Source organism: Zootoca vivipara, chromosome 13 (genome assembly GCF_963506605.1).
Source record: "Zootoca vivipara chromosome 13, rZooViv1.1, whole genome shotgun sequence".
In the NCBI taxonomy this organism is placed as follows: domain Eukaryota; kingdom Metazoa; phylum Chordata; class Lepidosauria; order Squamata; family Lacertidae; genus Zootoca; species Zootoca vivipara.
The window spans coordinates 29859804-29931605 of record NC_083288.1 but is presented as its reverse complement, the minus strand read 5'-3'; the positions used below and the strand labels follow the sequence as shown (position 1 = coordinate 29931605).

The 71802-nt window shown below is 42.0% G+C and overlaps 6 protein-coding genes across 6 annotated transcripts; 4 read left to right on the top strand and 2 right to left on the bottom strand.

The window, feature by feature from the left end:
• Positions 1-3482: 3482 nt before the first annotated feature.
• LOC132592935 (olfactory receptor 14J1-like) lies at positions 3483-4427 on the bottom strand. The gene has a single exon (XM_060281180.1). It carries the CDS (start codon positions 4425-4427, stop codon positions 3483-3485), a length of 945 nt encoding a protein of 314 aa, XP_060137163.1.
• Positions 4428-11184: 6757 nt separating this feature from the next.
• LOC132592934 (olfactory receptor 14A16-like) lies at positions 11185-15000 on the bottom strand. Its single transcript, XM_060281179.1, has 2 exons — positions 14309-15000; positions 11185-11437 (listed from the first exon to the last, which is right to left on the bottom strand). Exons 1-2 carry the CDS (start codon positions 14998-15000, stop codon positions 11185-11187), a joined length of 945 nt encoding a protein of 314 aa, XP_060137162.1.
• Positions 15001-38706: 23706 nt separating this feature from the next.
• LOC118094726 (olfactory receptor 14A16-like) lies at positions 38707-39660 on the top strand. Its single transcript, XM_035135335.2, has one exon. It carries the CDS (start codon positions 38707-38709, stop codon positions 39658-39660), a length of 954 nt encoding a protein of 317 aa, XP_034991226.2.
• An 11975-nt stretch (positions 39661-51635) lies between these two features.
• On the top strand, positions 51636-52619 carry LOC118094725 (olfactory receptor 14I1-like). Its single transcript, XM_035135334.2, has one exon. The coding sequence runs from the start codon at positions 51636-51638 to the stop codon at positions 52617-52619; it is 984 nt and encodes a 327-aa protein (XP_034991225.2).
• Positions 52620-59126: 6507 nt separating this feature from the next.
• On the top strand, positions 59127-60101 carry LOC132592933 (olfactory receptor 14A16-like). The gene has a single exon (XM_060281178.1). The coding sequence runs from the start codon at positions 59127-59129 to the stop codon at positions 60099-60101; it is 975 nt and encodes a 324-aa protein (XP_060137161.1).
• An 8956-nt stretch (positions 60102-69057) lies between these two features.
• Positions 69058-70068, top strand: LOC118078464 (olfactory receptor 14A16-like). Its single transcript, XM_035102342.2, has one exon. The coding sequence runs from the start codon at positions 69058-69060 to the stop codon at positions 70066-70068; it is 1011 nt and encodes a 336-aa protein (XP_034958233.2).
• Positions 70069-71802: the final 1734 nt, after the last annotated feature.

Below are 71802 nucleotides of genomic sequence, written 5' to 3'. Positions count from 1 at the left end.
ATTTGTTAATAAAAGTTATTTTAAACATTTTTTTCAATTCATCATATATCATTTCCCAGTATGCTTTTACCTTATTACAAGTCCACCACATATGGAGAAAGAGAACTTCTTTATCTTTACATTTCCTACAGGTATTTGATTCAGAGTCACACATTTTTGCTGCTCAGTTGGGTGTCAAATACCATCTATACTTCATTTTCATATAGTTCTTCCTCAAACCATAACTTGCTATAAACCTTAGATCTATATTCCACAACCACTCCCATGCCAACATCTCAATATTATGACCAATATTCATTGCCCAATGTATCATTGAGGATTTCACTTGTTCATCCATTTTGTGCTTCATTTTGAATCAGAAGATTAGACTGAAACTGGAGATTCATGTTGTTCTCCCACAAAGCAATGTAAAAAGTTCAATGCCATAACTTTCTTCTTCATATATATGATAGATGGGAATGGCTTCAGATTCTTGATTACAGCTACAATCAAACTCATTTGATTTTGTATCTCTAATAATGGAGACTGTAGGAGAAGGAAATGCTGAAGTGGTAAAACCAATCTCTTTGTTAATGTAATGACCCTAGCTAGCAGGGGCGTAGCCAGGATAAAAATTAGGGGGGGAAGGGGCGGGGGCAAGGGGCGGGAGGGGAGGGGCCACAGCGGAAATGTGGGCGGGGCCACGTGGCCTGCGCCTCCCAGGTCTTCGGAGGAGGCGGCCCCAGGCTCCCGCTCCCGGCGCGAAGCTCCAGAGTCGCGCAGGGAACGCGGGCCTGTGGCTGTGTCCTCCGCGCCTCCCAGGTCTTCGGAGGAGGCGGCCCCAGACCAGGCTCCCGCTCCCGGCACGAAGCTCCAGAGTCATGCCAGGAACGCGAGCCTGTGGCTGCCTCCTCCGCGCCTCCCAGGTCTTCGGAGGAGGCGGCCCCAGGCTCGCGTTGGGAGCGGGAGCCTGGGGCCGCCTCCTCCGAAGACCTGGGAGGCGCGGAGGACGCAGCCACAGGCTCGTGTTCCCTGCGCGACTCTGGAGCTTCGCGCCGGGAGCGGGAGCCTGGGGCTGCCACACTGCTGCGCCCCTCAGCCATTGCTTCTAGGGGGTGCAATTGCCCCCTCCTGCCCCCCTGCCTACGCCCATGCTAGCTAGCCTGCTAAGTATCCTTTTTACATGTCTTTTGACCTGGTCAAGTTTGTCTAGTCCCCAATGGAGCTTGGAAGACAAAGAGATTTGACTTCCTCACTGTGAATTGTGTGGGTGGGTATTTTTCCAATTTTCAACTCCCCTCCCCACTTTTTTGTGTTTTTGCTACGTGGGAACCCAATAGAGGAGAAAGATTTGCTGTCACAGTCGCATAATGGCCGTAGCGGGTGAAGGTAGGGCCACAAGAATGAACACAGTATTGGGTTGAATTAGGCCACAACTTTATTGATTACAGGACTGCCTTCCACCTGATAGGAATGTGGTGTGGTTGAACTTGTGTAGGAGAGTCGCCCCCAACATGGCACGACCCCACACAGGCCACCATTGAGAGGTGTATGGGCCCATTGGTCCCCCAGTGGACTCCTGGACAGAGTCACCCCTCCTGTAGGAGAAGGAACTGCAGTCTCTTTTTAAAGCACCCTTTTTACTCAAGAGTTTGCTCCTCATCCCCTGCAGCTTGATACCACATCATCCTAGGTGTAGGGAAAGAATAGGCCAGGAATTTGTCATTGTGCAGACTTATGTGGAGCTGGGAACACACAAACACATGATTTACTGAAACCTAAATCATGGCTTGGGTAGAGAGAGACTGCTTAGAACCCTGAAGGAGGAGAAGGATGTGTTGGGCAATTAATGCTATGGGCCCTTCCATCCTTTGTCAGGTGTGTGTGTGTGTGTGTGTGTGTGTGCGCGCGCGCCAAATATAACAAAAAGACCAGACTTCAGTGACTTAGTGATTTTCATTCCAAGGACACCAAATCTGAAGTTAAGTGCTTGGGTAACTTATTTTTTTTTAAAAAAAAACCATTTTGTATAATTCAATAATAATAATAATAATAATAATAATAATAATAAATGTTATTGATCTTATAATATTGCACTTTTTGGCCAAGACCTTGTACATCAAACAACCTTTCTTGTCAGGAAAAAAAGAAAATAAATGAAGGAAAAAGGGAGGAAAAAGGGTAAGGAAAAATGACACGTGAATGTGGAAGGGGCAACATAACAAAAAACCAAACCCCTTTCTTATAGATACAAAGGAAAATATCATCATTTACATTATCATTCTAGAAATGTACAAATAAAACCCATCACTCAATAAATTTGTTTTCTTGATAATTATGTATTGTGTTTCTGTTGTACGTTTGTTTGTTTTTTTGTTAACTGCTTTGAGTCTTGTTTTTTTAAACAAATAAATATGTGTGGGTGGGTATTTTTCCAATTTTTGTGCACTATACCATTTTCCTGTTAGCGGTGTAGCATTCTGCTGTAAATCAGTATTACTGACTTCAGAATTAAATTTCAAAAAGAAGTGTTATTTTCAGGTTTCTGGGAAGATCATAGCCCAGGCATAGGCAAACTTGGCCCGCCAGATGTTTTGGGACTACAATTCCCATCATCCCTAGCTAACTCGACCTGTGGTCAGGGATGATGGGAGTTGTAGTCCCAAAACATCTGGAGGGTCTATGCCTGTCATAGCCTGTACTTCTTTCTACAATATTAAGTATTTCCACCCGGAAATTCTTAATGTATTTTAATAAGGGATTCTCAGCAAAGAACTTATACAGGTGTAAATGGCATAAAACAAGCATCAAACAGCAGTACATAAATATGGTTCTTACATGCAAAATATAATTTAAACAAGTGTCATAAAATAAATAAAACAGAGCACTGTCATACTGAACTTCTTTGTTTCAGGTTGTGTCATCACAAAACCCCTTTAGAGAAAGGAGACAACAGGCATAACTCAAATTACTCTGAGGTAATGAATTTGCTGCCCATAAGAGTGGCTTCCTCTTGCCTCAAATCTCCCACTGAGCTTGTGCAACCTTGCTATAGGTTACATTCTGCCCTCGTAACTACTGAAGTCCCAACATGTAGTAAAATGAGTGAAGTAGATCCCAGGCCTGTATCCCAGAGGCTTCAAAAAGATGCCAACCTCTCATGAAAAAATGTTTACCTGTCCACTGGCAAATAGTCTCTTGGTAGACTTGTCTTACTCGGAAGTGTTTACATTTTTCATAATGTCTCTGACCTTTTATGGAGGAATCTTAGGGCAATCGAATCAAATTGAATAGAATTGATACACACACACCCCAAAATGTTTATATGCATTTAATTTAGGGGCTGCCAATTCTATAGCCTAAACTCCCATCATCCTTTACCATTGTGCATACAGAGTGAAACTGATGAGAGTTGAAGTCTAAAACAGATGGAAGGCATCAGGTTGGCTAAAGTATATGTATGTATATGTATGTATATGTATGTATCACCAAGAAGTTTGAGCTTAGGAATGAAATTCTGAGAAGGGATTCCTAGAGGAGCCCTTCAGATTCAGCATTTTCCACATGGCAACCTTGATATCTTTGTTCCTCATGCTGTAGACCAGTGGATTCATCAGGGGTGGGACCACAGAATATATAACTGCAAACACCAAATCCAGATTAGATTGTGAATTAGAGGGAAGCCTGAGATAGGCAAAAATTCCAGTGAATACAAACATGGAGACCACAATAAGGTGGGGAAGACACGTGGAGAAGGCCTTTTGCCTTCCCTTCACCGAGGGAATTCTCAGCACTGTAGTGAAGATTTGTACATATGTTACAATGATGAAAATGAAGCAACTGAGCACTATGCTAGCACTCAGCACAAGAACACCAACTTCAACTAGGTATAAATCAGTGCAGGAGAGCTTGAGCAACTGTGGGATTTCACAGAAGAACTGATGAACCACATTAGAGCAGAAGGAGATTGCAAAAGTGCTACTTGTGTGTACTATTGCATAGACAAGGCCACTTATCCATGCACTTGCAACCATTTGCGTACAGGCTACTTTGTTCATTATTGTCTCATACCGCAGAGGGTTGCAAATGGCAACATGGCGATCATGTGCCATCACTGTGAGGAGGGCAAAATCTGATGCTACAAAAAAGAGTAGGAAGAAAACCTGGGCAACACATCCAGAATGAGAAATCAATCTGGTATTAAAGAAGGAATTGACTGTGGATTTAGGTATAGCTACAGAAATTGAACCAAGGTCCAGCATGGCTAGGTTCACCAGGAAGAAGTACATGGGAGTGTGCAGGTGGTTATCAGAGACTATTGCAGATATGATGAGAAGATTTCCAGTCACAGTTGCCAAGTACAATGCCAGGAATACAAAGAAGTGCAAGAGCTGCAGCTCTCGAATCTCAGAGAACTCCAGCAGTAGAAAATGGGACATGGAACTCATGTTGGCTGTAGTTTCCATCATTACAAATTGCATGCTATGTGAAAGAAAAGGGGGGGGGATAGATACACTTCACTAAAATCTGCCAAGTACAGAAGTTAAGCAATGGTTCTTGATTTGCATTCATGTCAGCATTTGTTGTCAAGGTGCTGAATAGCATGGGTCTTACCTGAGATACTTGAGGAATTCAATTTCTGTGAATTCTGAGGTGGACTCGGTTGATCTACCTCTGCTATACTCTTGTGCAGATCATGCCAAGATTAACCTTTACAATCTGCATTCCTTTGAATTTTGCGATACAGTTCCAAATCAAACCCCACTCCCACCCCAAAAAACAACCTACTGGGATGTGAATTTGGATACAATATATTTTGAAATGCATATACTGATATAAGATGTATAAGTATACATTTTATATCCGTGTACGCATTTCTAAATATATTGTATCCAAATACATACCATATTTGGATTTAAGTAAATATATACATTATATTACCTAGGACTCGGGTGGCACTGTGGTCTAAAACACAGAGCCTAGGGTTTGCCGGTCAGAAAGTCGGCGGTTCAAATCCCCGCGATGTGGTGAGCTCCCATTGCTCGGTCACATGACCTGGAAGCTGTATGCCGGCTCCCTCGGCTAGTAAAGCGAGATGAGCACTGCAACCCCAGAGTCATCCGCAACTGGACCAAACGGTCAGGGGTCCCTTTACCTTTACCTTTATATGTTATATTAAAATACTTTATATTAAAATGTGAGTTGGAATTCAGGTCATAGTTTCGGAATACTCCTACATTCCAATTTATCACTAGCAGTGGTTCCCAACCTTTTTTTGGCCATGCTCCACCTAAGCAGCTCTAAATTCCTGGTGCCCCCCCCCCCATGACATATAATTCTTATTTGTCCATGCTCTAATGACCTCCTATGTAAGTTATTTAAAATGTACTCTGCATGGGACTGCTCTTGAAGATGGTCCAGGGGCTACAGTTAGTGCAGAAAGTAGCTGCTAAGTTGGTAAGTGCAGCAGTCTGATTGGACCATGTGTCCAAATGTGTTTTAAAACCAAATGAAGAGATTCCAAGAGCTCTGGGCAGGTAAAGGAATAATTTTTAGGAAAATAATGTTTCTCATGAGTGGTACGCTTTGACCTTGAAACTATGAAACCAGAGCTGTGTTTTAAAACCAAATGAAAAGATTCCAAGAGCTCTGGGCAGGTAAAGGAATATTTTTTAGAAAAATAATGTTTTTCATGAGTGGTACGCTTTGACCTTGAAACTATGAAACCAGAGCTGATGAAGAATAAACCGAAACAGGACCTTGTCCTGGATTTCTAAAAACTGGATTGCTACTGGAATTTGTCTTATTATTCTCAACTTAAAACTTTCTAAAAATTATGCCTTTAGCTGGCCAGAGCTCTTGGAATCTTTTCATTTGATTTTCTCAACTCTCCAAGGACTCCAATTTATTTGTATTCCAAATATGTTTTGGCTTTAACAATCTTCTGCACTGGGGTATGTATATTGTAAAAGCAGTGCTTTTACCCGTTTCAATATGTGTTTCAACAGCCATTCTTATTACAATTTGATTATATATTTCCAAGTCTGCAGCAGCATGTGTGAGCCCAAATACACACAATATCAAGCCTAGTTTTCCCCAATAGCTCCTCTGGCATAAGTTACAATGCTTCCTATTAGGATTGCTCTGCTTATGCTCTGTAAAATACCACTCCATTTCCATAAACAGAATGCTCTAATTAAACTAGCAGTACAATGCTTCACTTGAGCCCAGGATAACCTTTTTACATTTTCTAATTTCAGTAAGTTCAGCGCTAACATAAATATCTTTCCAAAACAGGTTTTTTCTGACTATAGTAGTTCCTAACTGAATGGATCTTGCCCTAATAGTTAAACTCGAAGTGTACTGAAAGTTGCGCAGAATTTCGAAGGCACTACAGCCCCAGCCCCACCAATTTCACATGGGTTCACACCCCTTATTCTGCAAAGAGGCTTTCCATGGGTTACAAACTGCTGCCCAAACATCCTTAAGGTAAAATGTGTTAATATTCAAACAAGATTTTTTAGTGGCTACAAACTCACCAAGTCAGAACCACAAAGGCATACCATAATTAAGCTCCAATAGATTATAATCATTATAAGAGTTTCCTTACTGCTTTCCCAAGATATCTGAATGTTTCAATTTCATTTCATTATACAGTGCAATCCAAACCCAGGCTTTACCAAAATGATGGAATTTGGATTTGGTAGATTTCCAGCATTCCCATCTGAGCTGGGGCTATGCTAGCATACAGTATGTTCCTTATCCCATCTCAGCTAGAAGTATACTGGCATAAGTCCCTCAACCTCAGCTCCAAAAGGCAGGTTTCTGTGAACCATGAAGCTGCCTGCAGAAAACTACACTAGCAATTCCTAAACTTTCATTATATAAATAACTCACCATTTTCTTTCCAGACAATGCAATCACCAGATGCAGTTTATTCATTTGCTACTTCCAAGTGATGTGTATCTGTCTAGCTATCCGGGATGTTTTGAAGTTCTTCAGCTCTTCTTTGTTTTGAGACTCATGAAGCTCTTTTTAAATGGATGATTCAAATTTGTCACCCTGAGGCAGAGTTTTGTTAATCAGTTTATGTGTACCTTGAGCCTTGGTCCCAAGAGCCCCAAATAATTTCCCCATATAAGCACACAAGTAAAAGTTAACTTACCTGCACTGTGCACTCTTTCAAAGTTATCTACTCCTCACAATGTCTCTTTCTGTATTACAAGGTTTAATAAAGATGTAAAGGCTCGTTGGTAACTAGTGTAAGGATAGCCCTCTATTTGAAGGTTGTCAGAGGGCAGTGCTTTGATGTTCTCTATTTGATACATATAATTACCAGTACTGGGTGCCAAGAGCCTGGTTTGTGGCAAGTATACTTCGGTTAAAGAACCCCAGCAGAGATTTAAAGTCACAAAATAAGCAGGAAAGTAAAGTATAGAAATACAGGCTGCTCAACCTTTAAAGTATGCCCTTCAAAGTGAGTTCCAAAGTTTCATTTTCTCTCAGCTTAGGGAAAAACCACATTTTTGGTAAGCTAAAAATTGGTTTCCATATAAACTCTTCAAAGGTCAGGTTCACGTGCTTTTCCAAACATCAGTCAAAAAAGTTGCACAGTGCAGTAAAATCAGGCTTAGTAGCAAAGTGGTGAAAGTTATTGGCACAGAAACTCAATAGTTATAGGTATAGGAACTCAATAGAGGCTTGTTAGAGCCATGTGATTAAGCCATGTGATGCACCCATGACCCTATTTGCCTCCCGTCCTACACTGAGGGAAAGTTCCATGCCCATAATGTAATGTATAGTTTCAGTTGTAGATAAATATAAAATGTTATTAAACCCATTTAGAGGATAGGTTGTCAATGATAGAATGGTAGAAATCCAAATGAATTTCCCCCCCAGATTGTTTCTTTTTTTTGGGGGGGGGTATTACTTGAAATACTTAGGTAGGCGATAAATGAAACACCAGTGTGATATTTAAAGGCCTTTATTTGCTAAACAACAGCAAAGCAAAGCAAAGTATATAAATTCAGATAGAGTTGCTGGGAAATTTCCTCCAAAGCAGCAGTACATCATCTTATTCCTTCAGTCAAAGGCTGGCATTGATATCTCTTTAAGCAGGGGCACTACTGTTCCTAATATACACTGAGTTTGTGAATGTGGCAGACAGCCACATTCTTGAACCAAGGGAAGGACCAATGACCTATATCAAAAGGTTGACAAACTGCCACCCCACTATCTCCCCCCCCCATAATTTTTATTAGTTTTACATATAATCACAATACATAATATTGTACCCTCATACCGTAGTATAACTCTTTGGCTCAACTGAGCCTGCCAACTTCTCTCTCTCCCGCCTAGCGGTTTACAAAATTAAATTTCACATCCTTGCATTTCACTTCTTCTCCTATTCTTGTTATATAATTACCTAAAGTATTAAATTATTCCACCTGAATAAGTAACAATTTCCCCTTACAATTCTTCACATAATCCTGGTAGTGATGTTAATTGCTTACAGTTGTCTTTCAAATATAATATAAAGTTGCCACCCCCACTATCAGTGTAGTAGGCACATGTCCCTATCATGTCCATGATCTTGCTAACCCATAAATCAATCACAGATCTTGGCAATCAGCTCAGATCGACTGATTACATAAGGGTACACCACCACAATCATACTAGTTATCTCTATAGTCTACAAATAAGCTCACATTCCATTACAGTATATGACATCTCCCACATAAAGTTAATTCCTCAAAACATGCAGCCTAAAATGTCAAAATATTGCAGTGGCTGTCCATGAACTAGGCAGGTTCAAGCTTTCATACATGTCCAACATAAGACCTCAGAGATGTAACATGTTCAAATCACTTTTTCCACAACATGCCTTGCACATTTTCCAATACAGCTACTTCACACTATTGTTTTGATGATCAATGGGGCTGTGAGAACTATTAGGAGTTACTTGGGCTTGGACTTGCCTATGTACTAAGAATGTCAGAGGAAGCTGTTCTTCATGCTCCATCTTTAGAGGGAAAACACCATGCATCATCATTATTATTATTATTATTATTATTATTATTATTTTGAAAGAATTTCAATTATCAAGAAATAATGCAATACAGAGGGGGGAAAGGGGGAAATGACAGGTAAAGAACAAAGATGTGTATAAGAAAAATATATATACAAAAATGCAATGTAATTTACTCCCATACATTCTTATATAAATAACCTCTTACATTCTGAATAAACTCATTCCAAATATTGACATTTTTATTCAAACAAAGTCTATGTCTGTAAATAGTCCATTCAAAAGTTGTGAATGTTGTCATGTAATAATAATAATAATAATAATAATAATAATAATAATAATAATATATTATTATTATTTATACCCCACCCATTTGGCTGGCTTCCCCCAGCCACTCTGGGCGGCTTCCAACAAAACATTAAAATACAGAAAATACAGACATTAAAAGCTTCCCTAAACAGGGCTGCCTTAAGATGTCTTCTAAAGATCTAGTAATCGTTGTTCTCTTTGACCTCTGGTGGGAGGGTGCCACTACCGAGAAGGCCCTCTTCCTGGTTCCCTGTAACTTGGCTTCTCATAACAAGGGAACCGCCAGAAGGCCCTCAGCGCTGGACCTCAGTGTCCGGGCAGAACGGTGGGGGTGTAGACGCTCCTTCAGGTATACTGGACCGAGGCCATTTAGGGCTTTAAAGGTCAGCACCAACACTTTGAATTGTGCTCGGAAACGTACTGGGAGCCAATGAAGGTCTTTCAGGACCGGTGTTATGTGGTCTCGGCGGCTGCTCCCAGTCACCAGTCTAGCTGCCGCATTCTGGATTAATTGTAGTTTCTGGGTCACCTTCAAAGGTAGCCCCACATAGAGCGCATTACAGTAGTCCAAGCAAGAGATAACTCGAGCATGCACCACTCTGGCAAGACAGTCTGCAGGCAGTTAGGGTATCAGCCTGCGTACCAGATGGAGCTGATAAACTGCTGACCTGGACACAGAATTGACCTGTGCCTCCACGGACAGCTGTGAGTCCAAAATGACTCCCAGGCTGCGCACCTGGTCCTTCAGGGGCACAGTTACCCCATTCAGGACAAGGGAGTCATCCACACCTGCCCGCCTCCTGTCCCCCACAAAAAGTACTTCTGTCTTGTCAGGATTCAATCTCAATCCATTAGCCGCCATCCATCCTCCAACCACCTCCAGACACTCACACAGGACCTTCACCACCTTCACTGGTTCTGATTTGAAAGAGAGGTAGAGCTGGGTATCATCTGCATACTGATGAACACCCAGCCCAAACGCCCTGATGATCTCTCCCAGCAGCTGCATGTAGATGTTTAAAAGCATGGGGGAGAGGACAGAACCCTGAGGCACCCCACAAGTGAGAGCCCAGGGGTCCGAACACTCATCCCACCCCACCACTTTCTGAACACGGCCCAGGAGGAAGGAGTGGAACCACTGTATGACAGTGCCCCCAGCTCCCAACCCCTCTAGACGGTCCAGAAGGATGTTATGGTCGATGGTGTCAAAAGCCGCTGAGAGATCCAGCAGAACTAGGAAGCAGTTCTCACCTTTGTCCCTAGCCCGCCGGAGATCATCGACCAGTGCGACCAAGGCAGTTTCAGTCCCATGATGAGGCCTAAATCCCGACTGGAAGGGATCCAAATGGTCCGCTTCTTCCAGGCGTGCCTGGAGTTGTTCCGCAACCACCCGCTCAATCACCTTGCCCAAGAATGGTAGATTTGAGAGTGGGCAGTAGTTGGCCATATTAATCAATGGATTGACATATATTTATTATTCCAATTCATGTATGATATCTGTGATGGTGACTGAAGTACAAAATCACTTCTGAAAATGGGTACTCTTAGCACCAACATACAATTTATTTATTTATTTAGCACAAGGTTAAAACTTATTTATTTTCCCAGGCATTTTTGATTATGGTATTTCTAAGCAGGTTGAATGTCTTTATTCCTCTTAATTTCATTGTATGGTTGATCTGTTATTTCATAATGTATTTGTCATTTTACATTCATCTCAATACCCTCCTAAATTACTGGGGTTGTTTTTTTTTAAAAAAGGAAGGGATGGATAAAATATAATAAATGCATTTTTTTTAATTAAAAAAGTAATAATCATGGTGCATCATTGCTTAGATAACGGCAAAGACCTGAGGGTACAAACACAATTAAAGAAGAAAACTGGAAGATGTGTTTTGGCTAAAACCTAATAGCTTTGATACGGCAGCCTTGATCTCCTTGTTTCTTAAACTATAAATCACTGGATTCAGCATGGGTGGAACCATAGAATATACCACAGTAAATACCACATCCTGATCAGAAGGGGTGTTAGATGTAGGCCTCAGGTAGGCAAAGAATCCACAAAATAATAATGTGGAGATGACAGTGAGGTGAGGAATGCAAGTTGAGTAAGCCTTTTGCCTTCCCTGCACAGAGGGAATTCTCAACACAGCACACCACCTCTTCTTGCCACTGCTGCTTCCCACAACCTACCAGTGATGTAGTTAAGTTAAAAAAAAAGAAAGGATTATGAGGAATAAATGGATAATTTGGGGGAAGCCAATATCTCCTCCCATTTCCCTCCCTGGTTTGTGATATTGAGATCTCATATTTGATCAAACACCTCTCTTTTCTATCCAGCTACCCTGTTCCTCAGAGCAGGAAAGCATAAACTGAACAGTTTTAAATCTTAGGAGGTGCTATGAATATGACCATAAATAGTAGCAGAAGGCAGGACATGTGAAACCTTAAAGTGGGTACTTCTGAACCCAACTACCCTTCCCTATGACCCATGATTTTTCCAGCAGAGAAGGGGCAATAAAACAAAGTCGGCATCTCTTTGTGTTTTCAGTGATTAGAAAAGAATGAGAAAGTTGCATGATATATTTTGCTTGGGAGAGGACAGAAGGAGCTATTTTTATTCCCATTTGGTGACGGACTATTCCAAAACAGAATATCAAGCTCTAACTATATTAGCAATATGGGGGGATATTCAGTAATCCATATATTTTCAGTGGTGACTTAAATGCCACTTCCAAGAGAGTGAATTAGATTGAGAAAATGGTGCAGTAAGAAAGTGCTGCAACCCGGTCCAATCTGTCCCATCTTCATCACCATCAAGAAGTTCCATGCCTGTAATGTAATTTATCTTTTAAGCTGTAGGTTGGTTATCAACAGTAGTAATCCACATGAATTTCTTCTCAGATTAGCTTGTGTGTGTGTGTGTGTGTGTGTGTGTGCATGCAAACATGCTTGCCTTACTAGAAATGTTTACTAGAGGGAAGTTCACAGTGTGCAGATTTGAAGTTCTTCCAAAGTTGGATTGGAAATGCAGTAGGTAGAGTATCAGAATGAAGAACTGAGTTCAAATCCCCCCCAGCCTCCCCTTGCCCCCAAATACATACACTGTGGGTGTATGTGAAGCTGTTGCATTAGAAATGCATTAGGGGATAGTATACTATGCATTGTCATTCAGTGTAATGTGCAAAGATATGATACTGTCAGGCATCAGAGGATCCAACTCCCACGGTAGTTTGCCTAGAACGGTTAAGACAATGAATTTCTTACCATTTGCTTTCTATTCAATATTCACAGAGAGAGGCTTAGAAATGAAGCCTCTTGGAATAATGGTGTTGCTCCGAGTAAATCTCCACCCCCTTCTCTCTTGCTTATTCATTCTCAACAGCAGCACCACCCTTATGGTTGCTGCTTAAGGCCATCTGTCTTCAAGCCCTTTGCTCTCCTACTTTTAACGCTCTCCGGGTTCTGTGAGATGGTGGGTCTGGAATGCATTCTAATGATAATGTGTCAGCCAGCTGCTCTGGCTCTTCCTCCTCCTCTCCCATTATTTCCCCTCATCTTCCTTTGAGGGGAAGGAACATTCCTCAAACTCCTTTTGTAATTCAGAACTGTCTTCTTATTCTCTGGAAGGGTCAGGCTGAGGAGGCAGTCTCCACCATTCCTTCTCTGTCCAGTCCCTGACAGATACTGAGCTAGCAAATGTGGGGCATTGTAAATCACTTGCGATCAAGGTGGTGTACCCAAAAAACCATATATTTTAAAATCATAGGTTATAAAAAATGTATGTACATAACCATTATAATTTTTATATAAAAAGTCATAAAAGCATCAAATCACATACATTCTGTATACAGTGGTACCTCGGTTTATGAACACAATTGGTTCCGGAAGTCTGTTCATAAACTGAAGCGTTCATAAACTGAAGCGAACTTTTCCATTGAAAGTAATGGAAAGTGGATTAATCCGTTCCAGAGTACTTAAACTGAAGCGTTCATAAACTGAAGCGAACTTTCCCATTGAAAGTAATGGAAAGTGGATTAATCCGTTCCAGACGGGTCCGCGGAGTACTTAAACTGAAGCGTTCATAAACTGAAGCATGGGTGTAATTGGTTCCGGAAGTCTGTTCATAAACTGAAGCGTTCATAAACCGAAGCGAACTTTCCCATTGAAAGTAAAGGAAAATGAATTAATCCGTTCCAGATGGGTCCACGGTGTTCATAAACCGAAAATTCATAAACCGAGGTGTTCATAAACCGAGGTTCCACTGTAGTAATATAAAATGGCTTAGTCACCCTTCAGAGAAAGCACTTTTAAAAATGTAAGACTTTGGTTTCCTCCTGTTCATGTATTAAGACTGTCAAAAGGAAGCCTGCCTTTGTGTTCCATCATTAGGAAAAGAACGTCATGAGCATACAAAAGATAGGGTATTGTCTGGGGTGGTGCCCCACATATGGAATTCCTCCCCTCCAAGATGGGGAACACCAACTAAGCACCAATACTGTATCTTTTTGGGAGGAAGGTTAACCCATTTTTAGATTGGGGTATTTTTAAACAGGTTGAATGGTTTTGTTCCTCTTAATTTGATTGTATTGTTGGTTTGTTGTTTCATAATGAATTAGACATTTTCCATTACTTGGAATATTGTCCTGAAGTCCATTTTGAATAAAGTAAAAAAGGGGGAAGGATAAAAATGTAATAAATTTATTAGAAATCATTGTGCATCACTGTTGAGATGAAGACTTAAACACCTACAATTAAAAAAGACTTGATGATGTACCTTGACTAAAACCTAATAACTTTGACATGGCAGCCTTGATCTCTTTGTTTCTCATACTATAAATCACTGGATTCAGCATGGGTGGAACCATTGAATATACCACAGTAAATACCAAATTTAGAACAGAGGTAGACTGCAGGTAGGCAAAGAATCCGGTAAAGAATAACGTGAAGATGACAGTGAGGTGGGGGATGCAAGTTGAGTAAGCCTTTTGCCTTCCCTGCACAGAGGGAATTCTCAACACTGCATAGAAAATCTGCACATAAGTTACAATGATGAAGGTAAAACAGCCTAGCCCAATGATAAAGCTCAGCATAACAGCTCCAATTTCAATTAGGTATAAATCTGAACATGCAAGCTTCAGTAACTGTGGAATTTCACAGAAGAACTGATTGACAACATTGGAGCAAAATGGGGTTGCAAAGGTGCAGCTGGTGTGTAGCACTGCATGGAGAAAACCACTGATCCACACACAAGCCACCGCTTGTATGTAGGCTTGCTTATTCATCACCATCTCATAGTACAATGGATTGCAGATGGCAACATACCGATCATAAGCCATGAGTGTGAGAAGGAAGAAGTTGGATGATATAAAGAAGTTGAACAAAAGGATCTGAGCTACACATCCAGAATAAGAAATTTGCCTAGTATTTAAGAGGGAATTGGCCATGGATTTGGGAACAATAACTGAAACTTGTCCAAGGTCCTGAATAGCCAAGTTCATCATAAAGAAATACATTGGTCTGTGCAAGTGGTGATCAGAAGCTACTGCAGAAATTATGAGAAGGTTCCCCATTAAGCTTGCCAAGTACAATACTAGAAATATAATGAAATGCAGAAGCTGCAGTTCCCAAGCCGCTGAAAATTCAAGGAGCACAAAGTCAGTCACTGTGGTGGTATTGAACATTTTTTTTCACTTTTTAGAAGGCCTGTAAAAGGAAGGAGGAAAATTAAAACTAAATAATTATGGCCAAGGTCCTTTAAAAAAACCAAAAACATATCCTTGTATTCACTAAAATCTCATTGTTCACAGAATTTTACACACGTGGAAACAGTAAAGCAATAATTGTCACTCTAGAAGACTAATACATTAGATTTGGCTGAATCCTGACCCAAATCAAGAAATTTAGACTTTGGTCCAGTTAGGCGGATTCGTTGGGTTTACAGATTGAACAGTGGCTACTGGATTAGTGATGGAGGGTGCAATTCTGCTGATTGCAGGGTGCTGCTTTGTTAGCCTGTTCTCCACAAGAAATCCTCCACTCTGATGAGCATGTTTCACTCATGAGTGTGTTTAATAAAAATAAATAAAAAAGGCCACATAGAGGCATGGCCAAGGCCATGACATGGGAACTGACATGTATGTGTACACACAACAGAAAGTCCTGCTCACCTCAGCTGGCCAAAAGCAATGTGCAGCTGACATGACAGGGTTTCCACAAAAAAGAGAAAAATGCTTGATAGAATTGCTATGTACAAAATTGGCAACAATAAATGGTAGAATCTGCGGCTCCTAAACCTGTGAGCAATTGAGGAGCAGAAACCACCCAGGCCCAAGCTTCCCAGGCCCGAGGACAGGCCCAATCCCAATCCCAGCAAAAAACCCCAGACATTTCCATTAAAATGTAAAAATCCACCTGGATGGCATGTTGCCCCTCCCCCCCCAAAAGAGGGGGGATTATTCTGGACATATGGGAATACTACATCGTTATCAATTCAGGGAAAGTCTCTATGTTAGGGGTAATCTGTAATGAAGGTGCAGAATATGAATTTCCATACATATGAAATTCCCATTCACATGCTTTCTCATTATTCACATGCTTTCTCATCATGGTGCTGACTTTTGAGATTACTTGCACAGTAGACTTGATCTGTGTTACTTGCTTGCATGCATTACTCTAACTGCCCAAAGTGTCCCTGCCACAAGGAAACCACTCTCTCTAAAGTTATATCTATAAATAACTTACAAGTTTCCTTCTTCATTGATTTCTTTCAGCTCCAGAAGCAGTATCGTCTCTACCATTTTAGAGTACTGTGTCCCTTACCGTTCATGGCAATGAACAATTCTTTGTATGGCGACAGTAGATGTCACCATAAGACAGTGGCTCATTTATATACATGGTTTGTCTTCCCAGAGACTTATTCTCAAGAGTTCATTGCAGCAGTGGAAACACACTGAGGCATACACTAGGAGAAAAATAACTTTGTGGTCTGTAGTTCTGCTGATATAATTAACACAGGTTGTTGCCATGTAGGTGTATTAAAATAACAGAGAACTCATGAGACTTAAATTCTTCTTGGCATGCATATACACACATTTTCCAATTTTTAGTATGAGATGTTCTATGACTTGATGTGCAGTGGTACTGTCATGCTTCCCCCTTGAAATAATGAGAAAGCATGTGAATAGGAATTTCATATGTATGGAAATTTATATTCTGCATCTTCATTACAGATTACGTTACAATTGTGATGCAGTGGGCAATGCTTCTACTGTCATAATGGGATTTTCACTCTGAGTAAATATCTGAATTTGGCCACAAAGGTCAAACATTTAGACTTTAAACAACAACAAGAATATGGTTCAGGATTCAGGTGATAACAAAGATAAATTTGTGGACATGGGTAGACCTGCCTTATACTGACTCAAACCAAACTAGCACAATATTCTTGTTGGCAACAGCTATCCAGGATTTCAGGCAGGGGTCTTTCCCAGCCATACCTGGGGATCTGGATTGAACCCTGACTTGCAAAGTAGATGCCCTGCCATTGAACTATGGACCTTTACATTTCTGACCTTCCACCAGTAGCCCCCATTCTTGGTCCCTCATATAACCTTCTTGATTTGCATTAAGTGTAAATGATTTGAACTTTGATGTTATCTTTGTAACATAACCAGCCAATGCCAGAACTTTAGAACTTTCCCCATGTAGACGTTTTAATGGCTGCACTCCAGTTACACAGAAGCCATAGCTTCTTCACACACCCTTGTCATACAGACAGGCAAAAGTCATTATCACAGATCAGTGGCACATTTCCAGCTTGGCAAAAATACTGAAGGAGGGCTCAGAACAAAGTGAGTGAAGAATGTGTCCAGGAGTGGGGCCATTGTATGGAGCAAGGCTATTGAGTGTGTGTCTTTATAATTAGACATAGCCTAAGAAGACTCCTGAGGGCTGAATAGAGAGGTTCCAAACTCTTGATGTAGAGAAACACACTACAGTCATATCTTGGATCCCAAATGTCTTGGAAGCCAAACATTCCATCTCCCAAACAATAAAAAACCAGATTTTTGAACTTTTTTTGGAAGCTGAACGTCTGGTGCAGCTTCCACTATTGTTTCCGGTGCACCTGTGCAATCGGAAACCATTCGGAAGTTACACCTTGGTTTCTGAACATTTCAGAAGTCGAACAAACTTCCGGAATGGATTCTGTTCAACTTCCGAGGTACGACTGTACATATAAAGCTCAATGCATTATATAAAAGTTCCCATGTCCTGTGGACCAGAAATGCTAAAATACTATTTGTAGTTCTATATTTTTGTGATAACCAATGGTTCTTAGCAAATAAATTGGACCAAATGCATGCAAGGATAGATTTCGTTCCTTTCAGTATCCTGACATTCTAAGATAAACAAACAGAGTCAGTTTTTCCTAATTACATTAGTAAAAAAAATACAGACCAGAGAGTTGCTTAATGTGGCTGCTACTGAGCTATGTTGGACTCCTGAGAGTAAATCTCTAGGAACACAAGATAGATATTAATAAACCTCCTTAGCATGTTGTCAATTTCATATTGCCTTCATATGCCAAAGTGATGGTGAACATTTGTATAGTTTCATTGGTGACTAGATAGCTCTAACAGTGCTGAAGGAGAAGTGCACCTAAAGTTGAAATAAATATCTGAAGAAGGAAGAGGAGGGACTGTGACTCATTGACAGAAGACATGCTTTGCGGGCAAAGAGCCCCAAACTCAGACCCTGGCAACCTCCTGGTAATGCTGGGGAAGAAACTTCTGTGAAACTCCAGAGAGCAGATGCCAACCAGTACAGACAATACTCGGGTGGATGTATTTGTGGTCTGACTCTTTATAAGGCAGGCTTCTTTTTAAAAAGGTAGGAATATATTCCATTAATAGTTTCTGAATTGCTCACCTAATAAAAATAAGGTATATACTCCTCCCCTCCAGAAAGAAACACCTTGTCTCCCCCCCCCCCCACTTAATACAATATATCTCCCCCTCATCACTCTGTATGTCCGTGGCATACAGGCATATATCAGAGTACTTATATGAATTGTCTGCCTGAACATGGGGATATTCTTATACCAACATGTGAATCTTGACATACATTCATTGTGATCTGTAATGTAACCATAGGAATTTGGAATAAGCTGTTTTTAAATTTACTTTCCTTTCTTTTTGTTAAATTTCATTTTCTTAAATATAAAAAGATTACAAAATACCAATTAATATTTCAACACTTAAAAGAAGACAAGCAAAGAGAAGGAAGGAAGCATATGCAGGTCTGGAAAATGAAAAGTTAAGTAAATGAGTAAATAATGAATTGTTTAAAACTATTCATAGATAAATAACCAAGTGAGAAGACATATCCTTACAAATTTAACAAATGTTAAAAAAAAAGAAAGACACAGGGGTTTCTTTAAATCATGCAGAATTCAAATCCACCTTAACTGAGGAAGACCATAACCATACCTTGCATTACATACATTAAACTGGTGGTGAGGAACCCTGCAGCTGTTGCTGGACTCCAACTTTGGTCAGCTCCATTCCTTATGTCAGGGATGGAGGGAGTTGTTGTCCAGCAACATCTAGAGGAGAACCTGACTTTCTCTTTTTCTCATAAAAGGCAGAAGTTGGTGGGGAGAAGTATTGTAACCTATCATCCTTCACTTACTATTCTAAAATTTCTTGAACAATGCATATTCGTTTTCTCTCTCCCCTTTCTTACCCATAAGATTCAGGTCTGTTTCCTTGAAGTTGCAAATTCCTATAATTTGATGTACCATCCTCTTAAGTGAAACAATTCTCCCCCTCCACTGCCAATGTTTTGCAATGAGTAGCAAAGCGGCTAATATAATAGAGAACACAGATTCTCTCTCTCTCTTTAGGGACCATGTCTTTCAAACACAACTAAAGTTGGAGCCTTCAAAAAGCTTTATTAAGGACCTATGCAGTGGCAGACCTGCTGTATATTTTTGGGGTCCTGCTACTACATCTCATATTTTGATTAAATCTGCTCTACTGGATTATCTCATGTGTCAAAGTCACTGGTGTGGGTAAATATTTTCTATGCCTTATAGTTTACAAAGTTATTGGGGGGGGGTGAAAATTAGAGAACTGTTATATACATGTGTGAATAAAGTCTCTTCTGGAGCCTCTCTGCGATTAGGGGCTCTGAAGCTGAAGCTTCATGAGTTTCATAGTAATTATTTTTTATTAAGGATTTTCTTGGGTTACAAAGGTAGTGCAATGTCTCATTCCCCCCCCCCTCCCATGTATCATTTTTACACATCAATTTTACTTGTTGAGACATTATGAGGAAGGGGGGAAAGAGGTGGGTGGGATGGGGAGTTGGGTGTGGTGGATTGCCGATGTTTCTGTTTTTCTTGATATGTGTAGGGGTTCGGCGTCAGCGTCGATTGTGCTGGTTCTCTGTTGTTTGTTCATGCTTCTTTGTTGGTGAGAGAGGTCAGGATTTGTCTTAGGATGTGATTGTTCATTTGTGGTTGGCTGTGGTGATCCTTAGTTTCTTGTGTGAGTGGGGAGGGAGGGTGTTTTGATTAGGTTAGCCATATTGATTTGTATGCTGACGGTAAGTTTTTGCCGTTGTCTTGTTGGGCTGTATAAGTGATGAAGGGGAACCATACTGGGGTGAAGGTGTCTTCTTCTGTTTGTCCCCATGTCAGTTTCAGTTTACTGGTTAGTTTTTCTAGTAGGGCTGTTTCCCATACAACTTGGTACCATTGGTCCATGCTTACTCCTGACAGGTCTCTCCTGTGCCTGGTTATGATGTTTCTGGTTGCTGACAATAGGTGGATTATAAATTCTTTGTGATCTAAGTGAGTGCTGTTATCTTGAAAGATATTTAGTAAAACCAATTCTGGGGTAATTTCTAGCACTTGCTTAGTCATCTTACAAATTTCTTGCATGGATGTCTTCCAGAATGATTGGATTTTAGGGCACTCCCACCACATGTGGAGATATGTGCCTGTGGAGGTGCATCCTCTCCAACATTTTGATGGGGTTCCTGAACGTATTAGTGCTAATTTTCGTGGAGTCAGGTACCATCTGTAGGTTAGTTTCAATGAGAGTTCTTTTCTTTTCATTGATATAGATTTGAAGGGGGGTTTCGACCACATTCTAGTCCATTGGGTAGGGTTGATTTCATATCCTATGTCTTTTTTTTTTTTTTTTTGCATAATCAAACTTTATTGAAAAATAATGTCTTACAGAAAATTTACAGAAGAAAAAAGAAGAGAGGAAAAAAGAAAAGAAAAAATGAAATAAAATAAAAAACATTATCATTTCATCATCTAAGTATCTAATACATCAAAATTCTGCCATTGACTTCCCATCACCATCTGCAACTTGTCTCCTTTATATTCTTTATGTACTGACATTCCTCATCATAATCTTGTTATTTTTTTGTACATAATAAAGCTTATTCTACCAATTTGTCTGAGTGTTTGTTATATGCCCATCAATTCAAAACTGCCATGAAGATTCCTTTCCTATTATCAATTTCTTGCATATAATTCCTAAATTTTTCCCACTTTTCCATAAATGCCTGTTTGGATTTTCCCTTTAAACTATCAGTTAGCTGAGCCATTTCCATAAAACCCAATAGCTTAACTTGCCACTCGCCAACTGTGGGGATTTTATCTCCTTTCCAGTTGGCAGCTATCAGCAGGCGGGCTGCCGCCGTCGCGTACAGGAAATGCTCTCTGTATTTTACTGGCAGATCTGTGTTCAGGATTCCGAGGAGAAAAGCCTCTGGCTTTTTTGTGAAGTTGATCTTAAGCATTTTTTTCAGCTCCTCATGTATCTGATTCCAAAACACTTTAATTTTGCGGCAGGTCCACCACATATGTATCATATCTCCTTTTGCCTCTCCACATCTCCAACATACATTTGCAATGCTTTTATACATTCTAGACAGCCTGGAGGGCGTAAGATACCACCGGTATAACATTTTATACATATTTTCTTTAATCGTATATGATACCGTGAATTTCATATTGTGTTCCCACAGCTTTTCCCATTCCTCCATCATAATTGCATAGCCAAAGTCCTGGGCCCATTTTATCATGACTTCTTTCACTGCTTCGTCCATTACTTCCAGCTCAAGCAGGAGGTGATACATTTTAGATATTGTCTTATTATTACTATTCATCAGATCTTTTTCTAATCTGGACATTTCTGAATTGAATCCTATTTTTTTGTCCTCCTTAAAAGCTTCATTTAATTGATGGTAATCTAACCAACTTACTAATTCATTTTTAACTTCATCATATCCTTTTAATTTAAATTGTTCGTCCTCCTTTATCAGCAGTGATCTATATGTAGCCCATTTGTCCTTATTAGTTTTTTTCCTTACCGCCTTGGCTTCCACCGGCGAAATCCATAAAGGAGTTTTTGGCTCCAAGAGATTTTTATATTTCGCCCACACTTTGTAAAGGGAACCTCTTATTATGTGGTTACTAAACCCTTTGTGTACCTTGGTCTTGTCATAATGTACATATGCGTGCCAGCCGAACCTTAAATCAAATCCTTCTAAATCCAGCTGACTGGTTCTCTGGAGCAAAAACCAGTCTTTTAACCACGTGAAGCAGGCCGCTTCATAATATAAATTCAGATCGGGGAGACCGAATCCTCCCCTCTCTTTTCTGTCTATAAGCAACTTGTGCTTTATTCTCGGCCTTGCTCCGTGCCAAATGAATCTGGAAATTTCCTTCTGCCATTCTTTTATACATCCTGTATTGCGTATTATTGGGATGTTTTGAAACAGAAAAATCAGTTTTGGTAATATGCTCATTTTTATTACCGAAATCCGTCCCAGAAATGATAATCTCAGTTTGTTCCAATTTATCAAATTTCTTTTAATTTCTTCCCATACTTTGGTATAGTTGTCTTGATATAAATTAATATTTTTTGGAGATATCCAGATTCCTAAGTATTTGATTTTGCCACAAAACTTTAATTGAGTTAACCGTTCAATTTCAATTTTCTCATCCATTGATAAGTTTTTAGCCAGCATTTTAGTTTTGGTGTTATTTAATTTGTACCCCGCCACCTTGCCGAATTCCTCTATTATTTCTAACATTTTCCTTATGCTTTCCTTTGGGTTCTCCGTCGTGACTATCAGATCGTCCGCATAGGCGCGTAGTTTGTACGTCCTCCTACCGAGTGTTACTCCTGTTATTTCCTTTTCTTCTCTAATTTTGTTATTTAGTATTTCCATCACTAGAATAAAAATTAGAGGGGACAGGGGGCAACCCTGTCTGGTCCCTTTATGTATATCACACTCGTTAGAGATATTATTGTTTACCAATAATCTTGTCCTTTGTCTGGTGTATATTGCTCTAATTCCGTTACAAAAGAGCTTCCCAAACTCCATTTGCTCCATAGTGGCCCTCATAAATTTCCAAGAGATTTGGTCGAACGCCTTTTCGGCGTCGACCGCTATTAGGACTCCTGGCTTATCAATTTTCATATCTAAATATTCGATAATATTAATAATATTTCTGATGTTATGTTGCATTAATCGTTTAGGGAGAAAGCCCGCCTGGTCCTCATGAATTATTGTTGTTAGTACATTCTTTAAACGGTCAGCTAAAATGGAAGCAAACAACTTGTAATCGTTATTAAGTAACGAAATTGGTCTGAAGTTTGATGGTAGAGATAAGTCTGTTCCCTGTTTGGGAATTAGAGTTAAATAACTTTCTCCCCATGTTAGGGGCATTTCACCATTTTCTAATACATTATTCATTATCTCCTTTAATGGATCTGTAACGGTTTCCTCAAGCCTTTTATAATATATTGCCGATAGCCCGTCAGGACCTGGACTTTTCCCTAATTTAGCTTTTTTTATAGCTTGGCTAATTTCAAATGTAGTGATCCGTGCGTTAAGATCTTTAATATACTCCTTGGGAATTTTCCCCAAATTATTTTTTTCCAGATATCCTTTTACTTCTTCATCAGTTTCTTTACCTTCACTATATAATTCCCGATAGAAATCCAAGAAAATCTTTTCAATCTCTTTTGGGTTAGAAGTGTAATTTTCTCCCTGTTTCATTTTATTTATAACTCTCTCATTTTGTCTGTTTTTTAATTGCCAGGCAAGTAACTTGCCTGGCTTATTGGCTTGTTCGAAATTCTTTTGCCTCAACATTTTTATTTTCCTCTGGATGTCTTCTTCTAAAATCATTGAGTACTGTGTCTGTAGTATTTTTACATTCTGTTTAATTTTTTCATTCTTTGGGTCTTTATCGAGGTCCACTTCATATTTCCTTATTTCATCCCTGAGTTTTTGTATCTTCTTTTCCTTTTCTTTCTTTTGAATTGCGCTCTGATTGATAAAGAATCCTCTTATCACTGCCTTTCCGGCATCCCATACTGTCGTGATAGGGGTTTCTTTATGCAAATTAAATTTAAAAAATTCTTGAAGAGTCTCTTTAGCTTTCTCAATTATTACCTCATCATACATTAGGGATTCATTTACTTTCCATCTTTTAAATCCAGACATTCCTTTATTTATCCAAACAAGTACAGGGTTATGATCCGATAAGGTTCTGGGCTGAATTTCGGCTTTAGCGATACTTACTGTCAGTTCATTAGGAATCCAAATGGCATCAATCCTGCCTGAGGTCTTATTCGGCTCGGAAAAGTGTGTGTACTCTCTTTTCATTGGATGTTTTGTTCTCCATGCGTCCTTCATATGTAATGTTTCCATCGCTTGGGAAAATATAACCGGTAATTTACTTTGCTTAGAGCTCTTGCCATTCTTTTTATGTGATCTGTCTATATCAGGTGCGATAACCCCATTTAAATCTCCCAACAAGATTGTCTTCTCTGCCACGTATTCTATTAGTTTTTTCTCCAATTTTTGGTAAAATTTCTTTTGTCTCTTGTTTGGTGCGTATATTCCAATTATTACGATCTTTTCTCCTTGTGATGTGATTTCAATAATTACTATCCTCCCTTCCGAATCTTTAAATAACAATTTGGGTTCCAAATAATTTTTGGCATAGATCACCACACCCCCTTTTTTCTTAGTATTATGAGCAGAAATAAATTCCTGCCCTAATTTTTTGTTGGAGAGCACTCTTATATGTTTCTGCATTACGTGGGTTTCCTGAAGACAGATGACATCGATTTTTTGCCTAATTAGTTCATGTTCTACCTTATTTCTTTTTGTCTTTTCATTCAGTCCATTCACATTCCAAGTCAAAAATTTAAGGTTCATTCCTCTATTATTATTATTATTTTATTTTATTTTTAATATTATTTCCCCCCCCTTTTTTTCCCCCGATTGCTTTTATTCACTTTATTATGAAGAAAGATAATAGTTTAAAATAAAGAAGAACGATTCACCAAACTACAAATCAGAACCAAATGAAAATATACCAGTTTCAACTCCTGGTTGAATAATTACAATAATAAAGACTTAACACACAAAAATCCACCTCTCTAGCTCTCTTCCACTTCTACTGGGTTATCAGAATTCGAATCTTCCCCTCCTCCACTTGCCCTTCTCACTTTTCCTAATTGTTTCGAATATTTTCTCCAATATTTCGCTGCGTCTTCTGGCACCATAAACTTTCGTCTTTTACCTTTAAAGAAAAACGAAAACCCCTCTGGATATTCCCATCGATGGGTTATCGTTTTCCCTCTCAGTGCTTCTACGTATGGCTTGAATTTTTCCCGTTTTTTCAAGAATCTGGAAGGTATATATTTATGAATAATTACATCGCTCTCATCAATTTGTAATCTTTTTTTGTTACTCATTTGCAGGACTTTATCTCTAATATCTAACGTTTTGAAGGTTACCAAACAATCCCCCGGCCAATTATTTTCCTTTGCAACCTTTGATCTTATTCTAAAAGTCCTGTCTATATGCTGTTCCATTTCATGTTCGCTAATTTCTAACCATTTGGCAAGCTCTAAAGTCACTTTCTTTCCAATTTGCTCATCCGGTTTCTCTGGTATAGCTCTTAGTCTCAAGGTGTTCTCTCTTCTATGCATCTCAATCATAGAGACTGCATCCATCACAGCCTCATGTGTTTGTTTCATTTCAGCCATCTCCTTCCTTACCCGTTCCCCCTCCCTCTTCAATTCCCTGTTTTCATTCTGTAATTTCCTCACTGACTCTTCTAGGCTTATAGTCTTGCCTTTTAGATCTTGCACTATTGTCGTAAGCTCTGCATTTTTTCTTCCCAGTTCATTCATCTTCTCACTTAATTCTGTTACAATCTTAGCATTCCCGTCTATCTTTTCCCCAAAACTATCCAATTTTTCATTTACATCTTTTTTCATATCGACAATGTCCCTTTTTAAACTTAAAATTAATTCTTTCACGTCCAAATTTGCATCCATATCTGCTCCTGACCCTCTTCTAGCTTGGTTGCCAACGTTCCCTGTTAATGCAGAAGTTGCCAATTTTTTGTTGACCCCCTCTCTTTGGGATCCCATATCTCCCCAACACTCCTTGTGTATATATATATAAACCGGCAACAACAACAAAAAAAAAAAGAGAAGAAAGAGGAATGTGAAGTCAAAATCAGGGGGGGTGGGGTGTTCACAATGCAGTCTTTTTGGTTTGGCAATGCTAAAACAAAGAGCTAACCAAAAAATAATTAGTCACAATATATCTGCTGTTAACAGAAGTCTTTAACTTCCTTGACTGTTGGCTGCTCCTCTTGTCCTCTTGCTCACCCAGCAAGCTGCTCCAAAAAAAGTTTTTGTTTATTCTCTGGGTGGAGGCTATGGCTGTGAGTTATATAAATTTTAGGTTATTGGATGCCTTATTACCATCTTCCTAGAGGTGGCGCTCTTTCTAAATAGCGTTGTCCTGAGCAAAGATTTTTTTCTTGTTCCCGCTGTGACTCAGCAGTTCAGATAAAGTCACTTGCCAATATGATATCCTATTTAGCCAATAACAAGGAAGGATTCAAGAAAAGGAAAAGGTTCAAAAATCTTTTAAGCTCTTCTCATAACTGTTCCTCCAAATTCCTTCTTAAGTGCCAGAAATTCCTCCCCAAAGTTATTTCCGATACGATTCAATCTCATATGTTTCAATCATGGTAAGCTTTGGAGGGGAGTAGTATCTTTTACAGTTCAGTCATTTTAAGTCCATCCCATCCGACAGAACTCCAGTGAAAAGAAAAGAAAGATAATACCTTTCTCAGGAATTACTGCTACAATGTTGTTATCCCGCTTTGTCCTTACCCTCCGTTGACTGCTACAAATTCTCAGGGATTACTGCTACAAATGTGTCTACCGTTCTTCAGGCAGCCCAAAGAGCGAAAAGAGTAACTATTTTCTTGCAATCTTTGATGTTGTTGAGTTGGTTTTTAAGCAAAGCGGAACGCTGCAGAGGTGATTTCCTGCACCGCCATTAAATTAGCTTGCCGACCTTCTCTTTCTCCCTATAATTCACCGCTTCCCTCGGTCTTTCAAAAGACCTCCGGGCTTGGGAGAGCTGCGTATTACCTTAGGTCGGGTAATTCCCTTGGAGGTTTCACCGCTTGCTTGCTTCGGGTTTTTCTGGCTTTCTCGGCTGGGGCGGGATCTTAAGGTAGGCGTCCCGGGGAGGTTCCTCTCCACCGCGCTTGTCCGCTTGGTGCCGGAGCTTCCCCGACGCTGCTGCCGATCAGTTAGGTCTGGAAACCCTCCACGACCTTTTTGGAGGGGGGCTTTGAAGCCCAATGCCCCCCCTATCCGCCCTTTTCGAGTGCGCTAGCGAAGAGCGACCCGCCGGCGCGTCCGAAGCTGATCCGCGGGAAACCGGAAGTCGATTTCATATCCTATGTCATCCCCCCATTGTCGTTTTGTCTTGTCCAGGGGATCTGTGGGATTTTGAAGTAGTATTTTGTATATTGCAGATACCATCCCTTTTCCGTGCCCTTTTGACATTTGGAGGAGGTTTTTGAAAGTTGTCAGGGGTCTAGTTGCTGCTGATTTTACAGTTGGGTTATTTAGAAAGGCATGTAATTGATGTTGTGCTAACCAGGGCATTGGGATGTCTTCTAGTTTGTTCTGTATTTCTTGTGTTGACAAAGGTTTGTTGTCTTTATAGAAGTCTATTAAGCGATGTAAACCTTTGGTTTGCCAGGTATTCATCTGGAGGTTTTGTACTGCATGATGGAACAATGGATGGTAAACTAGGGGAATAAATGGGGATGGGGTTGGAGATAGTTTACTAGTTTCTGCTTTCCATGCTTTTAACATGGCTTGTGTGTATCTGTTGAGCGTTGTGGGAATCTTCCTTAGTTTGTTTGGGAGGAACGGGTATGCTGTGGTGCAGATATTTTAAATTGAGTCCCTCTCCAGGTGTATCCATTGTTTTGTCTTGTATTCTAGTATATATGGGATTATATGGCGTATTTGGTTGGCGTTGTAGTATGTTTCTATGTTGGGGATTCCCCATCCTCCTGCTGAAGTGGGGAGGTAAAGGTATTTGGTGCTAATCCTTGGTTTTTTATGTGAGAAAATAAAAGAGAGTAATTTTCCCTGCCATTTGCGAAGTTGGGTTGGGGGGATCCAGATTGGGAGGGTTTGGAATAGGTAGGTTAGTTTTGGGAGGGTGACCATTTTGACCATGGCTATCTTGTCTGAAAGAGTGAAACTCATACTGTCCCATCTCTTTAGGTTTTTGTTTATTTGCCGCCACAGGGGCTTGTAATTATGGAGGTATAATTTATTGAGGTTCTTTGTTATTTGTACCCCTAGGTATCTGAATTTGGTGTGACAAAGTTTTATTTTGGTGATATTAGTAAGTTCTTTTTGGATATGGGGAGGGGTATTGAAGCACATGGCTTCTGATTTTCCAAAGTTTACTTGTAGGCCCAACACCATTGCAAATGTGTTGAGTTCTCTGATTAGGGAGGTTGCTGTATGTAAGGGGTCTGATGTTGTGACCATTAGGTTATCTACAAAGAGCCCTAATTTATAATTTCTGCCTTTTATTTCCACTCCCTTGATGTCTGTGGCTGCTCGGATTCGGATTGCTAGGGGATCCAAAGCCAGGATAAATAAGAATGGAGACAGCGGACATCCTTGTTTTGTGCCTCTTTGGATTACTATGGTGTTTGAGTCCATATTATTAATTCTGCAGTTTGCTGAGGCTTGAGAATATATTTGTTTGAGGATTTGTAGGAAGTTGGGGCCAAATTTCATGTTAGTTAGTACTGCTAATAAGTATTTCCACTCTAAGCAATCAAAAGCTTTGAGGATACATAGGGACATAATTGTCAGTGGAAGTTTAATTGTCTTGCTGTGTTCGATTAAGTTTAGTAGTTTTCTGATGGGGTCTGTAATATTGCAACCAGGGACGAAGCCGGTCTGGTCTGGGACTATTAAATTGCCTAGGAAGATTTTTAAGTGATTGGCCAAGATTGATGTGAATATCTTGTAATCCTGATTTATTAATGAGATTGGGTGGTAAGATTCTGCTTTGAGGTTGTCCTTCAATGGTTTTGGGATGGAGACTATTTTGGAGTGATTCCATGTTTTGGGAATGAGCCCCCCTTGCATGATATCATTAAATAGGCGTATCATGTAGGGCATCAGGGGTTCTTTGAATTTTTTATAGAATTCTGCTGTGAAGCCGTCTGGGCCCGGGGCTTTGTGTGGTTTCAAGTTTTTAAGGACTGTATCTATTTCCTCAGGGGTGATAGGGCTGTCCATGAATTCTTGTTCCTCATCGGTTAAGGTGGGCATGGTCAGTCCTGTTAGGAATTTTCTAATTCCCTCCTCAGTTGGGTTGTGGGAGGTGTACAGATTGGAGTAGAATTCTGCAAATTCAGAGGTCATTTCTTTCGGGGAAAATGTTATGTTGCCGTCTTTTTTGGTGATGCAGTGTATTCTTGTCTTAAGTGTTTTTTTCCTGCATCTATTTGCTAACAGTCTGGAGCTTTTCCCTCCGTACTCATAGAAGCGCTGTTTAGAATATAAAATATTGATCATTGTTTTATTGATTTCTAAGGAGTCTAATTCTCTTCTCTTTTGTTCTGGAAGTTTAAGTAGATTTTTTGGATCCTGTTTGTTTGTAACGTGATGAGAGGGCAATGATGTCTTGTTCTATCTTGTTAATTATTGAAGAGGTTTGTTTTTTAAGAAGTGCTTTCTCTTTTATGCAAGCTCCTCTGGTCACCGCTTTCATTGCGTCCCATAAGAGGGGGGTATTTATATTGTCTCTATCGTTCTCCTTAAAATAGTTTTAAGGAGAGTTTTTATGAGATTTGCTTTAATTTGGTTGTTTGTGGTTAGGATGGGACTGAAAGACCATGATGGGGTAGTTTGTGTTCCCTCTCTTATTTTAACAGTGACTTCTACTGGGGCGTGATCTGTGATTTTGATACTACCTTTGTTTGTTGATTCTACTAAAGGGATCAGACCCTGCCTGAGCAGGATGCTGTCCAGTCTGGACGTTGTACCATGGTGTCTGGACTGGAATGTGTGGGTGGTGTCTCCCGGGTTGTGTTTGCCCCAAATGTCGTAAAGACCCCTGTTTTTCAACAATTTTAGCAACTTGTAAGAGCCCCTATTTGTTGGGGGGTGTATTTTTTGAGGAGGGTTGCCTGTGGTTTTGTAGGATGGGTGTTTTTTTAGAGTTACGCCTTTCATATTTAAGTTAAGGTCACCACCCAGGATTGCTTCCCCCTCAGAGAAAGAAAGGAACTTGTTTAGTGTCTTTTGAAAGAATTCGAGTTGTCTCGAGTTAGGGCCATATAGTGAGCCAATTGTCAGTTTAATTTTGCCATCTAGTATTCCTTTAATGAAAATGAATCTGCCTTTTTTGTCCTTTAGGATTGTTGTGGCATTGAAATTTAGGTCCCTACTAAGTATTACAGCTACTCCGCGGGCCTTTCCTGAGCCTTGTGCCACCCATTGTTGACTAAAGTGAGGGTCATTCAGGAGTTTGTTCCCTTTGGGTGGGTTGTGTATTTCTTGTAGGAAGGTGATGTGTGGTTTCATGGTATTTATGTATGAGGTGATACATTTTTTCTTGATGGGGTTTCCCAGTCCCCTCACATGTAATGTGATTGCTTTTAAGCTAGCCATCTTGTTTATTTATTCTGTAGGAAGGTTCCTTGCCAACCCGTCTGGGTTGTCCTATGTCCCTCACTTCATGTTGTGTACTGAACCATTGGGGTTGCGCTGACTTATTGTGTGGTGGGTGGGGGTCCAATGGGATTAAAATTAGAATCGGGTTAAAGAGAAGGGGGTAAGTTATAGAGGGTTTCCTATATATAGTTATATAGGTGTTCGTTTGGGGTATTTTGGACCTTTTGGCGATTAGCCAGTTGGTCCTGGGTCTCGGCTGATGTGAAGGGCTGTACTCAGGGACAGGCCTTCCCCTTCGTCGTTTGCAACAGGGGGTGATCAGTGAGACGGTGTAGAGTAGTTTTGTAATGTTAGTGTCAGGTATAAGGTTTGTGAGCAATGTTGCCAATGTTAATAGCAACATCACTGATGTGTTAGAGTGTGTGTATGTGTTGGCGCGCTCTGGTGTCACCATGTTGTTGAATAGGTATCATGTTTTAGCCTGATAGTGAGTTGTGCTATGGATGTTGGGGGAGTTGTTTTTCTCTTGTTTGGTATGGAAGGGATACTGGAGATATGGGTTGTGGTTGATGGGGAATATGATTGAGGTTGTCTGGACTGGTGTCGGGGTGGGGTTGGGATGGGGGTAGGTTCTATGGAGGTATGGTGTTGGGGGGGGAAATATTGATGATGTTAGCTATGTTTAAGGCCTATGGGGAGGGGGGAGGGAGGGGAGGGGAATCACCAGTCCTGCTGTTCAAGATGTTTTCCGGTTGCTTCATTCAGCTGTGATTGTTGTTGTTGTTGTTGGGCTGTTCCTCAGTGATGTTTTGGTTCGGTTGATCATGGTCTGACATCCTGTGGAGAATGTTCGGTAGAATGACTTTGTGCGCGATGGTAGATGGTTGTACCGGCGAGTCTTGATGTGTTGTTTCTGTTGTCTCTTTCCCCTCTTTACTTCCATCCATTCATTTACTGTTATTCCATTTTCTTGATCTCAGCTGTCACTTGGTAGGTCTTTCTGTTGCCGATCCAACCCAAGGATCCTCAATAGTTGTTGGGCTTCCGTTTCGTTGGTAGCCATGTACTGTGTTGTATCGGTTGCCACAATGAGACGGAAGGGAAAGCCCCAGCAGTACCGAATCCCTTTTTGCTGAAGAAGCTGAGTGTATGGGCGTAGGTTTTTTCTCCGATTTAGGGTGTCCTGGGATAATAATAATAATAATAATAATAATAATAATAATAATAATAATTTATTATTTATACCCCGCCCATCTGGCCGGGTTCCCCCAGCCACTCTGGGCGGCTTTCAACAAAACAGAAATTCTAAAATACAGAAATCCATCAAACATTAAAATACAGAAATCCATCAAACATTAAAAGCTTCCCTAAACAGGGCTGCCTTGAGATGCCTTCTAAAGGTCTGGTAGTTGTTGTTCTCTTTGACCTCTAGTGGAAGGGCATTCCACAGGGTGGGTGCCACTAACGAGAAGGCCCTCTGCCTGGTTCCCTGTAACTTGGCTTCTCGTAGTGAGGGAACCGCCAGAAGGCCCTCGGCGCTGGACCTCAGTGTCCGGGCAGAACGATGGGGGTGGAGACGCTCCTTCAGGTATACCGGACCGAGGCCATTTAGGGCTTTAAAGGTCAACACCAACACTTTGAATTGTGCTCGGAAACGTACTGGGAGCCAATGTAGGTCTTTCAGGACCGGTGTTATGTGGTCTCGGCAGCCGCTCCCCGTCACCAGTCTAGCTGCCGCATTCTGGATTAGTTGTAGCTTCCGGGTCCCCTTCAAAGGTAGCCCCACGTAGAGCGCATTGCAGTAGTCCAAGCGGGAGATAACTAGAGCATGCACCACTCTGGAGAGACAGTCAGTGGGCAGGTAGGGACTCAGCCTGCGTACCAGATGGAGCTGATAAACAGCTGCCTTGGACACAGAGTTGACCTGTGCCTCCATGGACAGCTGTGAGTCTAAAATGACTCCCAGGCTGCGCACCTGGTCTTTCAGGGGCACAGTTACCCCATTCAGGACGAGCGAGTCCTCCACACCCGCCCGCCTCCTGTCCCCCACAAACAGTACTTCTGTCTTGTCAGGATTCAATCTCAATCTGTTAGCCGCCATCCATCCTCCAACCGCCTCCAGGCACTCACACAAGACCTTCACCGCCTTCACTGGCTCTGATTTAAAAGAGAGGTAGAGCTGGGTATCATCAGCATACTGATGGACACCTAGCCCAAACCCCCTGATGATCTCTCCCAGCGGCTGCATATAGATGTTAAAAAGCATGGGGGAGAGGACAGAACCCTGAGGCACCCCACAAGTGAGAGCCCAGGGGTCTGAACACTCATCCCCCACCACCACTTTCTGAACACGGCCCAGGAGGAAGGAGCGGAACCACTGCATGACAGTGCCCCCAGCTCCCAAGCCCTCTAGACGGTCCAGAAGGATGTTATGGTTGATGGTGTCAAAAGCCGCTGAGAGATCCAGCAGAACAAGGAAACAGCTCTTACCTTTGTCCCTAGCCCGCCGGAGATCATCGACCAGTGCGACCAAGGCAGTTTCAGTCCCATGATGAGGCCTGAATCCTGACTGGAAGGGATCCAAATGGTCCGCTTCTTCCAGGCATGCCTGAAGTTGTTCAGCAACCACTCGCTCAATCACCTTGCCCAAGAATGGAAGATTTGAGACTGGGCGATAGTTGGCCATATTGGCCGGATCTAAAGATGGTTTTTTAAGAAGCGGTTTAATAACCGCCTCTTTCAGCGGGTCTGGGAAGGCTCCCTCATGGAGAGAAGCATTTACCAACCCGCGAAGCCCATCGCCCAGCCCTTCCCGGCTAGCTTTTATAAGCCAGGATGGGCAAGGATCAAGGAGACAGGTGGTTGGTTTCACTCGTCCAAGCAGCCTGTCCACATCCTCGGAGGTAACAGATTGAAATTGATCCCACAAAACTTGACTAGACAGGACTCTAGCACTCCCCCGCCCCGGCCCTGCTCCCACGGTGGAGTCTACCTCTTCCCGAATCTGAGCGACTTTATCTGCAAAAAACTTTGCAAAATCATTGCAGGAGATCATGTGGCCCGTACTGGGCCCCGATGGAGCAGGTGGTTCCGCTAAATTGCGAACCACCTGGAAGAGTCTCCTGCTGCTGTTTTCTGCAGATGCGATGGAGAAGGTGAAGAAGGTCCTCTTCGCCGTCGCCATTGCCACTTGGTAGGCTCGAAGTTGAGCTCTAGCCCGTGTCCGGTCTGATTCAAAATGAGTTTTCCGCCACCGGCGCTCTAGCCGTCTCAACGACTGTTTCATCGCCCTCAGCGCCGGGGAAAACCACGGGGCTGTCCGGGCTCCATGCAATCTGAGAGGGCGCTTCGGAGCCAGACAGTCAATAGCGCTGGTTAACTCCGCATTCCAGCGGGCCACCAGGGAATCAGCTGAAAGGCCATCGACATGGGATAAAACATCCCCTACCACTCTCTGGAAGCCAATTGGATCCATTAAGTAGCGGGGGCGGACCATCCGAATCAGTCCCACCTCCCTGCAGAGGGGAAGGGTTGCGGAGAAGTCCAGTTGCACCAGAAAGTGATCTGACCATGGCACTTCTTTTGTTTCACTTTTACTTAATGTCAGATCACCAACATCCATAGAGGTAAACACCAAGTCCAAGGCATGTCCGCGGCTATGAGTTGGGCCAGACTTATTCAGGGACAGCCCCATGGTGGCCATGCTTTCCACGAAGTCCCGAGCGGCTCCTTGTAAGGTCGTGTCGGCATGGATGTTAAAATCCCCTAAGACAACCAAGCTAGGTGTCTCCAGGAGCACATCCAACACGACCTGAAGCAGCTCGGGCAGGGAATCCTTGGTGCAGAGGGGAGGTCGGTACACCAAAAGGAATCCTGTACTGCCCCTATTGCCCAACTTCCAGAACATGCACTCAGAAAACTCAGTCTTACCAATAGGGCGCCTGGTGCAAACTAATGACTTCCTAAAAATCACTGCAACCCCCCCTCCCCGCCCAGATGGCCTGGGTTGCTGTGCATAAGAGAAGCCTGGTGGGCAAGCAGCGCCAAGAACGGGCCCATCGGCTTCATCTAACCAGGTCTCTGTCACACATGCCAGGTCAAATCCTCCATCCACAATCAGGCCGTGAATGGCAGTGGTCTTATTCATCATCGACCTGGCATTGCACAGCAGCACCTTCAGGTCATGTGGGTATCCCTTGCTGATTCCAATATCCGTCCGGTCAGGACCAGACCCAGAGGCAGGGATAGTCTTCAGACAACGACTAAGTCTGCCTCCTCGGTAATGACATGGTCTGGTCTTAGCGTAACTCCTCCTCCTACCCGTGACCACTGAGATCGGTTGTTCCAGTGCATCCCCCCCTGTGGAATCTGCCCCAGCCATTTTGCTTGCTGGGACCCCCTCCCGGGCAGCCCTGACCCCTCCCCTTAAAAACAAAATAAAACCTCTGTAAAAAACAGCAAAGAACAGAACAAAAGAAAAACACAAAAAACACAATAACGCAATACAACCAAAAACAATAAAAATTACAAATACACTAAAATTTAACAGATTCCCACACCCAACTAAAAATCCCCCCTAAAACCTATGTAAATAAAAAAATACAATAAAACAATACAAAGACAGAAAATTACAAACTAAAATTGACCCCTCCCCTTAAAATCAAATTTAAAACCAATACAGAAAACAAACTAATACAATAAAACAATACAAACAAAGACAGAAAATTACAAACTAAGATTAACCCCTCCCCTTAAAATCGAATTTAAAACCAATACAGAAAACAAACTAACAAACTAAACGATAAACAACAAAAACCAAAAACAATAAAAGTTACAAACACATCAGAATTACAAGAAGAGCAGCAGCAGCAGCAGCAGTTTCAGGCCTCCTAGGAGCCTTAAAGCTGTGGTAGAGTATGGGTCCCGCCCCCGAGCCCAAGGTGGAAGTGGGCTTCAGGGGGAGCAGTCCTCCCAAACACTCCCTGGCAGAGCAGCAGCAGCAGCAGTGTTCCAGGCCTCCCAGGAGCCTTAAAAGCTGTGGTGGAGTGGGGGACCCGCCCCAAGCCCAAGGTGGAAGTGGGCTTCAGGGGGAGCAGTCCTTTCAGTACTCACAGCAGCAGTGATGTTCCAGGCCTCCCAGGAGCCTCAAAAGCTGTGGTGGAGTGGGGGACCCGCCCCAAGCCCCAGGTGGAAGTGGGCTTCAGGGGGAGCAGTCCTCCCAAACACTCCCTGGCAGAGCAGTAGCAGCAGCAATGTTCCAGGCCTCCCTGGATAAATCTTGTAGGACCAATATGGAATTGTCTTTGTATTGGAGGTTGGTTGAGTTTCTGAGGCTGTTCCATATCTCCTCCTTTTTTCTGTAGCATGAAAAGCACACTATGATGTCTCTTGGGTGGGCATCAGGTTTTGGCATAACTTTTAGAGCTCTGTGTGCCCTCTCCAGATTGGATACCTCGAGTGTCAGATTTGGGATTGTATATTTCAACCAGCTTACTATTAGGTCTGCTAGGCTTTTCTCCTCTGCTTTTTCTGGAAAGTTGCGGAAGCAGATGTTGCAGCGTCTGTTTTGGTCTTCGATGTCTGCTTGTTTAATTCTCAGTTCTTCATTTTCTCTTTCCAGTTCATACAATTTCTTATTCATACGTGTGGTTTCATCCCGGTATTGCTCTATTGTTCTTTCTTGCAGTTGATTCTTCTTTTCTAGAGCTTCCACTCTGGAGGTAAGATTGCTGATTAGTAGCTGTATGGGGGTCGTTGCGTTTTCCACTGAAGCTTCCAGTTTACTTGTCATCCTCTCTTCCATTACTCTTACCGGTAGGTGTTGTAATATTTCATCATTTTGAGGAGGTGTTGCAGTCTCAATGTTATTTACCATCTTTTTAGTTGGTGACACCTTCATCTCCTTGGCGTTTTTGGTTTGGGGTTTGTTTGGCATTCTCTTGGAGTGGGACGTGTTGCGGTTAGGGGTTATGGCGGTGATGATTTCTGGGTGTTGGGTTATTGGACTAGTCAGGCGTTGTTGACTGGTGGCTTCTGCAGAGCGTTCGGTTTAGGCAATCATTTGTGTCATCCCTTGGTAATGTTGTAAGAACTTCTCTGGTGGTCAGGTACTCAGAGAGGCGGATAAACCAATGGACAGACAGCCAAACAGGCGAAAGTAGACAAACAAACAAGCGAAAGAGGGGAGGTTCGATTTAGAGACAGACAAACAAGCACTCCAGCGAACAAAGAGGGTGTAAAACAAAAGAAGAGATGGGGGAATGAGAAGTGGGGTAGGAGGGGAAGATAAGGAAAAATGAATAAAGGGGAATTGAGTACTTTGGAAGGGGTTTAAAGAGAAGGATTATGTATTGGAATGAAGGATGCAAGACAAAGGCAAGACAAAGACAACTGTCTTCAAGGGGGGGGGGGGTGACAGGTGGGAGGAAAGGCTTCCTCCTTGGAGAGAGGTCAATAGACAGATTAGGTTAGGAGGAGGTTTGATCCAGAAGGGGGAAAGAAGTAACTGAAAAGGAAAGAGAGAAAAAGAGAAAGGGGATAGAAGACAAAGGTGAGGGTGGGAAGCAACCAGTGAGATGGAGATCAAAAATAATGAGAGGATATGGGGGGCTGCAAAAGTCTATGAGGGGTTCCAAAGGGCACCTCTATGCATCAAGGAGGGGAAAAAAACAGAGCCAAACCAAGGCATAAGAGGTTGGAGGAAGAGGACAATAGCTTGAAAATGAAAGAAATTAAGCAAAAGGGCCGGGAGCTTGCCCCCCCCATCTTTGCTTTATGCTGCGTCCCCTCAAAAGTCCAAAATGTACAAAAAGAAAGGGGGGTCGTATGTCAAAAGATGGGAGATGGAGGTGATAAATGGCAAGAACACTAAAAAATATTGGGTAAAGTCTTTTGGCTTTTTTTTCTTTGTTAAATAAATAAAAAGGGGGATTTCTATTTATCCTAGTTTCCACTAAAAAAAAAATGGGGGGGAGAGGGGAAAAAGAGAAAGAAAAGAAAAATATTTTTGTTAAAAAAAATCCGCTGAAAATATTCAAAAAATAGAAAAAATAATTTTTTTGAGATCCTCCTCAATAGGCCTCCCTCTGGGCTACCTTCGGCTCACCTGTCAACGGTGAAGTAGGTTCAGGCCGGGCCTAGGCTTGGCCGTGTGTGTGTTTCCTCACGGCCTCAGTCTGCAATCAAGGCCTTTTCTGCAATCAAGGCCCTCCTCTAGATGTTGATCTGCCTCCGTCTCACCAACGGATGGAGGGGGCAGGTTCGTGGGCTCTACTGGCCCTGGTGCCCTGGACGGCCGTACAATCCCGGCGCAACGTTGCAGCGGCAGAGGTGGCAAGGGCTCGGATCAGGCCCCTTCTCCACACTTCTTTGCCGTCAGCGGTGGCAATGGCGGCGGCGGCCACGAGGTCTGGGCTCACCTCCCCAGGACCACAAGTCCCGGAGGCCAGGCGCTCCCGGCCATGGTTCGCCACGATCTGCGGGTGGGGGAGCAGGGACAGGGAGCCCTGACGGCTCCCCGATCAATCCGCCGGGCTCCCCCGGCACCCGTGCGCGGGTGGCAGCAGTTCCCGCCGGGTGTCAATGGTCGGACACCCGGCTCCTGTTCTCGACGATCCATGAGTTTCATAGTAGATCTACACCTGGACTTATGCCTCCCCCATCATGGTATTTGCGGGAATAAAAAAGCCATGGAAAAACAGACCTGATAAAACCCTTAACACCTGGAATATGGTGTTACTGTGTCACCACTCTGATAAGGATAGGAAGAGCTGCTTCCCTGTCAGGGTCTCAATTTCTTGGCATGGTCCACACACCTATTGCTATTACAGCCTCCTTGTTTCATGCAAAAAATATACTCCTGCTAAAGATGTAAGCAATTTTGTATAAGGTAGTAGTTGAACTAATGGGTATCCCTATTCAGAGCAAACCCAGAGTAAACCCTGCTATCTCCTATTCTATCATCTTCTGTCACACCTCCTTCCTTCCTTCCTTCCTTCCTTCCTTCCTTCCTTCCTTCTTTCTTTCTTTCTTTCTTTCTTTCTTTCTTTCTTTCTTTCTTTCTTTCCCTCCTTTCTCCCTGTTTTCTTCTCCTTGCCAATGCCTGGCTGTCAGATTCAGAGCATGAGAAATGTCTCAAAATAACAGCCATAAACTAGAATGAATTCTGCAGACATAAAAACAATCACAGTAAGAACAAATTGAAATTTCCCAATTGAAGCCTGTCTTCTTACAGCACTGTGCTATTATTTTAACAGTTGACTGCTTTCTTCGACAGGCAGCCCACACTTTCATAAGGCGAAAACCATGGCGAACCAATCCTTTGTATCAGAGTTCCTGCTCAAAGAGTTTTCAGAGGTTCGGGAAATGCAGATTTTTCACTTCCTTCTATTCCTGGTGTTGTACTTGGCAACAGTAACAGCCAACCTTCTCATCATCTCTGCAGTAGCTTTTGACCACCGACTGCACACCCCCATGTATTTCTTTCTGATGAACTTGGCCATACAGGACCTTGGATCTGTTTCAGTCATTGTTCCCAATTCCATGGCTAATTCCCTCATGAATACCAGAGAAATTTCCTACTCTGGGTGTGTTGCTCAAGTTCTCTTATTTGTCTTCTTTTTAGTATCTGATGTCTCTCTCCTGACTGTCAGGGCATATGATCGGTATGTTGCCATTTGCAACCCATTACATTATGAGAAGCTGATGAACAAGCAAGCCTGTGTCCACATGATTGCCTGTGTATGGATCACTGGTCTTCTCTGTGCTGTGCTACACACTGGAGGCACCTTTGCAACCCCCTTCTGCTCCAATGTTGTCAATCAGTTTTTCTGTGAAATCCCACAGTTGCTCAAGCTCTCCTGCTCTGGTTTGAACCTAACAGAAATTGGAGCTATCGTGCTGAGTATTTTCATTGAATCAGGTTGCCTCTTCTTCATTGTAGTAACTTATGCCCATATTTTCAGTGCTGTGTTAAAAATGCCTTCTATTCAGGGAAGGCAAAAAGCCTTCTCAACTTGTCTTCCTCACCTCATTGTTATCTCCATGTTGTTATTAACTGGGTGGTTTGCTTACCTAAGTCCTATGTATAGTACCACATCACAGCAAGATTTGTTTTTTGCTGTGATATATTCTGTGGTTCCACCACTGCTGAACCCTGTGATCTACAGCATGCGAAACAAGGATATGAAAATTGCCCTGTCAAAATTATTTGCATCGATCAAATCTTCTAAGAACGAAATCTTCCATTTTCTTCAGTAGGTGTGGGTTCCCTTTCCGGAGCTACCATTCCCAGAGTGGTTTAACATTGATCCCTCATCACAGGGAACTCCAATATTGATTATATAAGTTGCAATAGACAAATTAGAAAATTTGCAGCTACCGTACACTGGGTACAGGACAGGATTCTTATCTGCGTGGAAGCTTCCCTCATTCTTGGCAGAAAATCTGTTTGTTTAAGACAGCAGAACCAGAACCACCTTCATACCCTCTAAACCCCTCACAAACTTGTGAAAAAGTGTATTTAACAACAACAACAACAACAACAACTTATTATTTATACCCACCTATCTGGCTGGGTTTCCCCAGCCTCTCTTTGCGGCTCCCAACCGAATATTAAAAACACAATACAGCATTAAACATTAAAAACTTCCCTAAACAGGGCTGCCTTCAGATGTCTTCTAAAAGTCAGATAGTTTCCTTGACATCTGATGGGAGGGCATTTCACAGGGCAGGCGCCGCTACTGAGAAGGCCCTCTGTCTGGTTTCTTGTAACCTCACTTCTCGCAGTGAGGGAACTGCCAGAAGGCCCTTGGCACTGGACCTCAATGTCCAGGCTGAACAATGGAGGTGGAGACTCTCCTTCAGGTATACAGGACCGAAGCCATTTAGGGCTTTAAAGGTCAACACCAACACTTTGAACTGTGCTCGAAAACGTACTCTGTGCCAATGTAGGTGTTTCAGGACCAGTGTTATGTGGTCTCGGCAGCCACTCGCAGTCAGCAGTCTAGCTGCCACATTCTGGATTAATTGTAGTTTCCGATTCACCTTCATTTCACATTTTCCACATTTAAGATGTGGAAGATTCCTCAGGTATGTATGTGATCATATACAAACTGGAGGCAGGGATCAATAGATCTCTTATCTGTCACTTAGCACTCTCACTGTACAAGATGTAAACCAGATTTCACCATCTTGAATCTGTACAAGATCCCACATGTATTTGTAAGCATATATATTTGGTGATTTGTAATTAACCCCCCACCCCATACACACACCATGGAGGTTCTGAATTTATTTTGTTTTACTGAATCATTCAGGTTTGGTTATGAACAGTACAGCTAATCTGCCACACTCTCATTTCAACAATATGTATTGTAAAAGTTGTACTATTAGATCATAGAATCATAGAATCATAGAATCATAGAATCAGAGTTGGAAGAGACCACAAGGGCCATCCAGTCCAACCCCCTGCCAAGCAGGAAACACCATCAAAGCATTCCTGACAGATGGCTGTCAAGCCTCTGCTTAAAGACCTCCAAAGAAGGAGACTCCACCACACTCCTTGGCAGCAAATTCCACTGCCGAACAGCTCTTACTGTCAGGAAGTTCTTCCTAATGTTTAGGTGGAATTTTCTTTCTTGTAGTTTGAATCCGTTGCTCCGTGTCCGCTTCTCTGGAGCAGCAGAAAACAACCTTTCTCCCTCCTTTATATGACATCCTTTTATATATTTGAACATGGTTATCATATCACCCCTTAACCTTCTCTTCTCCAGGCTAAACATACCCAGCTCCCTAAGCCGTTCCTCATAAGGCATCGTTTCCAGGCCTTTGACCATTTTGGTTGCCCTCTTCTGGACACGTTCCAGCTCATCAGTATCCTTCTTGAACTGTGGTGCCCAGAACTGGACACAATACTCCAGGTGAGGTCTGACCAGAGCAGAATACAGTGGTACTATTACTTCCCTTGATCTAGATGCTATACTCCTATTGATGCAGCCCAGAATTGCATTGGCTTTTTTAGCTGCTGCATCACACTGCTGACTCATGTCAAGTTTGTGGTCAACCAAAACTCCTAGATCCTTTTCACATGTACTGCTCTCAAGCCAGGTGTCTCCCGTCCTGTATTTGTGCCTTTCATTTTTTTTGCCCAAGTGTAGTACTTTACATTTCTCCTTGTTAAAATTCATCTTGTTTGCTTTGGCCCAGTTGTCTAATCTGTTAAGGTCATTCTGAAGTGTGATCCTGTCCTCTGGGGTGTTAGCCACCCCTCCCAACTTGGTGTCATCTGCAAACTTGCTCAGGATTCCCTCAAGCCCATCATCCAAGTCATTGATAAAGATGTTGAACAAGACTGGGCCCAAGACAGAACCCTGTGGCACCCCACTAGTCACTACTCTCCAAGATGAGGAGGAGCCATTGATGAGCACCCTTTGGGTTCGGTCAGTAATCCAGCTACAAATCCACTGAATGGTAGCATTGTCTAGCCCACATTTTACCAGCTTCTTTACAAGAATATCATGGGGCACCTTGTCAAAGGCCTTGCTGAAATCAAGATAGGCTACATCCACAGCGTTCCCTTCATCTACCAGGCTTGTAATTCTGTCAAAAAATGAGATCAGATTAGTCTGACATGACTTATTTTTCAGGAACCCATGCTGACTTTTAGTGATCACAGAGTTTCTTTCTAGGTGCTCACAGACTGTTTGCTTAATGATCTGCTCTAGAATCTTTCCTGGTATTGATGTCAGGCTGACTGGGCGGTAATTGTTTGGGTCCTCTCTTTTCCCCTTTTTGAAAATAGGGACAACATTTGCCCTCCTCCAGTCTGCTGGAACTTCGCCTGTTCTCCAGGAATTTTCAAAGATTATTGCCAGTGGTTCTGAAATCACCTCTGCCAGTTCTTTTAATACTCTTGGATGTAGTTCATCTGGCCCTGGAGACTTGAATACATCTAAACTAGCCAAGTATTCTTGTACTACCTCCTTACTTATTCTGGGCTGTGTTTCCCCTGCTGAATCATCTGCTCCATATTCTTCAGGTCGGGCGTTTTTTTCTTTCTTGGAGAAGACTGAGGCAAAGAAGGCATTGAGGAGTTCTGCCCTTTCTCTGTCCCCTGTTTGCATTTCACCATCTTCTCCTCTGAGTGACCCCACTGTTTCCTTGTTTTTCCTTTTGCTACGGACATACCCATAAAAGCCCTTTTTGTTGCTTTTAACCTCTCTGGCGAGCCTGAGTTCATTCTGTGCTTTAGCTTTTCTGACTTTGTCTCTACACGTGCTGGCTATATGTTTGAATTCCTCTCTGGAGATTTCCCCCCTTTTCCATTTTTTGTACATATCCCTTTTAAATCTTAACTCAGTCAAAAGTTCTTTAGATAGCCAGCCTGGCTTCTTTAGGCACCTTCCATGTTTCCGTCTCATTGGTATTGCCTGAAGTTGTGCTTTTAATATCTCCCTTTTAACAAACTCCCAACCATCATGAACTCCCTTCCCTTTTAGTATTACTGTCCATGGGATTTCACCCAGCGTTTCCCTAAGTTTTCTGAAGTCGGCTTTCTTAAAGTCTAGAATTTGGACCTTAGTATGCTTGGTTGCTCCTTTCCGCTGGATAATAAACTCCAGAAGAGCATGGTCACTCCCACCTAATGATCCTGCCACTTCTACCCCACTAACCAAGTCATCACTATTGGTTAGGACCAGATCTAAAATGGCTGATCCTCTTGTTGCTTCTCCCACTTTCTGGACAATGAAGTTGTCTGCAAGGCCAGTGAGGAATCTGTTCGACCTTATGCTCTTGGCTGAGTTTGACATCCAACAAATATCAGGATAGTTGAAATCCCCCATTACTACTATCTCACTTCCTTTGGAATGCTTGGCCATCTGTTCCAGGAAGGCATCATCTGTGTCCTCAGTTTGGCTTGGGGATCTATAGTAAACTCCCACAATGAGATCACTGTTGTTTTTCTCTCCCTTAATTTTGACCCAGATACTCTCAATTTGGCTTTGAAGTTTTAAATCCTGGATCTCTTCACAGGTATACATATCCCTAACATATAAAGCTACTCCTCCTCCTTTCCTGTTTGGTCTATTTCTCTTAAATAGATTGTATCCCTCTATTACTACATTCCAGTCATGAGACTCATCCCACCAGGTTTCAGTGATGCCTATTATGTCATATTTAGTTTGCTGTATACAGACATTGAAGACCGTTGATCATTCCCCCATGTCTCTTATTTAAGGATATTTTCGTCCCACCACTAGGTCTGCATGCTGCTTGCTCCATTTGGTCCTTGACATTTGGATGATCATCTTCAGCATTTGATAGACTCCTACCTTCAGGACCACTGTCTCCCTCCCCCACATAAGTCAGTTTAAAGCCCTCCTGATGAGGTTTTTGAGTTTTGTGGCAAAAACATTCCTCCCAACTTTTGTGAGGTGCAGTCCATCACTTGCCAGAAGTCCATCATCAAGAAACTGCAGACCGTGATCTAGGAATCCAAACCGTTCCTGTTTGCACCATTTGCGAAGCCAGTTGTTCACTTCCCCTATTTTTCCCTCTCTCCCTGGGCCATGTCGTTCAACTGGGAGGACAGAAGAGACGACAATTTGTGCATCTAATTGCTTCAACTTCCTGCCCAGAGCCTCAATCATTTTTGATCTTCTGTAAGCTATGGCTTGCAGTGTCATTGGTTCCCACATGCACCAAAAGGAAGGGGTATTTGTCGGTGGGTTTTATGATTCCTTGCAGACGTTCTGTTACATCTTTGATCTTGGCCCCAGGTAGACAGCACACCTCTCGAGACATCTTGTCAGGCCCACAGATCACTGCTTCTGTACCCCTCAGTAGGGAATCCCCAATCACCACTACACGCCTCTTCATAGGCTTGGTTGGGATTCTTCTATGTGCTGTCCCTTCCAAGGTTACCTGCATATATCCAGAGGACTGACTTGGTTGCTCGTCTTCATATTCCTCATCAACTGTGATGAGGGAGAGATCCTCAGGGGGAGTCTGTTCCTCGTCTTCCATGAGCACTTCAAAACGGTTGTGTAATTCTAAGCACTCAGAGCGATCCCTGGGCCTTCTACTTCTATGAGTCACGTTCCTCCATACATCTGGCTGCTGTGTTGGGGAACTGACCTCCTCCTCAGGGAGATCCCCTGTCTCCTCCTTGGTGCAGACAGTGTGCTCTGCTGCATCCAAGAAAAGCTCCAGCTCTTTAATTCTCTGGAGCATAGATACACGCCCCTGAAGCTGCTGCACCTTCTCTTCCAGAAGGGCAACCTTGTTTTCTAGTAGGGCAACCAACTTGCAATTGTTGCAGGTGTAGCTACCCACATCCTTTGGCAAGAAAACAAACATTGCACAGGAATTGCAGGTGACAATGGTTGTTCCCTCCACCTCCATCTTGAAAACCTTGAGGTCAAGGGGGAAAGAGGAAGAGGCCTAGGTCCCCCCTAACAAACGTGTGAGACTTGCTGCCCTAGATCAAAAAGATGGTTCAAACTGAAAGGTCACAGCCAGAAACAAACAAGGTCACAGCCAGAAACAAACACCCACACAAGCCTGAACAGTCACCCAAATCCAAGAGGCAGCAGCCCTAGAAAACCAGCACAAGCACACAAACAAGTAAGAAAACAGATAAGCACACAAACTTACTCACACACAGCCCCAAAAGACAAAGCCACAAAACCTACAGAGTGTCTCCCAAGCTCAGCTCACCTTCTGCTCCTTCCTCAGTCGCTGCACTCCAAGCTCTGACTAGCTCCGCCCACAGCTAATCACAAGAACTTCCTGACTCACACTTCTAGGTGAAAGGTCACAGCCAGAAACAAACAAGGTCACAGCCAGAAACAAACACCCACACAAGCCTGAACAGTCACCCAAATCCAAGAGGCAGCAGCCCTAGAAAACCAGCACAAGCACACAAACAAGTAAGAAAACAGATAAGCACACAAACTTACTCACACACAGCCCCAAAAGACAAAGCCACAAAACCTACAGAGTGTCTCCCAAGCTCAGCTCACCTTCTGCTCCTTCCTCAGTCGCTGCACTCCAAGCTCTGACTAGCTCTGCCCACAGCTAATCACCTGAACTTCCTGACTCACACTTCTAGGTGAAAGGTCACAGCCAGAAACAAACAAGGTCACAGCCAGAAACAAACACCCACACAAGCCTGGACAGTCACCCAAATCCAAGAGGCAGCAGCCCTAGAAAACCAGCACAAGCACACAAACAAGTAAGAAAACAAATAAGCACACAAACTTACTCACACACAGCCCCAAAAGACAAAACCACAAAACCTACAGAGTGTCTCCCAAGCTCAGCTCACCTTCTGCTCCTTCCTCAGTCGCTGCACTCCAAGCTCTGACTAGCTCCGCCCACAGCTAATCACCTGAACTTCCTGACTCACACTTCTAGGTGAAAGGTCACAGCCAGAAACAAACAAGGTCACAGCCAGAAACAAACACCCACACAAGCCTGGACAGTCACCCAAATCCAAGAGGCAGCAGCCCTAGAAAACCAGCACAAGCACACAAACAAGTAAGAAAACAAATAAGCACACAAACTTACTCACACACAGCCCCAAAAGACAAAACCACAAAACCTACAGAGTGTCTCCCAAGCTCAGCTCACCTTCTGCTCCTTCCTAAGTCGCTGCACTCCAAGCTCTGACTAGCTCCGCCCACAGCTAATCACCTGAACTTCCTGACTCACACTTCTAGGTGAAAGGTCACAGCCAGAAACAAACAAGGTCACAGCCAGAAACAAACACCCACACAAGCCTGGACAGTCACCCAAATCCAAGAGGCAGCAGCCCTAGAAAACCAGCACAAGCACACAAACAAGTAAGAAAACAAATAAGCACACAAACTTACTCACACACAGCCCCAAAAGACAAAACCACAAAACCTACAGAGTGTCTCCCAAGCTCAGCTCACCTTCTGCTCCTTCCTCAGTCGCTGCACTCCAAGCTCTGACTAGCTCCGCCCACAGCTAATCACCTGAACTTCCTGACTCACACTTCTAGGTGAAAGGTCACAGCCAGAAACAAACAAGGTCACAGCCAGAAACAAACACCCACACAAGCCTGGACAGTCACCCAAATCCAAGAGGCAGCAGCCCTAGAAAACCAGCACAAGCACACAAACAAGTAAGAAAACAAATAAGCACACAAACTTACTCTCACACAGCCCCAAAAGACAAAACCACAAGATGAATTATTTTAATCATGTTGAAGGGAAGAATAGGGTCATGCTGTTTGGCCCAACTGCTACTATTTATGTACTGGATGGAAGCAACTGGAACATTCAAGTTTCCCAATCCTGGGAGATCCTTCCTGTGTAAACCATGTCTCACTTTACTGATGGTACCCCTGAATCATGGTAAGCAATGGGTGTGTGATGGTGCAGAGATGACCAGTGGGAATAGTTCTGTGTTCAATGAGTCTGACTTCAGTGACATGTGCATAAGTTTACAGACTAAAATGTTTAGTTGGAAATCATATACTTTGGGGAAATGCTACATTTTGTTATTTTTCGGAGATCTAAGCAGCCATGTTTTCCTCATCAGCTCACTTATGGTGCGTATGACACAGCACTCACAGGTAAAACTAACTTCCCTTCCCTCTACCGGATGACTCCAAGTGAAACCATTCAGCCCAATGCAATTGTCAAGCTGCTCCTACATTTCAAATGGACGTGGGTTGGCCTCTTCATTTCAGATGATGACGATGGAGAAACATTTTTGCAGATTTTAACACCTCTACTTGCCCACAATGGCATTTGTGTTGCCTTCTCACACAGGGTAGAAAACCTAAAACGTGATTCAGAAAAAGACGTGACAAAAATAGGGTTGCTACTTTTAAGAGATGTCAATGTGCTTGTTGTCAGTGGAAATTCCCGCTCTCTTTGGAATTTAATAACCAAAATAGAGCATGCTGAGTTGTTCAAGACTGACAACTTTGCAAAAGTGTGGATTATAACTGCTGTGAACCCCTCCCTTGTAGGCTAAGGTTCTATATATGTGCAAATAAAGCCCTTGGCCTAAAGACACCACAGCCTCCACTGTGCCTCATTCCAAAGGAAACAGAGACCCTGGGTAAGCACCTGGGACCCCTGGAATCTCACAACACTTGGTGATTGGAGTGGTATGCAACAATATGGATCTGTCTTACACTTCTTAAAATCTTTGAGATATTATTATTATTATTATTAGCCAAACTGTGTGAACAGACAGACGGTCTCCCTTTAATTTTGACAAAGTTTCAGTTACTTCTAAAGGGAGGGAGTACAGCTGGATATGGCTAGCCTTCCTAGCCAATCACAAAGGAGACTGGCATCCTGACATTCAAGTTTGAAACACCCACTCATTAGTCTTCCTTTCTGAGCACAATTCAAAGTGTTGGTGCTGACCTTTAAAGCCCTAAACGGCCTCAGTCCAGTATACCAGTATATCTCCACCCCCATCGTTCTGCCCTGACACTGAGGTCCAGCGCCGAGGGCCTTCTGGCAGTTCCCTCGCTACGAAAAGCCAAGCTACAGGGAACCAGGCAGAGGGCCTTCTCGGTAGTGGCACCCGCCCTGTGGAATGCCCTCCCACCAGATGTCAAAGAGATAAACAACTACAGTGGAACCTCGGTTTATGAACACCTCGGTTTATGAATTTTCGGTTTATGAACGCCGCGGACCCATCTGGAACGGATTAATTCATTTTCCATTACTTTCAATGGGAAAGTTCGCTTCAGTTTATGAATGCTTCAGTTTATGAACAGACTTCCGGAACCAATTACACCCATGCTTCAGTTTATGAACGCTTCAGTTTAAGTACTCCGCGGACCCGTCTGGAACGGATTAATCCACTTTCCATTACTTTCAATGGGAAAGTTCGCTTCAGTTTATGAACGCTTCAGTTTATGAAGAGACTTCCGGAACCAATTGTGTTCATAAACCGAGGTACCACTGTACCAGACTTTTAGGAGACATCTGAAGGCAGCCCTGTTTAGGGAAGCTTTTAATGTTTAATAGATTGTTGTATTTTAATGTCTGTTGGAAGCTGCCCAGAGTGGCTGGGGAAACCCAGCCAGATGGGCGGGGTATAAAAATAAATTATTATTATTATTATTATTATTATTCCTTCTTCTTGCGACACCCAGGCTCCCAAAATTTAGGTGGCTTAGGCTGGGTAGATGGGGTGGCTGAGTAGAATTTTTATTTAGAGGGGGCTGCCTCTGTCTGTGCTGGAGAAAGAGGTTTGAGAGAGAGATTCCTAATCTCCAGTCCAGTGGTGCAGGTCAAAAGCATCAGAAACATTCAGGCATTCTGGAGAGCCAATGCCAGTCAGTGTAGACCAGGCATCCCCAGACTTCGGCCCACCAGATGTTTTGGACTACAATTCCCATCGTCCCTGACCACTGGCCCTGTTAGCTAGGGATCATGGGAGTTGTAGGCCAAAACATATGGAGGGCCGCAGTTTGGGGATGCCTGGTGCAGACAATGCTGAGCTAGATAGACCAATGGTCTGATTCAGTACAAGACAGCTTTCTATATTCCTTTGTAATTCTCATGAACTTTTGTCAGTCTTTACTTATCATATTAGGAGAGAGAGAGAGAGAGAGAGAGAGAGAGAGAGAGAGAGAGAGAGAGAGAGAGAGAGAGAGAGACGCAGTTGGTGCTGTGGTCTAAACCACTGAGCCTAGGGCTTGCTGATCAGAAGGTCGGCAGTTTGAATCTCCACGATGGGGTGAACTCCTGTTGCTTGGTCCCTGCTCCTGCCCACATAGCAGTTCAAAACCACATCAAGTGCAAGTAGATAAATAGGTACCGCTCCGGCGGGAAGGTAAACAGCGTTTCTGCGTGCTGCTCTGGTTCGCCAGAAACGGCTTAATCATGCTGGCCACATGACCTGGAAGCTGTCTGCGGACAAACGGCGACTCCCTCGGCCTGTAGAGCGAGATGAGTGCCGCAACCCCCGTGTCATCTGCAACTAGACTTAACTGTCAGGGGTTCCTTTAGCTTTGCCTTTAGTATGCCTTACTAATGAGAAGTCTTGGATTCCCAAGAGAGCAGATCTCTAAGAACACAAAAGGGACATGATTGTCCCTTCCCACATTAACAAATTGATATTGTCATCATAGATCCACACAAAGGGGTTTATAAAGTGTATTGTATGGCTCAACTGATACATGTTCAATACTTCCACTGGAGGAGGGAGGGAGAGAATATGAAGTTGAGAGAAATTTGTGAAGAAAAAATGGTAAGCTATTAGGTGCTTACATTTTTCTTATGATCTTAGTAGTCAATTGAGCTCAAAGCAAAATCAATGCACTCTCCTCCCTTTCCCCTCTCTCATTCTTTTCTTTCCCATACATTTGCTCCTTCCCACAGCACTCTCTATTGTCAATGAAACTCAAACAGAACAGATTATTACAGTTCATTTTAATTGCTTAGAATGGGTAAACAGTCTATTGTGCAGTTTTTGATAAAGATGGATGAATCTCTCAATTTTGATTTTTCTCCATTACTCATTTTTACAATCTTAAGTTCTCTTTGCAGTATTTCCACATCAGTTTCTGTGTGTGTTTTTTGCTGAATAGTCTGCATGAACATTCATACAAATTGCCATGCACATTTTTTTCTTAAAATATTCATTTTCACACAATTATATCCACTACATACATTTACAAGAACCTTCCCCAAACATAATATATCTTTGTACATTCCCCCCACTAACATTCACTGTTGTGTGCATTTTTATTGCAGTTTCCCATAATATGCACTATACATACATGTTTAATGTATTGGGGGGGGGGGGAGATTGCAGAATTGCATTGCAAAATACAGAAAAGTGGACCAATACGCACCAATACCTGGAACCTTAAGGTTGTTTAATTTAGGATAGACAAAAGAAAGTCCTTCTTCACATAGCATATCCTTTAGCAATGGAATTCACTTCCACAAATTGTAGTCAGAGTCACCGACTTGGGTGGCTTTAAAAGAGGGAATTAGACTAATTTATGACACAAAGTGTTAATGGCATTTTCTGGCCATGATGGCTCTGTTCCACCTCTAGTGTCAAAGACAGCAGTCTGCCTCTAAATACCACTAAAAACTAGGGGTTGCTCTTCAACTCAGGCTTCTCATAGGGATCTGGTTGGTCACTGTGATAACAGGATTCTAGAGCACAGAGGCCTTTGGCCTGATCCAGTTGAGCTCTTCTTATGTGTTTAGTTACATACTGGCAAATCAACCAAGAGGGCAGCCTGCTCCAGGTTGCCTTCCTAAATACATCAGGGGTAGGCAGCCCCCCATGCTCTTGCCCCAATTGCTTTGTGGGTAAGGCCTGCCCATTTTGAAGGTCTGGCACAGCAAGGTGGAGGGTGGTGGTAGGCAACCATCACCCTCCCCCAGCAATGCAGGTAGGTGGTGATTTCCCCTGTCTGGACATGACCATGCTGTGTGGCAAACACCACACACACACACACACACACACACACACACACACACACACACACACACACTGCAGCCCCAGGTGAATGGATATTTTTGTGGATTTGGGGCTCTATTATAATTTTTTTGCACTAAGGAAAGTAATGAGAAAGTGCACCTCCTAACAACCAAATCATAATGAATGTTCAATAAACAATGACTATTATAGCACCCTTCTGTAAAATTTGACCAAATAAATTGGCATGAATTCTCAGTAAAGAAGTAGAAGTCAATGTATACTCAGTTACAGCAATCACCTATTCTTCTTCTGCCTGCCCCTGCCTCGTTACCAGTTTTAAAATTGCTTCCATCTGCATATTTTAGATTACAGTGGTACCTCTACTTACAGATAACTCTACTTACGAATGTTTCTACTTACGAACGGAACTCCGTCCACCATCTTGGATGGGATTTATATAGGATTTTTTCTACTTATGAATTTTTAGATAGGGTTGCTTCGACTTACGAATTTTTTTCTCCCAATGCATTCCTGTGGAATTCGACTTACAATTTTTTCCGACTTACGAATGTGCGTTCAGAACGCATTAAATTCGTAAGTAGAGGTACCACTCTATACCACTACCTTGGTGTATGGACATAGCATAACTTCTTTTTCCAAAATACATGATGCATAGCTGTAACTATTATTGCTATTTTGAAATCCAAAGTGCAAGTACTTTACTGTAGGTCCACTGCTTACAATCTTTCAATTTCCTCTTAACACCTGTCCCATTTCCTTCCACAGACAGCATGGATACTAAGGAGCAAAGCATAGTTAATCAATCCTCTCCGTCAGGATTTCTTCTAATGGAATTTTCAGAAGTAAGGGAACTACAGATTCTACACTTCTGTATGTTCCTTGCTTTTTATCTGGCAGCACTTATAGGAAATATTCTCATCATCTCTGCAGTAGCCTTTGACTCCCACCTGCAAACACCCATGTACTTCTTTCTCATCAACTTGGCTATACAGGACATTGGTTCAGTTTCAGTGATTATGCCCAAATCCATGGCCAACACCCTCTTAAATATTAGATACATTTCTTACGCAGGATGTGTTGCTCAAGTCTTCTTCTTTCTCTTCTTTTTAATATCCGATTTCTTTCTCCTCACAGTTATGGCATATGATCGATATGTTGCCATTTGCAAACCGCTACAGTATGAGATGTTGATGAATATGCAAGCCTGCATCCAAATGGTTATTAGAGTATGGATCAGCAGCTTTCTTTGTGGAGTTTTACACACTGGGTGTACCTTTTCTTCCCCCCTTTGCTCCAATGTGGTCAATCAGTTTTTCTGCGAAGTCCCACATTTGCTTAAGATGGCCTGCTCTGATTTGTACCTTTTTGAAATTGGAGCTATTGTGTTAGGATCTGTCACTGTGTTAGGCTGCTTCATCTTCATCATTGCAACCTATGTACAAATCTTCACCGAAGTGCTGAAAATCCCCTCTGCTGAGGGAAGGCAAAGGGCGTTCTCCACATGTCTTCCCCACCTCATTGTTGTCTCTATATTTGTGTTCACTGGCTGCTTTGCTTACCTCAAGCCCACCTCTAACAGTCCATCACACTTGGATTTGGCATTTACCATGATATATTCCATGGTTCCACCACTGATGAATCCAATAATCTACAGCATGAGAAACAAGGAGGTAAAAAATGCTTTGTCAAAACTGCTGGGTTCAAGGCTCTCTTCTATGAATGCCTTCTCTAGTTTTTTTTTCCTCCAAAGGTGAAGGGTCTGGATATGTTTAGAGTTCCCTTTGCTCCAGATGACAAGACCTGCACCAATAGGTTTGATTTGCAACAAAAGATATTTTGATGAAAGATTACTTTGACAGTAAAATAGGGTGGTGTCAAAGGGTGATGGAAATGAGTCATTTTTTTAAAGGCAAATGATGGATGGCCATATGCTAGGGATGCTATAATAGTGGTTTTCCTGCATCAGCAGGGAATTAGGCAAGTTGACATTTCAAGTCACTTTCAACTCTGATTTCTGTGATACTCACCATTTATTTTATGGGTACATTTGGGTGTGTAGACACAAAATTCTCTATGTGTTCACAAAGTCATCCTCCATCCATTCCTCCAGGTCAGTTGCACCATCTACACCTTTGCCGTCTGCTCAGATTGGCTGGTGTTCACCATTGCTTCTGTCTTGACTGGATTTATCTGTAGTCGCCCTTCCTCAGTTAAACAAAATTACAGTGCAATTCTGTGCATGTCAGATTGGACATATTCACCACTGAATTCAATTAAGTTTACTTCAATAATTAAATGGCTAAAGATTGCGCCCCTGACATTCATTTAAGTTGGCTCAAGGCACAATGATATTTTTTTTCTGTGTCTAATGTGTTAATAATCTCACAAGCTTTTCCTATAAATGTGCAGTATTTGTAAATCCCAATGAGAAACTGATATTTTTGTGATGTTTACACTATGTGCACATATTTAAGCTGTAAAATTTGGAGTATTCATTTTTAAAAATTATTAAATGCTGCCTAATTACTCACATTTCCCATCTAATTTAGCATACATTTTGCACCTGAAATACATTTCAGAAGTTGTGAGTATTGTAAACTAGACATGCTAAAGTTTGAAATACTCTGTAACTCAACATTATTCTGAAGTGTTCATAAGTAAAGAGGCATTTATACTACTTTTCTCTTTATATGTTAATTCACTTTTTGCTCTGTTTGTTGACATTCTAATTCTTATAAATGTAAGGTCATGGTCTGTGTAATCCATACTGGCTTGATATCACTCTTGTTTATTGTACTCTGAAAAACAAATCTCTGATATTTAGAAGTACCGGTAGTGAGGCCAACAACACACATTTTTTTTTTGGGGGGGGGGGGCATTTTTCGCCCAGCCCTAGCTAAGACTTTTCTGAATTTCACAAAAAGTACAAAAGAGAATGTAGATTCCATGCTTGGATGAGACTAGCACCCAGTCCCTAGTCATCATGGTGATCGTTTGATGAGTAAAGTGGAGAAATAGTACCATTCTTCAGCTCATCTCCATGAATCAATTGGGAAGTAGGTGCTATTTGAAATGTGTGCCACTCTCTCTGTGTGTGTGAGAGAGAGTGGGGTGACTACAACCATCACTGGCTTTTCACCCCTGGAGGGTTAACCAAGGGTAAAAGAAGTCCTGATTTAGCACAAATATTGTCAAATCCAATACAGATACCAACTGGGATAAGACCATCCACTTAGAAGGCATGTTGAAAGATGAAAGTCCTCAGGGCCATCTTAAGCACATCTAGCACCGTGGCGCAAAGATCCCTCCGGTGCCCCTTCCCTTTTTCAAAATTTAGAGCTCACCAGAGCTTGCAGCTTTCCCAAAGAGGGAGGGGTGTGGAGGAGGTGTTGCCCTCCCTCTTCCAGCCTCGGGGAAGGAAAGTGACATGCTGCGTGACTCCCAAAGTCTCTGGCTTGCGGGAGAAAGAGCAGGAGCCCCAGCCAGAGAGACGTGGCGCCGTGCGCCCGCCTCTGCCCTGCATTCCACGAGCCACCAGTGCACGCACCGTGGGACCAGCAAAAGCCATTTGGGCGCTGTGAGCACGCTGGTGGCGAAGCTTGACTGAGCGGAGCCCAGAGTGGGGGAAAGGAGAAGGAGGCGTGACACGGAGTCCTGGCCAGACCGCCGGAACCCCATGCTCACTTGCGAGGCTCCGGGGCACCTCCTCCTCCTCCGCTGCCTGACGACAGCCCACTGCCGGTGCTCTTGCTGCAGCAGCTCAGCAGGCAGCGGCTGAGGGGATTCCTGCAGCCAAGGGAGAGGAGGAAAAGGAGGAGCCATAGGGCTTAGTGGTTGGTTGCGCCCTGCCAGCGCCCCTGAGAGGCCGGAGCCACTAGGCCCTATGAGAAAGACGCCTCTGAAAGTCCTCAACAGATGCCAAAAAGGCAATATAGACATTGCCTAATATATAAATGGAAGGATTTCCACAGGGTAAATGCCACCACACTAAAGGCCCAAATGGAACAGATCTGCTGATGAAATGGTATCTTCAGGAGACCCTCTGTTTACAGCAGCCTTCTTCTCCCACCCCTGTGTATTATTTTGGAGTGTCTGTGTGTTATTTTGGAGTGACCATTAGCTTATTCTGGCTGGGGCTGATAGACGTTGGTCCAAAACATCTGAAGGGCACCAGTATGGGGAAGTCTGTTTGATCGTATTGAAACGGGTTCAAATTCCCACTCGCACAAAAAGTTCAACGTTTGACTTTTGGCCTTAGCTAGTGTTTTCCTTACAGTTCCTATGAGGATAAAATGAGGGAGCAAATGATGTAGGTCAGTTGGAGCTGTTTTGTGCTGGGATGAGATACAGCTATCTCTTTGAAATTAATAATAATAATAATAATAATAATAATAATAATAATAATAATATACTGTCCCGGAGATCTCAGGGCAGTTCACAGAATAAAATGCTATCACGATTCATTTCCTACGAATGGAGGAGAGGGATAGAGGGATCAAAAAAGATACCTTCCTCATTTGAGAAGGGAGTAGAGCTAACTTGACTTTCCCCCAAACACCTCATTCCATAATTCTATGTTCCTGGTACTAATTAAACATGCAGCCGTGACCATTCACCTTGCTGCAGTTCCTGTTGTGGATGCTTCTGAAAATGGGCATATATCCATTCTAAGCTGTTGTTTCTTTGGATTGTCATATGTGAAAAATTTTTGTTTCTGTGCAGCTCTACTACCGAGAGGCTTTCAATTCCTCTGAAACCAAATCTCTAGGAACAGAAATGAGTTATTAATAAATCTCCTCCCCATGCTGACAAATTTTATTGCCCTTATAGTTCCAAGTGTAGGAGTATTTTTATATAATTGCATGTGTAGCTGGTATGATATGCAGTCATTTAAAAAATGTGGAAAGAATTCTACAAAGAAAAATAGTAAGCTGTTTAGTTTTTTGTTTTGTTTTTTGCAATTGGACTCTATATGAAAATAATTAATCTCCCCTCCCTATGTCCCTATCTCTCTATCATGGTCTTTCCTCCACATACTGTATAGTCGCTCTGTCCTGCAAGTTTCTCTGTATTCTTGAGTCTGGAATTGGACAAAGTACTTAAGTGTATGCACTTTGTCTATTTTCTTGAAATTTTCAGATATTTTCACACAATCAAGTGAATTGCAATGTGGATTAAAGAAATCTGCTGTATAATCTCCATCCTGGAGGGCTACAGGTTATCGATAGCAAGACTGAATATTTGCTAATGTCAACTGACAATTGAATTGGACATTCCTCCTCACCTGAAGTATCTTAAGGAGAGGACTTTTCTGCATTAAAGAAAAGCCTTGAAAGTTTGCTAAAAGTAGTCAAGTGTTCCTGAGGAAGGATGTGTACATCCCAGGTAGACATTTTCTGAAGTATTGGATATATACTGTGAATGAAGCCTGGATAGCTCAGTTGCCTAGAGCATGGCACTGAAAATGCCAATGTTGCAGGTTTGATTCCCGTATCGGACGGCTGCATAGTCCTGCATTGCAGGGGTTGGACTAGAATGATCCTCAGAGTCCCTTCCAACTCTATGATTCTATTATTATTTTGTGTCAGATTGCGGAATAATTTCACATTATTCTGAACTGTGTGATTTATTCACCACCTTGCCCTGTGACACAAGGCTTTATGTGGTGCTGCTCATCATTAACACTGGCAATTAGAGCTCTCCATGCCTGAAGAATTGCATGCAAATGAGTACATTTGCTAAAATTGTAGCGGAATGATTAGTTCCCCTATTAGTCTCATTATTCTCCTGATACCCTAAACAAACAGACTTTCCTAATCAAATTAGCAAAACTGACCAAAATATATCATTGTTTCTGTACAACCCAAATGCTGAGATGTGTTGAATTCCCATGAGAACAAATCTCTAGGAAGACAGAAGATATATTAATCAATTTCTTCCTCATGTTGATAAATGTTTATTGTCCTAAAATAGATACCAACATAAGTGGATTCTTATAAAATTACATGTTTTGCTGGAGTGGCATCAAGTCATTTAATGGCACTGGAGAAGTAAAAGAAAATGAAGAAAAATAGTAAGATACTTTCTTTGGATTTTCTGAATGAAAGAAATGAACCGGTCACCCTCCCTTCGTCATCTCTTTCTGTCATATTGTCTCCTGCACCAATAGTCACTCTCTCCTGGAACTCTCTACCTCTGTTCATGAATCTGACATAACACAAGGTACATCAACATGTATAGAATCTATATTCTGGATATTTTCAGATGTTTTCATACTAGAAAGTGAATAGCAACATGAATTGAATGAATTTGCCATAGATTTCTAACTCAGAGGTATACAGTTGGCGATAGGACTAGTCACTGAAATAGAATGTAAATTCAAATTTACATTCAATATCCATATTTCTCATCTGGGAAAATATCTGAGGAGTTTTAAAAAGAGGAGTTTTTATTTTTTTATTTCTTAAAACCCTGGTGATGTTGAACCCTGTCAAATATTAAGGGGAAAGGTTTTGTATATCCTGGGCAAATATTAACTGAAATAATACTGTGACTGTCTGGATAATTTTGTGGCAATTGTGGTGCAGCTTCACATTATACTCTGCAAAGCCTACGTTGCTCTTTTTCTTTAGGACTTATTTTCATTTCCACCTAGCTGATGATTATATGATGTGTATTTTACTATGATATCTTTTCCCTCTTACTTTTAAATTGTAACTGTCACATGTTATTTTTTTTTCTTTGGGCTGTTACAAGTTCAGACTTCCCTCTGTCCATATTACCCTTCAAATTTCTACCACTGTTCATCAGCAGTAATTGGTTGGACACCAATTTCTTTCCCATTCTTTCAAAACCTTCCATCCTGTGGAAAGGAGGCAACCATTGTCACATGCTGAGTCACACCATTGGTACCTCTACTTCAGCACTGCCAGTGGGGAAGGTCTGCAGCTCAGTGATGGAGGACCCTTGTTGTATGCTGAAGATCCCAGGCATCTTCAGATGGGGAGGGTAGGTGGTAGAAATAATATTTAGTAACCGGCAAGCCATTGCCATTCATTATAGTCAAAACTGAGCTAGATGGACCACTGGTTTTGACCCAGTATAAACTGGCTACCTGTGTTTTCATGTACATCAGCCTGCCTCAACCTGCTGCCCTCCTTAGGTTTTGAACTACAATTCATTTGACCCAGGCAGCCATGACAGTGCTTAGGAAGTTCTAGTCCAAAACATCTGGAGGGCACTAGGTTGGGGAAAGGTGGGCTACCCTGATGGGCAGCAGCTCCACAGGATGTGAGGCAGTGGGCTTTCTTGGAGATCCCAGACGCTGATCTGAGGAAACATGTGCTCTTTCCCTAAGCTGGGAGCTTTCCCATTAAATCAGAAGCTTACTGTAGTTTTACCAAGCATCTGTCCCTGATGAGAAATCAGGAGAAACAAAGGAATGGTAAAGGCCCTCCTTAGTAATCAGCAGGATGTTAAAGATGATGACTATTGACAGTGATGAGTTAGCTCATGTCAGATTCACACTGCCATCATGGTTTCTAATAAATTATGAAATTGCCTTCTGCCTTCTACAATTGAGCTATGGCATTATATTAGGGGGGCCAGAATATCTGGCTAGTATTGACTGGACTTGGACAACATTATTGTGTATGTGAATCTGATCCACATTCAAAAGACTCAGTCAGCAGAAAGCATCTACCCTGTTTCTCCGAAAGTAAGTTGTAGCCATAAAATAAGCCGTAGCAGGATTTTTAAGCATTCAAGGAATATAAGCCATACCCCGAATATAAGACATAGTGATAGGCACAGCAGCAATGCCGGCCGCAGCAGGAGGAGGGGAAAAAAAATAGGACATCCCCTGAAAATAAGCCATAGTGTGTTCATAGTGTGTTCTTTGAGGAAAAATAAATATAAGACGGCATCTTATTTTTGGAGAAACACGGTAACTCCTTTAAATAGTCAAGCTCTTAATGGAAATACCGGTAGTAGATCAGTGGTATGAACAAACAATAATGACCTTACAAACATAATTGCATTGCTAATAATAATAATAATAATAATAATAATAATAATAGCACTAGTATTCACAGTCATCATCATCATCATCATTTTTGAGCTCATTGCCCCCCCCCCCAATCATATCTTCTTCAGGACGTTGCTGCCTGCTACAATAACTTAACATCATCATCAGCAACAAAAACTTAAATGAAAAGGGTAACCGTCTCGACAGCATTATTTCTGCTTCCTTCCACAGCAACATGAATGTGAAGAAGCAGAGCATGGATAATCAATCATCTTTCTCAGAATTCCTCCTCCTGGAATTCTCAGACATTCGGGAACTACAAATTCTACATTCCATTATATTCCTGGCGTTGTATTTGGCAACTGTCACAGGGAATCTTCTCATCATCTCTGCAGTAGCCTTTGACCACCACCTGCACACACCTATGTACTTCTTCCTGATGAACTTGGCCATGCAGGACCTGGGACAAGTTTCAGTCATTAATCCCAAATCCATGCTCAATTCCCTCATGAACACCAGGTACATTTCCTACTCTGGGTGTGTGGCACAAGTACTCTTGTTCATGTCATTTATGGCATCTGATTTCTTTCTTCTCACAGTCATGGCATATGATCGGTACGTTGCCATTTGCAAACCATTACAGTATGGGATGCTGATGAATAGGCAGGCCTATATCCAAATGATTATTGGTGTATGGATCAGCAGCTTTTTCTATGGAGTGTTACACACCGGAGGTACCTTTGCATCCCCCTTTTGTTCCAATGTAGTCAATCAATTTTTTTGTGAAATCCCACAGTTACTTAAGCTGGTCTGCACTGATTTGTATCTAATGGAAGTAGGAGTTCTTGTCTTAAGTGCTGTCATTGGGATTGGCTGTTTTATCTTCATCGTTATAACCTATGTGTACATTTTCACCGCCGTGCTGAAAATCCCCTCAACTGAAGGAAGGCAAAAGGCTTTCTCAACTTGCCTCCCCCATCTCATAGTTTATGCCCTATTTGTATTTACTGCTTACTTTGCATATTTAAGGCCTCCCTCTAATACCTCACCACATCTAGATTTGGCATTTACAGTGATGTATTCCATGGTTCCACCCTTGATGAATCCAGTAATCTATAGCATGAGAAATAGGGAGATTAAAAATGCTCTGTCAAAGCTATTGGGTTTGAGTCACTCCTCTATGAAAAACCTTTCCAGTCCTCTTTTGTAAAGGAAAATTCTGTATACAGTATACAGTCCAAAGTCTGAGGTCCAGCGCTGAGGGCCTTCTGGTGAGTCCCTCACTGCGATAGGTGAGGTTACAGGGAACCAGGCAGAGGGCCTTCTTGGTAGTGGTCCCTGCCCTGTGGAACAGCCTCCCATCAGCTGTCAAGGAAATAAATAACTATCTGACTTTTAGAAGACACCTGAATGCAGTCCTGTTTAGGGATTTTTTTAATGTTTGATGTTTGATTGTGTTTTTATTATTCTGTTGGGAGCCTCCCAGAGTAGCTGGGGAAACCCAGCCAGATGGGTGAGGTATATTATTATTATTAAACTAATGATAGGAAATTTGAAATAGTATAGGGAAACTTTGAAGAAATTAAATTGATTTAGCTTAGTTTTCTCAATCGATTTAGAATAGTTATATTGCTTATATTGCAAATTTTGAGAATCCGTTTGGTGTAGTGCTTAAAATATCCTTCTTTGCCCTGTGGTCCTCCACATGCTCTGGTCTCTGGATCCCATCATAAGTGAATTTGGGCTATGATGGCCAGGCCTTCTGCCAATGAAACAATCTGTGCCCTTTTAAAGTGGGTCTGGTGTTTGTTTTTGTTTGTTACTCTATTATGTATTTTTGTGTTTTCATATTGTAAACTGTCCTGTGATCCATTGATGAAGGGTTGTATAGAACTTATTTTGTTCTTTTTGTTTTGCTTAATCTGAATTTTATTGTATTTTTCTTATGGTCTATTGACTGCAATAAGTTGAATGAAAGAACTTTCCATGGAAAAGTAAAGCAGTGTAAAATATTTGAAGCCACACTTACACCACTGCACCTGACAGTGGTTGCATACCCTCCAAAAGTCCTCAGATGAAAATGTCACTATTTTCATCAGAGGAAAGTTGGAGGTTGTGTTTTTTTCCCTGACTTTTTTTGTAGTATAGTGGTACCTCGGCTTACAAACCCTTTGGGTTACAGTTTCTGCTAACCTGGAAGTAGTACCTCAGGTTAAGAACTTAACTTCAAGATGAGAACAGAAATTGCGCGCCAGTGGCGCGGCAGCAGTGAGAGGCCCCATTAGCTAAAGTGGTACCTCAGGTTAAGAACAGTTTCACGTTAAGAATGGACCTCCAGAACGAATTAAGTTCTTAACTAGAGGTACCACTGTAGTATTCTGTTCGTTTTTCCGTATTAAAAGTGGCATTTGTTACTCAACAATTATATTGTAATTCAACAGAACTAATGACTTCCCGCTCACCCAACGTCAATGTTTATAACTCAGATTGCATACAATTGCATTTTAAGGTTCCGTCTTATCAAATTTCATCCTCCCTAACATGTTTTTATATATATATATTCTGCTGTTTTCTTACACTTCAAACCCTGCTGTGGTCTTCACATATGAAAAATAACTTTTTATATAGACCAGAAATGGTTTCCAGTTGTCTTGCCAAATGCAAGGTGGTTCTTTTATTTTGATATTCAGAGGCAATACAAAACACATGTGAATGAGAAGACTAAATGTTTTATTCTAAACAGCAAGCAATATATAGATTATGAAGAAACCACTTCAATCTGCCACTTGGAAGCCCTCAAGAAGCGGCAAAGCGACTCCCCAGGTAGCCTTAGTTGGCACAGCCCTGCGGCTGACATACTGTGCACAATCTTCTCATTAACTCTGCCCAAGACCATCTGATTTATAGATAGCCTGTGTAGCTTGCCCGACTGGCTACGTGCAGATAATTCATTAGCCACCCTCTTCCCAATGCCTCACTTTCTCCAAACAATGTTCAACATCAAAGAGGGTCAGAAGGTATCCAGCACTATCACTTCCTTCCAACAGATTAGGACATTAAAGGCTGTTCTCAGCCATAAAAGAGCTGAACAAGAGATAGGGAAGAAGGAAGGAACAGAGACAGGAACGATAACCACATTAGATAACTAACTCCTTGAAATACAGTTATCTTGCAGATAGATTGCCCATACACCAGCTTTCTTTAAAGGATTCTAAATCTGTATCTTTTATCAGTGCCATCAATTCTGCCACCTTTGCATATTCCAAGATTTTCATTAACCATTCTTCCTTTGAGGGAGTTCTTTCCTCAATACGATAATATTTATTGTCATTGTCCCATGCAGAACAACGAAATTGAAAATCTACAACAACCACCAGCAGCCTACTATAAAAAAATGCATATTGACTCACTATCCATCCCGCCTATACATAATTAACCCCTAAAAAATCTCTAATGCTCCCTAAAACTCTGATACCCCACAACTGAATACAGACCCTCACTCACAGACTGCCTTTCGCTGCGTTCAAAACCGAAATCGCTCTTGGATAGAAGCTGTTTCTAAGGCAGCTAGACTTGGTCTTTATGACCCTATACCCCCTTCCAGAAGGCAGAAGCTAAAAGAGATCATTTCAAGGGTGTTCATTCCATTTCTGAGCACAGAGTATCTTTGCTGCTGGAGTCACATATACAGTATAAATAACATTGAGGGATTCTTTAGGATTTCGCTGTCTTCATCCCCAGCAGGAAGGATTACTGCCTCCTGGCAAAAGACACTTTAATTTTTTTCTTAATTTCATTATGTCCCAAAAATCATTTGAGAAAGCAACAGACTTCGTAACTCCAAATGCCAGGGAGGATCAGATGAACGCATTGCAAACTGATGGGCAAAAATTGGATAGCCATTAACCTTGAAAGGAAGTCTGATGCACAGAAACACTGAGGATTGCATTTTCCTTAAATTTATGACGTACAAACAAGGAAGATAAAAATTCCCATGCTCAGCATTTCAGACGTTCTAATCTTCATCCCAGCTTCATTCCATATAAATAGCAGAATAATTTGCATATATACACACACACACACACACACACATACCCTTTTCTTTTCAGTTTTGTTTATTAGCATTCCCCTCACCCTTGTAATATAGTAAGACCTGGAAGCATATTGGAACTCCCTAAAGGTAAATGGGCACTCTTTGCTCCAATGCATTCCTCTACACAATACTCTGTAGTCCTTTGAGCTTTGGACCAGAGAAAGTGAGAGATTGCTATTGGCTATTGCCTGACAGATCGAAGGAGAAAGAGATGGGCAGTGATAAACTCACAATGGTAAACTCACAGTGATAAACTCTTGAACTCTGATTCTTGCCTGTCTGCAGCATAAGGCATAACTTTTCCACTACGATCTACTGGTTATGTTCACCCCTTAACATTTCAGAGGGCTAGGATCACTTTCATCTCTAGATGGGAGAGGATGGATGTACCAGTGATTGGTTGCCATCAGCACCTGCTGACCTTGCAATGTAATGTCTGGAGTTGTTCATATCTTCCTTGAATAAACCAATCTTTATCTTATAATCTTTTGGTTATTTCTTGGTGAGAGTTCTTTAGTGGATACAAGGGTTAACAATGTGCACATAAAAACTAGGCACATTTATGTCTCGTAGGGTTGGCAGACTCAATAGTGGACAGGACTTCTGTACCTTTAATTCCCCTGCTCTCTTTTGAGTCTGGAAACCTTAAAGAGAAACCAGCAGACCCTTTGTTTAATTTCCAAGCAGAAAGTCCTGTCCACTACTGAGTCTGGCAACCCTAATGTCTCTACTCAAAATTCCTTATAAAACTACTCATGTGGAGGTGACATGCAGGTGGGACTTGCTTTGATAGTTTCATTCATACTTTAACCCATTAGAGTATAGGCACAAGGAAGCTCTTTTTACAAAGGGTTGATAAAATGTGAAGAAAATCCATCTGGGTGCAGTGCAAAAGCATCAGGAACATTCAGGCATGCAGTTATTACTTATCCCACAGGTGCTGGGTTTAAGAGGCACTCTTTGCCAATGAGTGTTGTTGCTCATTAGCAAAATGAATGTGAAGAAGCAGAGCATGCATAACAAATCATCTATCTCAGAATTTCTCCTCCTAGAATTCTCAGAATCCTCCTTCCACCTGCCCCTCCCAAGCCCTCTATATGCGGACAACATTCTTAGGTGTGTGAAATGTGACTCAAGTTTACACCCTCAGGGACTCGGTCACTGGAAGGTGGGATATTTGGCAGCTGATTATGAAACCTTCAAACTGTTAAATGTGATTGTGCCTTAGTCACATCAAACTACTATGGTACAATGAGTTTGCAAGCACCATTTCTAGTAATACATTACACATATTCACAGTCATCAACATCAGCTTTTCTTCCTCAGAACATTGCCTTATTCTAAAAGAATTTAATAATAATAATAATAATAATAATAATAATAATAATATTTTTATATTTTTAACACCTGCTCTTCTGTTACCTTCCAGAGGCAGCATGTATGTCAAGGAGGAAAGAATAATTAATCAATCTGCTTCATCAGAGTTTTATCTGCTGGAATTCTCACAGATTCAGGAGCTGCAGATTCTACACTTCTTTGGATTCCTTGCTTTTTATCTTGCTACAATTACAGGAAATCTATGCAGTAGCCTTTGACCACCACCTGCACACTCCTATGTACTTCTTTCTGATGAACTTGGCTATACAGGACATTGGCTCAGTTTCAGTCATTATCCCCAAATCCATGACAATTTCCCTCATGAGAACGGATATTATTGATTGTTATTGTATGGATCATCAGCTTTCTCTATGGAGTGTTACACACCGGAGGTAGCTTTGTACCTAAATTTTGCTCCAATGTGGTCAATCAATTTTTCTGTGAAATCCCACATTTACTTAAGATGGCCTGCTCTGATTTGTACCTCATTGAAATTGGAGTTGTTCAGCACCATTCACATGAGTTTGCAAGAATTGCTTATAACAGTAGTGAAAATATTCAGAGTCCTCCTTCCACTTCTTTCCCCCCTCCTCCTCCTCTTATTTTCTTTTCCTAAAATAACTTAGATTTCTTAACATGCCCTTCTGCTTCTATCCATGGGCAATAAGGATATGAAGGAGCACAGCATAGTTAATCCTCTGTCAGAATTTATTCTCTGGGGTCTGGGAGCTATAGCTTCTATATATATTTTCTATTCCTTGTATTTTATCTGGCAGCAGTTGTGGGAAATCGTCTCAACATCTAGGCAGCAGCCTTTGATCACCACCTCCACACCCCCATGTACTTCCTTCTCATGAATTTAGCCATGCAGGACCTGGGCCAAGTTTCAGCCGGTATCCCCAAATCTATGGCCAATTCCCTAATAAACACCAGGCACATTTATTTATTCCTTTTACTATGGGTGTGTTTCTCAAGTGCTCTTCTGTCTCAACTTTTCAATACCTGATTTCATTCTTCTCACAGCCTTGACATGCAATTGGTATGTTGCCATTTAAAAACCATTACCATATGAGATGCTGATGAATAAGCAAACGGGCACTCATAACTGATGTCAGCACATCGTGTGGCGTGCATGGCTGACATCAGCTTGGCAGCAGGATCCCCTCCTCACTTACTCCCAGAACCAGGAGAGGAGGAGCAAAGGCAGGGTACATGCAGGTGCAATCTCTGATTGTTTGCGTGACGAGGCTGACTGAAATCCCCCAAATAACTCACAACAGACACATATTTTAGGTTTGGGTTTTTGGCATTGTTTTGGCCACAACTTTATTTAAATACAATTTAAATTGAGTGTTGGCTTAGGCTTTTGGTTAAACCATCTGCCCCCATCTTTGGGACAGGACCAATTTCCATCTGCCCCGCTTGGGACAGGACCACCAATTCCATCTGTCCACTAGGGACAGGACCAGCTCCAACTTTCCCATGGGATCGGGCAAGTAAAGTAAACACCCCATGGGAAAGGAGGTAGCTGTGCCCAGGCATTCTCCCCTCTCGCTAGGAATGTTCCCCAAGGCTCAAACTCTGCAATGGCCCCTCAGCCCCGCCTATGGTGGGAATGTAAGGACTAGAGCCGAGAACCCCAGGATTCCTTTAACGGAATACTTCTATGTGGAGCAACGTTAGGAAGAGGGTAGGCATATAGATGCCACACCCCTCCTCCAACCAAATTAATTAACCAAAAGCCTAACCGCCAACCTAACAAGTCGTGACAGTTTGCTAAGCAGTAGGCAAAAACCAAGTGGCAAAAGCCAAACAGCCAAATGGCAAAATTCCTACTGGGCCCTTGAATACAGGCGACCCCGTGAGAGGCAAAGCAACGTCAGGCTAACACCTTCTTAAACACGCGGCGGGTGGGAGGGAGATTCAAAAACGCCAGCGAGAGTGACCAAAAATGAAAGGGACTTAGAATATATAGGAGCCGTCCTGTCAATCAACTGGACAATAGTCATTGTCACGCCCCACCAGCCTGCCTCAGCCAGCCCACCCCCAAACCAAGAGGACTTCTCCCAGCTCTTCCGCAACCCACATTATCTTTTATAAGATAATGCACTTTTTAAGGAGCCCTGGCGAGAAGGAGACACAGGGAGCTGTGGGGAGGCAGGAACTTTCAGTGTGGGCAACTGATTTCATGGAGTCAGAACTGCTGATTTCATGGAGTCAGTCATGAACTGTTGTGGTCATTAGGCATGAAACTCAGGTCTGTCTCACTAATAAAGAGTTAACTCTAGCTTGAACTGTGTGATTTATTCACCACCTTGCCCTGTGACACAAGGCTTTATGTGGTGCTGCTCATCATTAACACTGGCAATTAGAGCTCTCCATGCCTGAAGAATTGCATGCAAATGAGTACATTTGCTAAAATTGTAGTGGAATGATTAGTTCCCCTCTTAGTCTCGTTATTCACCTGATACTCTAAACAAACAGGCTTTCCTAATCAAATTAGCAAAACTGACCAAAATATATCATTGTTTCTGTACAACCCTAATGCTGAGATGTGTTGAATTCCCATGAGAACAAATCTCTAGGAAGACAGAAGATATATTAATCAATTTCTTCCCCATGTTGATAAATGTTTATTGTCCTAATCGATACCAATGCAAGTGGAATCTTATAAAATTGCATGTTTGCCTGGAGTGGCATCTAATCATTTAATGGCACTGGAGAAGTAAAAGAAAATGAAGAAAAATAGTAAGATACTTTCTTTGGATTTTCTGAATGAAAGAAATGAACCGGTCACCCTCCCTTCGCCATCTCTATCTGTCATATTGTCTCCTGCACCAATAGTCACTCTCTCCTGGAACTCTCTACCTCTGTTCATGAATCTGGCATAATACAAGGTACATCAACATGTATAGAATCTATTTTCGGGATATTTTCAGATGTTTTCATAACTAGGAAGTGAATTGCAACATAAATTGAATGAATCTCCTGTAGATTTCTAACTCAGAGGTATACAGTTGGCGATAGGACTAGTCACTTGAAATAGAATGTAAATTCAAATTTACATTGAATATCCATATTTCTCATCTGGGAAAATATCTGAGGAGTTTTTTTTAAAAAACAGGAGTTTTTATTTTTTATTTCTTAAAACCCTGGTGATGTTGAACCCTGTCAAATATTAAGGGGAAAGGTTTTGTATATCCTGGGCAAATATTAACTGAAATAATACTGTGACTGCCTGGATAATTTTGTGGCAATTGTGGTGCAGCTTCACATTATACTCTGCGAAGCCTACGTTGCTGTTTTTCTTTAGTACTTATTTTCGTTTCCACCTAGCTGATGATTATATGATGTGTATTTTACTATGATATCTTCTCCCTCTTACTTTTGAATTGTAACTGTCACATGTTATTTTTTTCCTTTGGGCTGTTACAAGTTCAGACTTCCCTCTGTCCATATTACCCTTCATATTTCTATCACTGTTCATCTGCAGCAATTGGTTGGACACCAATTTCTTTCCCATTCTTTCAAAACCTTCCATCCAGTGGAAAGGAGGCAACCATTGTCACATGCTGAGTCACACCATTGGTACCTCTACCTCAGCATTGCCAGTGGGGAAGGTCTGCAGCTCAGAGGTGGAGGACCCTTGTTGTATTCTGAAGATCCCAGGCATCTTCAGATAGGGTGGGTGGGTGGGGGATAATGTCTGATAACCAGCAAGCCATTGCCATTCATTGCAGTCAAAACTGAGCTAGATGAACCACTGGTTTTGACCCAGTATAAACTGGCCACCTATGTTTTTATGTGTATCAGCCTCCCTCAACCTGCTGCCCTCCTTAGGTTTTGAACTACAATTCATTTGACCCAGGCAGCCATGTCAGTGCTTAGGAAGTTCTAGTCCAAAACATCTGGAGGGCACTAGGTTGGGGAAAGGTGGGCTACCCTGATGGGCAGCAGCTCCACAGGATGTGAGGCAGTGGTCTTTCTTAGTCCTCCTTGGAGATACCAGACCCTGATCTGAGGAAACATGTGCTCTTTCCCTAAGCTGGGAGCTTTCGCATTAAATCAGAAGCTTACTGCAGTTTTACCAAGCATCTGTCCCTGTTGAGAAATCAAGAGAAACAAAGAAATAGTAAAGGCCCTCCTTAGTAATTAGCAGGATGTTAAAGATGATGATTATTAACTGTGATGTGTTAGCTCATGTCAGATTCACGCTGTCATCATGGTTTCTAATAAATAATGAAATGGCCTTTTGCCTTCTACAATTGAGCTATGTATGGCATTATATTGGGGGGGGGACAGAATATCTGGCAAGTACTGACTGGTCTTGGACAACATTATTGTGCATGTGAATCTGATCCACATTCAAAAGATTCAGTCAGCAGAAAGTGGGATATTTGGCATCTAACTCCTTTAAATAGTCAAACTCTTAAGGGAAATAATGGATCAGCGGTATGAACAAACAATAATGACCTTACAAACATAATTGCGTTGCTAATAATAATAATAAAAGCACTAGTATTCACAGTCACCATCATCATCATTTTTGAGCTCATTGCCCCCCCCCCCCCAAATCATAACTTCTTCAGGACGTTGCTGCCTGCTACAATAACTTAACATCATCATCAGCAACAAAAACTTAAATGAAAAGGGTAACCGTCTCGACAGCATTATTTCTGCTTCCTTCCACAGCAACATGAATGTGAAGAAGCAGAGCATGGATAATCAATCATCTTTCTCAGAATTCCTCCTCCAGGAATTCTCAGACATTCGGGAACTACAAATTCTACATTCCATTATATTCCTGGCATTGTATTTGGCAACTGTCACAGGGAATCTTCTCATCATCTCTGCAGTAGCCTTTGACCACCACCTGCACACCCCTATGTACTTCTTCCTGATGAACTTGGCCATGCAGGACCTGGGACAAGTTTCAGTCATTAATCCCAAATCCATGCTCAATTCCCTCATGAACACCAGGTACATTTCCTACTCTGGGTGTGTGGCACAAGTACTCTTCTTTGTCTTCTTTGTGGGATCTGACTTCTTTCTTCTCACAGTCATGGCATATGATCGGTATGTTGCCATTTGCAAACCATTACAGTATGGGATGCTGATGAATAGGCAGGCCTATATCCAAATGATTATTGGTGTATGGATCAGCAGCTTTTTCTATGGAGTGTTACACACCGGAGGTACCTTTGCATCCCCCTTTTGTTCCAATGTAGTCAATCAATTTTTTTGTGAAACCCCACAGTTACTTAAGCTGGCCTGCACTGATTTGTATCTAATTGAAGTAGGAGTTCTTGTGTTAAGTGCTGTCATTGGGATTGGCTGTTTTATCTTCATCATCATAACTTATGTGTCCATTTTCACTGCCGTGCTGAAAATCCCCTCTACTGAAGGAAGGCAAAAGGCTTTCTCAACTTGCCTTCCCCATCTCATTGTTTATGCCCTATTTGTATTTACTGGTTACTTTGCATACTTCAAGCCTCCCTCTAATACCTCACCAAATCTAGATTTGGCATTTACAGTGATGTATTCCATGGTTCCACCCTTGATGAATCCAGTAATCTATAGCATGAGAAATAGGGAGATTAAAAATAGTCTGTCAAAGCTATTGGGTTTGAGTCACTCCTCTAGGAAAAACCTTTCCAGTCCTCTTGTAAAGGAAAATTCTGTTTACAGTATACAGCCCACACACTGAGGTCCAGCGCTGAGGGCCTTCTGGTGAGTCCCTCACTGCGATAAGTGAAGTTACAGGGAACCAGGCAGAGTCTTGGTAGTAGTCACCGCCCTGTGGAACGCCCTCCCAGCTGTCAAGGAAATAAATAACTATCTGACTTTTAGAAGACATCTGAATGCAGTCCTGTTTATGGATGTTTTTAATGTTTGATGTTTTATCGTGTTTTTAATATTTTGTTGGGAGTCTCCCAGAGTAGCTGGGGAAACCCAGCCAGATGGGTGAGGTATATATAAAAATTATCATCATCATCATCATCATCACACTAATGATAGAAAATTGGAAATCCTATAGGGAAACTTTGAAGAAACTAAATTGATTTAGCTTAGTTTTCTCAATCGATCTAGAATAGTTATATTGCTTATATTGCAAATTTTGAGAATCCGTTTGGTGTAGTGCTTAAAATATCCTTCTTTACCCTGTGGTCCTCCACATGCTCTGGTCTCTGGATCCCATCATAAGTGAATTTGGGCTATGATGGCCAGGCCTTCTGCCAATGAAACAATCTGTGCCCTTTTAAAGTGGGTCTGGTGTTTGTTTTTGTTTGTTACTCTATTATGTATTTTTGTGTTTTTATATTGTAAACAGCCCTGTGATCCATTGATGAAAGGTGGTATAGAAATTATTTTGTTCTTTTTGTTTTGCTTAATCTGAATTTTACTGTATTTTTCTCATGGTCTTTTGATTGCAATAAGTTGAATGAAATAACTTTCCATGGAAAAGTAAAGCAGTATAAAATATTTGAAGCCACACTTATACCACTGCACCTGACAGTGGTTGCATACCCTCCAAAAGTCCTCAGATGAAAATGCCACTATTTTCTTCAGAGGAAAGTTGGAGGTTGTGTTTTTTTCCTGACTTTTACCTGGCTCATGTTAATAGTTCAGAGTGTTTGTCCTGCATGCACCTATGATACAAGAATCAGCACTTGGTGAACTATGTATAGCTCTTGATATAACATCTTTCTTGTCCATTGCAATGGAAGGCAACAGTCTTCCTTTTTTTGTAGTACAGTGGTACCTCGGGTTACAAACGCTTTGGGTTACAGTTTCTGCTAACCCGGAAGTAGTAAGTACCTCAGGTTAAGAACTTAACTTCAGGATGAGAACAGAAATTGTGTGCCAGTGGCGCGGCAGCAGTGAGAAGCCCCATTAGCTAAAGTGGTACCTCAGGTTAAGAACAGATTCACGTTAAGAATGGACCTCCGGAACGAATTAAGTTCTTAACTACGGGTACCACTGTAGTATTCTGTTCGTTTTTCCGTATTAAAAGTTACATTTGTTACTCAACAATTATATTCTAATTCAACAGAACTAATGACTTCCCGCTCACCCAACGTCAATGTTTATAACTCAGATTGCATACAATTGCATTTTAAGGTTCTGTCTTATCTAATTTCATCTTCCCTAACATGTTTTATATATATATATTCTGCTCTTTTCTTACACTTCAAACCCTGCTGTGGTCTTCACATATGAGAAATAACTTTTTATATAGACCAGAAAAGGTTTCCAGTTGTCTTGCCATATGCAAGGTGGTTCTTTTATTTTGATATTCAGAGGCAATAAAAAACACAGGTGAATGAGAAGATTAAATATTTTATTCTAAACAGCAAGCAATATATAGCTTATGAAGCAACCACTTCAATCTGCCACTTGGAAGCCCTCAAGAAGCGGCAAAGCGACTCCCCGGGTAGCC

Coding starts and splice junctions, on each gene's coding strand:
- LOC118078464 (XM_035102342.2), top strand. CDS start 69,058: ATGAATGTGAAGAAGCAGAGCATGGATAATCAATCATCTTTCTCAGAA.
- LOC132592935 (XM_060281180.1), bottom strand. CDS start 4,427: ATGAGTTCCATGTCCCATTTTCTACTGCTGGAGTTCTCTGAGATTCGA.
- LOC118094726 (XM_035135335.2), top strand. CDS start 38,707: ATGGCGAACCAATCCTTTGTATCAGAGTTCCTGCTCAAAGAGTTTTCA.
- LOC132592934 (XM_060281179.1), bottom strand. CDS start 15,000: ATGTTCAATACCACCACAGTGACTGACTTTGTGCTCCTTGAATTTTCA. Junction 11,438..14,308: donor ATTCCCTCTGTGCAGGGAAG/GCAAAAGGCTTA, acceptor TGTGCAGGGAAG/GCAAAAGGCTTACTCAACTT.
- LOC132592933 (XM_060281178.1), top strand. CDS start 59,127: ATGAATGTGAAGAAGCAGAGCATGGATAATCAATCATCTTTCTCAGAA.
- LOC118094725 (XM_035135334.2), top strand. CDS start 51,636: ATGGATACTAAGGAGCAAAGCATAGTTAATCAATCCTCTCCGTCAGGA.